The sequence below is a fragment of the Solanum stenotomum genome, chromosome 12 (genome assembly GCF_019186545.1).
Source record: "Solanum stenotomum isolate F172 chromosome 12, ASM1918654v1, whole genome shotgun sequence".
In the NCBI taxonomy this organism is placed as follows: Eukaryota; Viridiplantae; Streptophyta; class Magnoliopsida; order Solanales; family Solanaceae; genus Solanum; species Solanum stenotomum.
Window position 1 is genome coordinate 32,133,243 of NC_064293.1, and position 57,047 is coordinate 32,190,289.

The window sequence follows — 57,047 nt, forward strand, 5'->3', positions numbered from 1 at the left end:
GATGGATTTTGAAAGCAGAAAAATACTTCTGCTATTATCAAACTCAAGAGGAACATTAAGTTGACATCGCAGCGATGTATTTGGAAGGGGATGCTCTGGATCTCTTTTCTTGGATAAATCGTGAGCGAACTTTACTTTATTGGGAAGAACTTGTTAAAGCATTGCAGGAAAATTATGGTCCTGCAGAGTTTCAAAATCCCGACGAGCACCTTTGTAACATTCAACAAACAGGTTTTATACAGGAGTATCGTCAAGAATTTGCAAAATGTTCGTCTAGGGTCACAAACTGGCCAGATCACTGTCTCTTAGGGGTGTTCCTGAATGGGTTGAAAGAGGAACTTAAATCTGATGTTAGGATTTACAAACCTAGAATAGTTTACAGGGCTATGAGTTTGGCATTTGAATTTGAAAATAAATTAGGCCCAACTCGCAGTAATAGAGTGCCTAATTGGACCCCAATCAACAGACCCACTGTACAAAAACCATTGAATTCTATTAGACACACCCAAAACAATTCTTCCTCTACACATCACAATCAACGCAGCAATGTTTCTTCCAACCCAGCCATTTCCCAACCTCTTCAAACGCAAACATGGGAACTGAGAGGAGAAATCTTATGGCACAAGGACTTTTGTTATCATTGCCATGAGAAATTTGCACCGGTCATAGATGCAAATCTGCAAAACTATCTCTCATGGACATTACCAGAGAAAATCAATTGGAAGAGGTTGACAAGGTCAATCCAGTAGTTGATGATAACCCTCAAGAAACAGGCGTTGCTGAAATTTCTTTCCATGCCATTTTGGGAGAGTCAGTTGGTGCTAAGATGAAGCTTCAGGGTGAGATCAACCATAGAAAGGTTTTAATACTTGTGGATAGTGATTCCACACACAATTTTGTGGCTGAATCCATTGTGAAGGAGCATAATTTACCAGTAGAAATAGTTCCAACATTCGGTGTGCAAATAGGGAATGACACATCATATGCTGCAAAAAAGTTTGCCGGAATCTTCAAATTCAATTGTCGGGCTTTACCATCACTCAGGATTACTACCCTTTTGCAATTGGAGGGGCTGATTTGGTTTTTGGTATCAAATGGTTGGCTTCTCTCAAGACAATTCAAGCTAACTAGAAGGATATGTTCATAATTTTCAATTGGCAAGGGAAACATTACAAATTGCAAGGCTTGAGATCAACAGATTCAGCCACAGCTTCTCTCCAATCTTTTAACATGCTATCAGAAGCTCCATGTAATCCAATCCAAACACTTTTAGATGAATTTCAGTTTGTGTTTTCTGAACCAACATCTCTTCCACCATTTAGAGCACATTCTCATGATATTCCTCTGCTACCAAATTCTAAACCTCCAAACATCAGACCTTATCATTACCCACATGGTCAAAAAACTGAAATTGAGAACCACGTTGCAGCTTTATTAAAATTTGGTTTCATTCGTCCTAGTTCAAGTCCCTTTGCTAGCCCAGTTCTGCTAGTGAAAAAGAATGATAACTCTTGGCGGCTTTGCGTGGATTACTGTAGCCTAAACAAAATCACTGCCCCAGACAAATATCCCATTCCCAATATTGATGAGTTGTTAGATCAGTTACATGGAGCCACAAATTTATCTAAAATTGAACTTCTTTCAGGATACCATCAAATTCGTGTCCAATTTGATGATGTCTATAAAACTGCCTTTAGCACTCATTCATGCCATTATGAGTTTCTTGTAATGCCTTTTGGACTCACCAATGCACCATCCACATTTCAAGGCGCCATGAACGATCTTTTCAGGTCATACCTTAGAAAATTTGTCCTAGTGTCCTTTGACGATATTCTAATCTATAGTCCTGACCCTCAAACACACCAACAACACCTTCAAACAGTCCATCTTCTTTCTGCCCATTCCTTTTTTGCTAATCCAAACAAATGTTTATTTGGTCAACACCAAATTAGTTTTTTGGGTCATGTGATTTCTCAAGATGGAGTCGCCGTGGATTCGAAAAAAATATTTGCGGTGTTGGAATGGCCTGTTCCAAAGAATGTTAAGGAACTTCACGGTTTCTTAGGTCTCACGAGTTATTATAGGCGCTTTGTTAAGAACTATTGGATCATCGCTCGTCCTTTAACAGAATTGACCAAGAAAGATGCTTTTTCCTGGCATGCAAAAGTGGAAGAGGTTTGCCAAAATTTTAAGAGGATCTTGACATCAGTACCAGTGCTTCGTCTTCCCTACTTTACTCAACAGTTTACAGTTGAGTGTGATGCCTCATCTGATGGGGTTGGGGCTAATTTACTGCAACAGTGTCATCCAATAGCCTATTTCAGTAAGGGATTTTCCTTTTCTACTCGCATTAAATCTACTTATGATCATGGATTGCTGGCTTTGGTCCTTGCATTGCAAAAATGCAAGCATTATCTTTTGGGTCGGCATTTCATTGTCACTACTGGCCATTGTTGCTAAAATATCTCTTGCAGCAGTGGGTGACTACTGCTGAACAACAACATTTGTTGTTTAAATTATTGCCTTTTGATTTCACTATTGTCTATAAGACAGGAAGTGAAAACAAAGGAACTGATGCCTTAATCTCGTCGCCCTCAACATGCTCATTTTTTTACTTTGGTGATGCCTATTCCATTAGATTTCAGTGATTTGACAGAAACAATTGAAGCTGATCCATACTAAGCAGATTCGAGATCAACTTCTTCTGATCCACTAATTCATCCTGATTTCTCGTTGTCTGCTAACCATCTTTACTACAAATCTTGGCTGGTTATTCCTGATTATCCTGAGCTCAAAGCCAAGATTTTAGCAGAGTCACATGATTCTCCAACAGGAGGGCACGGAGGATACTTGAAAACTCTCAAAAGGGTGTCTGCAAATTTTTTCTGGCCTTGTTTGAAGCATGATGTTCAGTTGTTTGTCCAGAATTGTTTGATATGCCAGCAATATAAATATGAAACGTTAGCTCCAGCTGGTCTCATACGGCCTGACCCGTTCCTAACAGAGTTTGGGAGGATATCTCCCTTGATTTCATTGTTGGACTTCCTCCTTCTAATGGCTTTGATACTATTTTTGTGGTGGTTGACAGGTTTAGGCAAACACAGCCATTTTCTTGCTTTATCTCATCCCTTTACTGCTAAAACAGAGGCTGGGGTTTTCTGTAAGGAAACTGTCAAGCTGCATGGTTTACCTCGCTCCATTCTTTCAGATCGTGATGTTGTCTTCACAAGTGCATTTTTGCAGGAACTTTGTCGCCTTAGTCGCACTCGTCTTTGTATGTGTACTTCATATCACCCCCAATCTGACGGTCAAACGGAGGTGGGGTCAATCGATGCCTTGAAACTTACTTACGCTGTTTTGCTCATGACAAGCCAAAATCATGGCTTCAATATCTATCTTGGGCTGAATACTCTTTCAATAGTGGATACCACTCTTCAGCCAATATGACTCCTTTCCAGATTGTGTATGGGAGGGAACCACCACTCTTGCATCCCTTTGTTCATGNCTGGGGTTTTCTGTAAGGAAATTGTCAAGTTGCATGGTTTACCTCTTCCATTCTTTCAGATCGTGATGTTGTCTTCACAAGTGCATTTTTGCAGGAACTTTCTCGCCTTAGTCGCACTCGTCTTTGTATGCGTACTTCATATCACCCCCAATGTGACGGTCAAACGGAGGTGGGGTCAATCGATGCCTTGAAACTTACTTTCGCTGTTTTGCTCATGACAAGCCAAAATCATGGCTTCAATATCTATCTTGGGCTGAATACTCTTTCAATAGTGGATACCACTCTTCAGCCAATATGACTCCTTTCCAGATTGTGTATGGGAGGGAACCACCACTCTTGCATCCCTTTGTTCATGAAGAAACTAAAATTGCTGAACTTGAACAGCAGCTCATGGAATGAGATTAAATATTAGAGATACTACATTCCATTCCATGCAGGCTCAATCTAGAATGAAAACTCAAGCTGATTCCAAGCGGCACAACTTATCTTTTAATGTGGGTGATGCTGTTTTCCTTCATTTGCGACCCTATCGGAAGAAGAGTTCAGCCAAAAGTCTTAATGAGAAGCTTTCACCTCGATATTTTGGACCATACAAAATTGTTCACAGAGTTGGTCCTGTTTCTAATGAATTGCAGCTACCTCAAACATCTAAGGTACATCCTATTTTTCATGTCTCGCTGCTTTGTCCTGCTTGTGGTTGTTCTGATATTGCTTCCCCTCCACCCTTACCACTTTTGGGTGAATTGGAATTGATGGTGGAACCTGAAAAGGTTTTATCACATCGTCGGGTGAAAGAGGCAGGAGTGTCTATTCCTCCTAATGCCATTTGTATTTTCCTCAGCAGACCAAAAAAATAACAAAAATATACAAGAAGATAGATTGGTACAAGAGATAAGCATGAGTTAGTAGATGAAAAACTTGGTCGTCAATAACTTCTAGAGTTTTTGGCTTTGGGATCAACGACAGATAGATCATTAGACTTGGTTGATATTTCCACTTGCACAACACCTTCCAGGACATTACGTATCATAAAAGTAAACAAATCAATTCTACTTATACTCACTTTCATTGTTGTCACCGATGTTATCACGCCATCAGCATCTGGGCGACTTAAGACACTCGAATCCTGGTAGAATCGGTACACTGACTCCGGGGAGTGATGCTGAATTTGATAATACTGCTCAACAAAAGCATTTCCAACGACTTGAGCAGAAGGTGGAGCTACAGTTTGCATGGCCATTCTGTAGAAATTCAACAAGAAGGTTGTCACTAAGAAACATCCATGTTGTCATTATTTGTGCAAGAAAAAGACATCAGGTGCAAATATCAGTATAGTTCAAACAGAAAGTACAAGAATAAATGTTACTCCATGGAGCAAAGAAAAAAGAAAGATGAAAATGGTCAGAATCTGAACATATAGGCAACATTGCTATGGGTTGGGAAATCAAACATGAAACATCCCCAGGATAACTTTGTCAGTTGTATGACTGTGATGCTAGATGCTAGGATATCACAAACAGGGTATACAAAATTAATCTTTGTACAACCTACATATTGAGGGTTTTCATTTGGTAGTTTCTAGTAGTTGGTAAAAGCCACGTACTTGCAAAAGAAAAGGTTAAGTCCTAATATTGGCTTATTAAGCCTCACTAATCAAAATATAGGGTGTGTTCAATATAAAGCAAAATGTTTCCAGGAAAATAAGTGAGTTTCTTACTTGTGTTTTTGTGTTCAGTACATAAGCAAAAAATATTTGTATATAATCTAGACAAATACGATGGCGGTGGGAGTGGGGTAGGGTTGTGGGGATGCGGGCTACGGGGGTGGGAGTGAAGGTGAGGAGGACAATGAATGTGGAATGCCACTTGTGGGACATGTTTTACCTACTTCCACTAGGAAAGTTATTCTCCTTATTTTTAAGGAACTTGTGTTCCTAAAGAAAATGTTTTCCAAAACTTTTGACAAAATGAATATATGGGACAATTGGAAAACATTTTTATTTTCCTCCATAACGAACACACCCATAGTATACATGTATATTAAGCCCTAAATAACACATATTGACACAAGTGCATCGTCCATTAGTGACTAACAGGTCGACCAAAATAACAAACGAGCAGCTCTGGGAGATGAACAAGACTAATGGGTAAAGACATGGCCGGCTCCAAGATAAAGCTAGTAAGGCTTGTTCTTTAGTTGGTGGGTGGGGTGGGGGTTCAAGAATTTTAGATTTGCTTACTCTTGACCAAACCATTTTTTTATTTCAAAATAGATTTCAACAATTTGAAGCATAAGATAATATTTTAGGTTTTCTATTTAGTAGTAAAAATTGAGATCATTAGATGACGAGAATTTAAAAGAACAATGATTTAACCTTTAATGTTCCTTAAAACATAATGGTCATTTTGCTATTGATGTCTAGACTCATTTTCTGAATTAAAAGTGTTAAGAAAAATAGTACAAGTAGAAGATAATACTCAAATCGATATAATGAATCAAATAGAAAGATTTGATTCTTTTTATTTTTATGACAAGAGAAACCCACAATCGCTATCCTTTGGGTGCGAACAAGGTAAAACTCTCGCTACTATGCAATAGCTCGCAAACCACATAGGAGAGGTAACCAACACTAGGCAAGCCTTGGTAAGACGAGCTCAACCCAAAATGAAAACCCCTTGCTTTCGCTGGCAAGAGATTTCGAACTTGAGACCTCCAACATGAAAGTCCCAAGCCCAAACCACTGGGCTACCCCGAAGGGTGAAAGATTTGATCCACTGAGCCACCTCGAAGGGTGAAAGATTTGATTCTTTCTTAAATGCTTATATTTATTTATTTTGATGATCATAGTGTCTGAGCCAGCTTTTGCGCACTTCAACTAATTCCATGCCACTTCTCATCAGCAACAAGTACCAGGTAACTCTGCCCACCAAGGGTAGACAGATAGGAAGAATCAATCTTAAATAATGATATTACTTATAGAACAATGTTTTCTTTTAGAATGGCCTTGTAACGATTACCTCAGCGAAAAGAGTTATTCAAAATTAAAATTGATAAAATCTTACCAAAGGTATATTATGTCCCAAGAAAGATTGAATGACTTGGTTATACAATCAATTGATAAAGAATTATTAGAAAAAATCAATTATAAAAAATTATTAACAACTCTACATCTCAAAAAGCTAGAAAAATAGACTTCAAATAAAATATACTATATATGTAATGATTTTTTCAAAAAAATTTAGACCTCAATTAAACTTTCACTTTAGGTCACTCGTCTGCTTGAGCCGCCCCTGGTTACAGCACAAACGACAGCTACAAAACCCCTATTAAATTCACAACATTTTTTCGGAGGGAGCAGGTCTAGATTTAATTTCATGAATGCAACTCTATTGACTAGCAAAATTAAAATTTGTGAACAAGTAACAATTACAAGTAAGATAAATAACAAGCAACCATAGATCCGTCTCAATTTTCATCACACAAAGCCCTTCATCTAAAGCAGAAACCAAACACTCAGAAAAAGGAAAAAAACATTTAAAAATAGCATTCAATCAATCGACATTTCCAAAGTAGAAACTTGCGATCTTACAAAATTGTTGATCACAAGGAACATGGCGATGCAAATGCATATTAAAAAAGAAAAAAAAGTTGTTTCTAGGAATTATTGAAGTTAACGCCAATCCAAATAGAGAAAAGTAACCGAGCAACTCAAACAGTTACATTAAATAAGCAGATCATTAACTGTTGGGGACCAAAAAGTGAAGATGAAGTACCCGAAATGGATGTTGTAGAAGATGAAGTATCCAAAATGGATGTTGTAGAAGATGACGGCGGAGACAACAAAGAGATTCAGTAATCAGTACCCTAGTGAGTGAGTGAAAGACTTATTTGTTACTTGCTTTAGAGAGAACGAACGAATATTTTGGAGCTTTTGGCAAAAACACCCTCCAACCTTACTCAAAACTTTAGGTACATCCTTAAACTATCATAATTGACAAAATAAATCCTTGAAGTATTTAATACTTGGCAACTTCATCTTTTTGTTTGACACCATTAGAAAACTAACAAAACCACCCATGTGCAAATCACACGACTACATCTGTGAAAGTAGGTCATGGACCTAACTCACACCCCAAAAGCTAACTCAAAGGGAGGAGGATTGTCCAAGCCTTATAAGAAATCCACTCATCTCATTAATCAACAATGTGAGACTTTTGTCATTCTTTAACACCCCACCTCACGCCCAGTGCTTAGCATCTGTGAGTGGGCAATTTTTTATTTTGGGGGCCCCAATATCGGGTGAGATGGGTCTTACTCTGATACTATATGAAATTAGGTCTTGGGTCTAACTCACACCCCAAAAGCTAACTCAAAGAGAGGAGGATTGTCCAAACCTTATAAGGAGTCCACACATCTCATTAATCACCAATGTGGGACTTTTGTCATTCTTTAACAACATCAATAGGCCCAAACCAATATTCAAAATGGCTTTTGCGACTTCACTCCATTTTCTACAAGACCAAGAAAAATTTCTTCTTCGAGCTTTATCATTGAATATTTTCAAGTCATTAGAAATGATCATCAACTACATCACATGGTCTTCTCTCACTCTTCTTCTGCCATAGCTTCTCCCAAGTCACTTATTGTCTTCCCACTTTTAGGTATAAATCGAACCGAAAAAGATGCTAGTGGGTTATTGGGTTAACGGGTTTTTAATGGTTTTACAAACAAAAAAAAAACTATTGGGTTATAGGTTCAATTTTTATTTTTCATATTGGGATACTGGATAAATCCATAACCCATTAAGGTTGTAGTAATTTACTCCTTTACCCCTATATAAATATTCAATATTGATATCAGTACCTTACTGGTTACTACATTTGCTCTTTAGCCTTCAATTCATATTATTGTCCTAGTTCTTTAATTTGTGTTGCACTTGTATAGTACTATAGTTCTTTTCACATCACTTACTAATGTTTCTATTTTATGAGTATTATGTAAAGTTACATTATTGTCTTGTCGTGCCAAATTATTGAAAAAGTCATATATGTATATGAGCAGTTAAGCCGAAAACTGAACCGTTAAGGACCAAAAACCGATAAATAGAAAACCAATAAAAATATTTTATTGGTCTGGTTATTGGTTTAGCATATTTTATTTTTTTTTATTTTTTTTATTACAAGGGAGACCCGCAGTTGCTACCCTTTGGGTGCACACAAGGTAAAACCCCCGCTCCTATGCAATAGCTCGCAAACCACATAGGAGAAGTAACTAGCATATTTAAAAACTAAAAACATGTAAACCAAACCAATAATACATAAAATTGAACTGGTCAACGCACGCCCCTACNCTATTTTATGAGTACTATGTAAAGTTACATTATTGTTTTGTCGTGCCAAATTATTGAAAAAGTCATATATATATATGAGCAGTTAAGCCGAAAACCGAACCGTTAAGGACCAAAAATCGATAAACAGAAAACCAATAAAAATATTTTATTGGTCTAGTTATTGGTTTAGCATATTTAACTACTAAAAACATGTAAACTGAACCAATAATACATAAAACCGAACCGATCAATGCACGCCCCTACTTTTAGGGATTTAGTTAAAAGGCAATTTCTTGTTTCTCACCCACAAGAGTTTTTTGGCACTTTGAAGGTGTGTACACTTATGAACAATTACAAAGAATACGGAGACAATATTTCAATTGAGAAACAAATATGTATGTAGTTCTTAATGGAATACTATAATTATCAATCCATATTGATAGTTGTCCATAAAAACTTTAATATCGAAGACAACGAAATACATAGATAATAGATGCAAAATAAATTTATTCCATGTTTCAAAACTAATCCAACCTCCATACAACAACAACATACTCAGTGTAATCTCATAAGTGGGGTCTTGAGAGGGTGATGTGTATGTAGTCTTACCCTTAGTTTGTGAAAATAGAGAGGTTGTTTAAGATAGATCATCGGGGCTCAAGTAAAGATTAAAAAAAAAGCATGCAAAGCAAAGATAGTAACAATGAAGAAGTGCAATAATAGCAACACACACAAAAAAAAGGATAATTAAAGAAAATGCAACATCGTGTAATGGTAACATCGAAGAATATGATAACATGAAATTACTAACATCACTACTAAAAATAGAACTTGACAACCTACTAATCTACTAACCTTCTACTCGAATCTTTGACCTCCATATATTCCTATCAAGGGTCATGTCCTTAGTAAGTTGCAAGTGAGTCATGTCCTGGCTAATCATCGCTCCCCAAAACTTCTTCGATCTACATCTAAATCTCTTTACATCCATTGTATCCAACCTCTCACTACTCCTCTTCACTGGGACATTTATACATCTTTTCTTCACATGTCGACCCATCTCAGTCCCACCTCCCTCATCTTGTCTATCATGGAGGTCACTTCCACCTTGTCCCAGATAGCCTCATTCACGTTCATATCACTTTTAGTATGCCCACACGTTCATTTAAACATCCTCATTACCAATACGCTCATCTTTAGGACATGCGAGTTCTTGATCGATCCACACTTCGTCCTATACAACAATAGCTAGTCAGACCACCACTATATAAAACTCATTTTAAGACTTGGTGGCACATTTTTATCACACAAAACACTAGATGTAAGCTTTCATTTCATCCACCCTGCTCTAATACGATGTGTAACATCATCATCCATCATCCCATTTCATTGCATCATTGACCCCAAATACTTGGAGCTTTCTTTCTTGAGGATGAATTATGTTCCTAACCTTAATTACTTCATATTTACAACGTGTGTTACGTCACTCAACTTGTACTGAGAGTACTTTGTCTTATCCCTGCTCAACCTGAACTCTTTAGACTCTAGGATCTATCTTTTTAGACTCTAGGATCTATCTCCAAACCTATCATTAACCCCGTGTCATCTGCAAAGAGCATGCACCATAGAGCCTCTTCATATTCATTGAATTTCTCCCAGGCTCTAACCAATAAGTATGGGCTGAAAGAACTGCTTATGAAATGATAAAAATTATCAAAGCAACTTGGAGTTTAGCTTAAGAGCTGAGGAACTTGAGTGGTATTCTCTGAATAAAGTAATGGAGTTGGGTGAGAAAGGTCTATTTTGTTGGAGTCGTGGGGAAGTGTGAGTGTGCTCTAAAGAGTAATTTTAATTGGAGCTTTTTGGTGTCATGTGACTTGCACATGGGTAGTTTCTTAACATAGTCAAAATAAAGGATGAAGTTGCAAAGTTTAGAATATTTGAAGGATATTTTTTGTTCACTTATTTTCCTCCGTAATGAACACACCCATAATATATAGATATATGAAGCCCTAAATAACAAATATTGACACAAGTGCATCCCCTATTAGTAACTAACAAGACGACCAAAACTACAAAAGAGCAGTTCTGGGAGATGAACAAGACTAATGGGTAGAGCCAAGGCGAGCTCTAAGGAATGCTAGTAAGGCTTGTTCTTTAGACCCTATATTGGGATTTGGGGGGGGGGGGGGGGGGGGNGTAATAATAGGCTTCTAGATTTTCTTTGGAGAGTACTTTTAGTAGAAAGTAAAAGAAGTATAAAAGAAAAGAAATTATGCTATAATTTGTTTAAAATATTTAGAGTTGATTATTCTTGACCAAACCCTTTTTTTACTTCAAAATAGATTTGAACAATTTGAAGCATAAGATGATATTTTTGGTTTTCTATTTAGTAGTAAAAATTGAGATCATTAGATAACGAGAATTTGAAAGAACATAGATTTAACCCTGAATGTTCCTTGAAATATAATAGTCGTTCTAATATTGATGTCTACACACATTTCTGAATTAAAAGTGTTGAGAAAAATAGTACAAGTAGAAGATAATATTCAAATTGATATAATGAATCAAATAAAAAGAATTGATTATTTCTTAAATGCTTAAATTGATTATAGAACAATGTTAACTGTCCTTGTAAGAGTTGCCTTAGCTTTAAAAAAAATTCAAAACTAAATTTGATAAAATCTTAGCTAAGGTTAACAAGAAAGATTAAATGGGTTGACAATACAATCATTGATAAAGAATTATTAGAAGAAATCGATTATAAAAAATTACTAACAACTTCGCATCTCAACAAACTAGAGAAATAGATAGACTTCAAATACTCAAAAATATTATATATGTTATGATTATTTTTTAAAATTTAGACCTCCATTCGATTAGGCCACTCATCTGCTTGAGCTGAACCGGATTAAACCACTAGGGGGACTAAAATAACCCTACCAAATTCACAATTTTTTTTTGGAGGGAGCAGGTTTAGATTTCATTTCACAAATGCAACTCTAATAACTAACGGAACTAAACTAAAAAGTGAGACACACAAACCACACAGATCTGTTTCACGATTTTCATCACACAAAGCAGTTCATCCGGACCAGAAACCAAAGCATTTATTTAACAAAATAGAAACTTATGAACATTTATCATAATAACAAATAATTGTTGATCACAAAGAATGTGGCGGTGCAAATGCATAATAAATAACAAAAAAATAGTTGTTTCCACTAATTGTTGAAGTTAATGCCGAAAAACAAGTGAGCAACTCAACAGTTACAATATTAACCAGATCATTACCTCAAAAAAAAGAGAATGTGAAGTACCTGAAATGGAAGTTGTAGAAGATTAGTGCGGAGATATTGAGTAATCAGTACCTTCGGAGATTAGTTTGGTACTTTGGTTTGGAAGAGAAGGAAGGAAAGAATATTTTGAGCGAAAGCTACTTGTGACGACGGGAAGCTCGGGAACGGCTAAAGGGCTTGATTCCATAAGTACAGACCACCCCTATTTCAATTGCAATCAACTCCCTCATATTTCGTAAATGATACAACTTAACCCCTCAACTCTTTTTACTTTTTTATTTTACTTTTTTCACGGATGGGTGTTCGATTCTTCGATTCGTTTTAACAAATTTCAATTTGGTTCTTTGGATTTTGGTTTTAAGAAGTGTGCACCAAATACAAAGCCAAATTAGTTTGGTTTGGTAATTTTTAAACAATTTTTTAATTCAAATGAAGAAATAAAATGAGGACCACATCAAAATATAAGATACTTAAAAATCATGTTAAGTGATACTTAAAAACTTTGATTTGTCAAAGGATAGTTTTAAAAAAAATATTTAGTAAAAATTTGATTGATCTTCGGTGCACCAAATTATCAAAATTCTTACACCAAACTAAAGAGCTGAATATTTTGGAAATAAACCACTAAAAACGAATCGAAACCGAAAAACCAAATTAATTTACTTCGGTCTGATTTTTTGATTTTATGTTATTTCTGCTCACTACTACTTTCAGTTATACATGGATTTAAAAATTTAAAATCACTAAAATGACAAAGATAATCCTGATATTACAATTCAAAATTGACTGACTTAGAATAAGTTAAGCAGGGATTATAATGTAGAGATTAATAATGCAAGTATTTGTGATTCAATAATTATTAATGTTAGGAACTTATTTTTTTCTAAGTTTAGTTTATTGTATTAAATTTTGAAATATAGAATGTATAAAACTTTTTTCTAATATAAATTGTATAAAGATTTATGTAGATCGCCTTGGGTAGTTTTGTAGTATTTTGAATACTTTATCGATGTAAAATTAGCTATGGTATTGCTTAGACCACATTAATCTTGGTACAAATTAACATATAACCTATTCATATATTAATTTTATTGAAATCGATAATACTACCAAATATTGATATTCATTATTATAATCAAAATAACATTAATATCATATATTCTATGATGATTGCCATTGCTATATCCATAATCAATTTACTTTACGATGATAATATCATTTTGTACTGAATAGTATTATGCTATAATGAGCTAAATACATTAAGAACGCTAAAATTATGTTTATTTGAATATATAAAACATTTGGTGTATATATCTTAAAGGGAGAATGGTCAAGTATATCTCAAAAATAAGTTAATTTTATCCTCTATTATATTTTTTACTCAAAAATATTTTTAATTTTATGTTTTTTTAGTTCAAAAGTATCCTTCTTACTAACTGTTGTTCCAAAATAAAGAAAAATGAGCAAACTTTGCCCTTGGACTATTTAAATAGGGTAGTTTTGCTCTTGTTCTTTTGAATTTTTAATTTTTTTTTTTTTTTTTTGGGGTTGAATGAGTGAAACATGTATTTCTTTCTCTTATTAATAAGCGGCAACATTGACCTGCTTAAGTCAATATGTCTGCTTGAGCGGCTGGAACGGCTGGAAGTAGGCAACTCTTTATGTAACTTAAAATAGTTGAAATTTTTGTATTTTTTCTAAGGGAGAAGGGTCAAAAATACCCCTCAACTTTGTTTTATTGGTTGACTAAACCCTGTTTTACCCCTGTCGTCTACAAACTCATCATTTGTACCCTCCAAACTAACGGTTTTCCCAAATCAATTCCAAATTCTCAACTTCGACCCGAATTATCCCTTTAAAAATAAATTATCAATTAAATCCGACCCATAACCATTTAATCTGATCTTACATACCAAATGTATAAAAAAAAAGTAATGAATTCACCAAAACCCATTTCAATTCCTAATGAACAAATAAATTTCCGGCCATTAATGAGCTTTTAAGAAGTAATGTTAGGAGCAAAAGCAGAGGAAGAAGACATGCCAGCCTTATGTTCATACACAAACAATATTGCTATTGAAATAATCCAATAACCTTCTTCCCCAAAAGTCACTTGTACAGATATATTCACTAGTTCTTCAAATCCGCCGCACACGACGGCGAAAAGGCAGTACTAGGTGGTCGAATTCCACCAGAAAACAACAACAAGAAAGAAACTAAAAAGTTCATGCTGCTGCAATTTTGGGTGGGAATTATCTAATTACACAAATTCAGATCTGTGATTTCAGTGTGAAGAAATGGGTGTGATGTTTTCGATTTGGGTATTTTGGGGAAGAAGTTGAAATTATTTATTTTTCGAAGTTGGAACTCGCTTGTAAAATCCGAAAATCAAACTCAAGCTCCAAGCTCCATTAATGGCTATGAAGTTTCCATGGTTGGTTCTTCAAGTTTCAGGCTCCAATTCAAAAACTAGTACCCTTAGAAGCTTTTAACAATGGCTTTGAAAATATTTACAGAATGAGTAACACTATAACAAATTCAATGACAAAGGAGAAATCCATTCTTTTTAGTTTTGGTGGACTCAACAAGATTGAGAAAATTGAAAATTAAATTAAATTTTGTTTATAATGGTGGTGGGTTTTATATGGGTCGGATCAGATTAGAAAAGAATTTCATTCTAAATGAGTTTTAAATGGGTAATTCGGGTCAAAATTGAGAATTTGAGATTGATTTGGGGCAAATCGTTAATTTGGAGGGTACATATGATAAGTTTGTAGACGGCAGGGGTAAAACTAAATTCGTTTTAACGGTAAGGGTTTAGTCAACCAATAAAACAAAGTTGAGGGGTATTTTTGACCCTTTTCCCTTTTTTTAAATATGTTATATATTTAAAATATTTAAAATAGGAAAAATTGTATATAATAGCAAATTATTAATTTAAATTAAATGCTATAAATATAGTTTGATTTAATTGTACCTCATAACAAACTGTTACTATTTCACCTCTCTCCTGGTGAATCTCGCTCGCCACTCTTGTTCTCTCCCTCGCCTCTCTCGTTTTTTATACAAACGCAAGTGTATAAAGTACGTTTGTATTTGTATAAAGCCAGAGAAAATTGTATATATACATATATTTTCGTTCCCCTCTCTCCCCTCTCCCAGATCTTGCTCGCCACTCTCCCAGATCTCGCTCTCTCACTTTATACAAAAAAACGCAAATTGTATAAAATGCGCTTGTGTTTGTATAAAGCGAGAGAAAATTGTATATATACATATAAAAATACATAATTAGCGGCAATTGAGCTATTGTTGTTAATTAATTGCCGCTAAAGATCATTTTTGATGTAGTGGTTTTTTTCTTTTTTCTTATTTGATGATAGCCAAATTAAACTTTCAATTTGAGATTTGAAGCTTAACATCGATAATCCATCACTTTATTTTTTTTACTCTTCTTCCTTTTTTTTGTGTGAAATTTGTTATTTTTTGTCTTAAATACTTAATCTATTGTGTAGAAAATAAATTTTCTTGTTAGTGTATAAATTTTATAAAATAAATTTAAGGGCCTCTTAATATGATTTTGCCTTAGGCCACGAGATCTGTTGAGCCGCCCCTGCGTAGTGCTTAATTCTTTTTTTTTTTAAGCCATCACCTAGGTTGTGGACCTAAGGTGTGGGGGGTTAGGCTTGACCCCTACCATGTCTATTCATAACAAAAAGTTACAGTTAGTTAGAGGGGGACATAGACCTAACCTCTAACTTGTTGAAGGAACACGAGAAACAAGTAGCACCAAAAAATTAAAATATTAACTAACAAAAAAATTACACTTTTCATATCTCCTTCTCATTGAGGGAAATTGCCATTTATCCAAAAGTATTAAGCCTTTAACCTCCTTTGGTAATTGTTGGTATGAGAGGTAGAAGGTTCCATCTCCACTGGTAGCAGCTAATTTAGCTAAGTGATCAGCCACATTATTTGCTTCTCTCAAACAATGGGATATATGATAATTAGCATTGCTCAAAATCTTGGTAGTATCTTGAATGATAGTTTTCAACTTCAGGTTGGCAGTATCCTTGGCTATCAACATGTTGGTGATTGTCATAGAGTCAAGCTCTATGTGTATGTTGTTGAAACCATTTGCGATGCACCACTGACTTCCGAATTTTGCTGCAATAGCTTCAATATGATTATTGCTAGTAGTGCTTAATTCATTAGTACTTAATTATATATATTTGTCTTGATAATGGGTTTAATGATGCGACAAATTTAGGGGACGATGTCATAGTGTATGTTATTTGTAACTTTGGATTGACAAGACTCACGACAAAGATAATGTACACTAAATTGGATATATGGAGACAAATCGTGAAGTATAAAGGGTTTAAGTCAAACAGGGCCAACACATAATACATGGAGTGCAAGTTAAGTGACACATAAGGTTGTTGTGGTGAGGCTTGATACTTAATTATACTATCCAAAAGAAAGGAATTTGTAAGTATATTGGGTCTATATCAAAGGTAATATGGAGATTGATGAAATGAAGGCTCATATCCGAATTTTGTCCGAGAAAAAGGTGTCAAAAAAACTTAGAAGCAAATTTTACAAAGCGATGCTTAGACATACCATGTTGTATGGAATGGAGTGATGACCAGTCGAACTCTTTCCAGAACATGAAAGTTGTGAAAATGAGGAAGATCAGATAGACGTGTGAACACAATAGGAGAAATAAGACAAGAATGAAGATATCCAAGATAAAGTGGGAATGGACTTGGTGCACAAAAAAATATAGGAGATTAGACTGAGATGGCTAATTAAGACATGTGAAGAGGAGATGCATGAATTTCCTAGTGTGAGTACTGAGGAGAGGTGACGCATGTTCAGCTTACAAAGGACATGACCGTAGATAGAAGAATATAGAGAATATAAATCACGATAAAAGATTGATAGTCAATTTGTATTGTCTCGTTTATTCTTCCATACTACTAGTTGTAGTATTACTCTTGTAGTTTCTTATTTCTTCGATTACCATTAGTTTTTTTTAACATCAATTATCGTATTATCTTATTATAGTTAATGTTTTTTTCACAATATTTTGTCATGCCTTGTATGTTTAGTGTTGGTCTTTTTGAGCATTTTAATATTTATTTATTATTAAAATAGTTTCATAATTGTGTCCTAGGCTTAATTGCATTTCAGCCTTAGTGAATGTGCAGAGAACGTTGGAAATTATGGCATTTCTTTTGTTGTCCGTTAGTGGACTTTTCTTATGCTTAATTACTCACTGTGCATGTGTTTTATTGCTCATTATTTGGTGGTTACAAAACGTTCAACTTGAGGTTGCCGTCAGTGGCAGAAGGTGGTCTACTATGACCATTAATTCTTTTCATTACTCCTCTATTATTCCTTGTAACCTATGTAATCTTTAGGCCACTTATCTTCACTATTTACTACCCCATTATCTTCCTATTCATTTCTAGGAAGACTTCTTGTACTATAACTAGTGGTGGTCTTCATTTGGTTTGTTACACACAACATATAAGAAAAATATAGAGTGAAAGAGTTAGTCAAAAAGAGAGTTCTTATTAGTTGAAGGGAGGTGTTCTTTTTGTAGAGCTTTGGACTCAACTCTTGTCCAGAGTTGTTGAGTTATATTTTGTGATTAGACTGTTGTATCCTAGAGGGGACAAGTCAAGAAGGACTATTGTTGGACTGGTAAAAGCATTTGTTGCAGTGGGCTTGAATCTCCTTAAAGAGAGCGAGATATCCACGCCTCAGCCTGAAGAGATTTATTTTCTTCATATTTATTTTCAATTGTAATCTTATATTTTTGTTATCTTGTAAGTTTTCACTAACATTTAGTATATTTCCTTAATTGGTTTCTTTGCTCATGTTAAGTCAATGGTCTATAAAAACATCTCTAATTTTTACTTCCAAAGGCAGGGGTGCGAGGCTTGCATACATAAAGTTAAGGGTGTACAAAACCGAACCGAAAACCGAACCAAACCGCAAACCAAGTCAACCCGAAAAAAAAATCCGACTAGTTGTTTGGTTTGACTTGGTTTGGTTTTGAAAAAAAAACCCGACTATATTTGGGTTGGTTTGGTTTTAACTAAAAAAAACCAACCCGAATTTATATATATAATTTTAAAATTTTATTTTATACATAAAAATATTTACTTTGATATAATTTTTAAATATTTCTTATACTTTTCCATAGTTTTTATCTTTTAATATATTATTTCAAGTTTGAAACTTAGAATTTTACTTTGATATAATTTTTAAATATTTCTTATACTTTTCCATAGTTTTTATCTTTTAATATATTATTTCAAGTTTGAAACTTAGAATTATGAATGAGCCAATAAAGATTATAGTCCATAGATGTTGGTAATTATAATAAAGCTTAAATCAAATCAAATTAATACTAATGCAAAAAGAAAATTAATTCAACACTAAGAATGACAATAATATTGAATATTTGTTCTTTAGTTTTACATTGGTTTAGACAATTAAAATACATAATCTAATTTTAATTTTCTTTAATATTTAGTCATGTAACTAATACTTATTAAACTTAATTTTAGCATGATTTAGTACTTTTAAATTATGATAATTTTCATTATGACTTGTTAATTTGCAATATTTGTTTTACGCGATTTCATTATTATTATTTTTGTTGGATATTTTAGTGTCATTATCATATTATATTGTGTTATTTTTTTAAGAAATATCTTAGATAGTTGTATTTTGGTAGGACTAAAGAAATATTTGAAGTACAAGTAAATTATATGTTTGTATGAATATTTTACCGGAAAAACCCGAAAAACAGAAAAACCCAAGGTTGAAAAACCCGAGTTTTATTGGTTTGGTTTGGTTTATAAATTTAAAAATCCGACACAAATGATTTGGTTTGATATTTGAAAAACCCGAACCAACCTGGCCATGTACACCCCTACGTAAAGTCTTCTCTATACCCCATTTACATATGTTGTTATTGAATAAAAAAGTAAAAAAAATCATAATTGAGTAGGAATAATTTTTTATAAGTATGGGCAAACCCCCATTATGTTTCAATTATTTGTCTCATTTAGATTTGACACAAGTTTAAGAAAATATTTTTTTAATTTTTTTTTATGATTTTAAATTAGAGATACATAAATATGCACCAAAATATTCTTAATTCTTGTGATGGTAAACATGTCATGTAAAAAATTGTAATTAAAAACAGAGATAATTTTTTTTATTACGAACTAAAAAATAATTAAGATAAATAAATTAAAATGGAGGAAATATTAAATATATATTACTTATAAAAATAAGGATTAATTACCTACCTATACATCCTTTTTTACCCTATTTTCTATTATTCTCTACCATTTCAAAAAGTTACAAAAATCCAGTTTTTTCATAATTTCTCTCACTTTTCCGAATACATCACTGTAAACTATCACCCCACGATTTTTTTTCCTTTTTCATGTCTAAAATCACATATCATCAATTATCTCCATCACTCTATTTTTGAATTTCAAATCTTTTCTCTTTCTGATTTATCAATCGCAAGTTATTGAAGAAGTAGTTTATTCTTCATCTTCTTCTTCATCTATTTTTTTTTTCTATTTCATCAGCTACTGATTTTTTTTTAGCTTTTTCATCTACAAATTTAATCAAAGAAGGATGCATCTTCAACTTCAGAATCAATTGTGGAAAAAGCGCCCAAGAAAAGGAGGAAAATGTTGAGTTGTTGGTGACTCCGGTAAGGGCTTTGGGTCGAGAGATCCATGGGTGATGCCATTGTTGAAAGTGGAAAAAAAAAACTATGGGAGTTGATACAGAGCAAAAGAGAAAGTGTAGAAGGATTTCTTCATCATTTTTTTTTTTGCTTTCAGCTAATCGGATTGTTGACTTTCTTTTCTAATTTCTTGTTGTTCATTTTTTTCTGATACATATGTGTTTAGATCTTTTAATGTATCTAGTTGATTTGATTCTTAAATTAATGTACAATTCATTCATTTTGCCTTTATGATATATTACAATTTTATCATGTACAGTATATCGTTTTCAAATATTAGTTTTGATACATAACCCTAATTTATAGAAACACAAATTAGTATATATCATGTTCATAGTTAAGTATTGGATACACATTATAAATTTCGTTATCTTTTACTACCGATACATACACCGGCCTTATTCAACTAGTAGAAGGCTATGTATCGATAGACACTATCAAATATTACTGTTGATACATAAACACTAATGTTTTATAACAAAATCATATTGCATCATATTCATAGTTATGTATGTATATGACACATAACTTTGTTATGTATATAACATAGTTATGTATCAGATGTTGTGATGTATCACATGTTGTTAAGTATCTGCAACACTGTTTTATAAATAAATCAATGTATATCATATTCATAGTTTTTTGTTGTATATGATACATAACTATATAAAATTGTCAACTTTTAAAAAAATCTGATACGATTTGAGAGAAGAAAATTTGAAATTTGAATTGTTTGGAGTTGTTATTTGGGAGAGATTGACATCAATTTAATTTGCATGTTTTGGGGAATTTATATTTAATTTCCTTTTTAATTTCAACCAACTAGTTGTATAATGTATCAATTGTGATGTATCCGGAAGAACGAGATGTATCCGGATGACAACAATTTTAAGGAATTTTTGTAAGTTGAAAAAAAGTTGGAATATGATGTAATTTGCTCCTTACCTTATCAATTTTTAAATTTTTTACTAAAAATAAATATATTTGAATAGGTAGGTATTTCCATTTATCAGTTAGAAAATTTGAATTTTCATTCATGATAACCCCCCTAAATTTCTGTATATGTACACGTGCCCCGCCAAATTAACCGAAAACATTAATACGAATTTCCTTTAAAAAAAAATTAAAAAAAAAATATAAGGAGAATTCTAGAAAGAACTTCCATTTCTAGAACTACCTACTCTTCTCCAACACAAAATCGCAATTTCGCAGCGAATCGAAATCACACAAAAAAAACTTGCAACAATGGCATCTGCAGGAAAATCAGTTATCCAAACTCTAAAACGCTACTTGAAGAAGCCATGGGAGATCACAGGGCCTCAATCGAGTCCAGAATATGTATCTGCCGTACCAAAAGCTACAGAGTACAGAGTTACCTGCCCTGCTACAGCACAAGCTCAAGCTATAATCCCCAACTCAAATCCCGATATGATATATGATATCAAGTACTTCTCTCGTGACCAGCGGCGTAATCGTCCTCCTATAAGGCGCACTATTCTTAAAAAAGCGGATGTTGAGAAGATGATGAAGGAGAAGACATTTGATATTGATGATTTTCCGAAACCCTATTTAACTGCTAAAGTTGAGGAAGATGATAATGCTTTTGGTGGTGGCTACCAGAAATGAAGGTACCTATATCAGATATCGCTTATTTAATTTTTCCTCTCACTCCTGTCCGTCTTAATTTAAGTGTCTTATTTGGTCCATTATCATATTTAGTAGGCGTTTGATCATGTTTTATTGTAAAATTCGAATATCCATGGGTCATGATACTTTGTGTGGCATGATATTTAGTAAGTTTTTCAATTCCTGCATCCTATTTGCAAATTCAAGACACATGATTTAGGGGACTTTATACACATTTTTAATTTAAGACCATAAAATTCAAAAGTTTCGTTTATTTCTTGAACTTCGTATCAGGGTAAATTAAGACATTTAAATTGGAGCGGAGGTAGCAGTAGTTTTAGTGCATTTGTCTATTTATTCTGTTAGGTGTGCTTTCTTTGGGAAAAATATTCTTCATGGAAGTATTTTTGGCGGGAGATCAGTGTTTGGTTGGATATATATAAAAGTGGGTGATATATCATATATGGTAATCCTACAAATTGTGGAATAAGGTATATATGAGGATGATGTTTTGGTGATAATTTTGATATTGAGGGTGGATAGCAAATGTAAAACTGGTTTGATTGAAGCAAGTAATGTGAAATATATTGGAATTGGGATATAGATATATAGGAAAATGACATGACATCTCTCGCCCATATGTGGTAGAAGCTTAGGGGAGTAACTAAATACTGGAAAAGTTCCGGGAAAAAATAAATAATTCTTGCCATGCCAAATGCACAATGGAATGATTAGGTGCTGGTTTTAAATCCGTGTATTCATTTCAGGAAGTTAGAACTTCTTGTTAGAGAGATTATTCAAATACTAGTCTTTGACAGGTAATGCATGGTTAGCTTTGAATAAGGAGCGGAGACAGATACATGATGTTGATTGATATTCTGATAGGAGAAAAAAAACCTAGTAAGGAATCTGTTTCGTATTTGATCTTTGAACTGCAAATGAAATATCAAAGAAAGAATTTGGTGACTGTTATAGAGAAAGTCTGCCATATAAGATTGTACAAACATTACACTGAAGAGTAAAAAGCTAAAAAACATAGAGGAAACGAATGCAATTCTAGTGAAAAAGGGATGCTTTTAGAACAACAGAGATAGCAGAATATATCCCAAATTATCTATGTATTACATTGCCTTCAAGAGTTACCTTTTTTTTTTATATGAAGTAATATCATTAAAAGGCATCAAGAAAATGCAAATAGAACATAGTATAAAAGACTATGATATAATTAGGAAGCTAACAAAATCCAAAAACTTCTCTGGGGAATTTAATTACAGGGGTTAGAAAGTTCCAACTGAAAAGACTTATAAGACAACTAGCTTACAAAATATGTGTTGGAGTTGAGATTCCATCAAAACATCTACGGTATCTTTCATTCCAAAGATGCCAGAAGATAGTAGCGGCACCCTAGATAGATTGTACTTCGTGGTTTACTCTTTCACATTATGATTTTGGTTCTACAGTAGATGATGTGTACTTGCAAAATCTGTAACTAGTTGCCATTATTTACCAGTAACGATAATGAGTCATATCACAATCTTTTGCTGTTTGTTCGCTTACATATGTTCAATCTGGGATCGAGAGGACTGCGGTTCGAACTTCTAACTGTGAGAGTACTTTGGGGAATTCCCCATGGTTCACAGAGGAAGTTTTTGTATGACCAAATTCTAGGAAGAAAGAAAACTAACACTAGAATCTAGAATTTCCTATATGTAAAACAGTATTCGGTATACAAGACAATGTCATTGTAGATCTTTCATTCACGGTGAGAATTAACTTCACATTAGAGGAGTTGAGACTTTGTTGTAACATTTAGAATTGATGGCTCCCTATTCTCTACTAAATGAGATGATGTTTTTAGAAGTATCAAGCAATTCAGTTACATATAATTTTTTAACTTAACCAGAAACATCTTGCTTAAAATTTTCACAGATGACAAACCTACAGTGATCTCATTTGGACAGTAGGAAAACGGTAATTACTTTAGATTCAAAGACATATAGTTAGAGGTAGATGGTTTCACAAAAATTAAAAGGAAGAATCCTTGCTTTTGAGTTAGAAGGCTAACCAAGCTTCTTATTGGCTCAAAAGTTGGAACTTGAGTATTTTTCGCAGATTGGAACGAAGGAAGTACCAGATTATGGAGAAAATTAGTAGTATAAACCAGATCTTAAACAGGATGAAGAGTTTGCACAGAAAAATTACTGATCAAAGGATTTCTAGGAAGTTACTAGCGCTGAGGAAAGATCATGAAGGTGAAAATTTATTTGTTTATGGTTGCCCAAAAAAAGGGGCTGCAGGGACCATTCCTGAAGGATGAGGTAGCTAATATTTCTAAGCCCTATGAAGGAATTAAGTTTACTTAATGTTTCACTGTGGCCTTTTTTTCAGGAATGTTGGTGAATTATCATAGGATATATACGTAATGCTCTAAAGTAATTTTATTTTTTTATATGTTCAAGACTTCCAAAAGGGCTTCAATGCATCTTCCTTTATTGCTTTGACACAAAAAAATATGTGGTATAGAAGAAATGAGGGATTTCAAGCTATTATCCTCGATCGAGACAAGCATAAACTTTATTGGTAAGTTGAGACCAACATATGGGAAATCATTAGAAAACTGCTAACTACAGATCACTAATGTTGTTTCAATTGTCAACAAATGCCTGGAAAGACTCGTAAACCGGTGGTTGGAAAAGCTTTTACCATGTAAGCATTTCCTATATCTTTTGGAAGTTAGACATGGGATGTGGCATCACCACATACAAATTCTCAATTCTAATTAATGGTGCTTCTTACCTTCTCCGAGGGGATTGAGGTAAGCAGATCCCTTGTCACCCTTACTGTGATGGAGGGACCACAGCAAGATGCTGGAATCTACTTTGAGGAGGAGATGGGATGACGATATAAGAGTTTGGACATAGACGGTGATCAAGAGAACATGTCACACATTTTTTATGCTGATGACACATTTATTTTTTGAGATGTGACTGAAGTATCTCAGACTCAATTCTGTTGTTCTTTTTCTGGCTGCTTTTGTATTGCATATAATTAACCAAAAAGTTCCGAAACACAGTCAATGAAGTTCTAAGCATACAATGACCGGCAAAGATTCTTGCTTGCAGAGATGAAAATAGGAGGGACTTTCTATGAGAAGGCCAGGGAGAACAAAAAAACTTTCATTTGATAAAGTTCAAAAAAGTTACTCCTATTAAAGAACAAATGGAGGGGGATTATAGGCATAAACTTGAATCACATTACAAATGCAGCTGTTTTGGGTAAAATTGGGTAGAGCGTGTGGTGCCTGTAGTATCTAGGGGAAGTGAGGAGTCGTCGACCAGGATAAGCTGCCAGAGGAAAGGAACTCACCGAAAACACGCAAAGGATGTACAACCGAAGAGAACGGACCAGTGACTCTAAAATTCCATATCAGTAAATATATTTAATGAAAGAGTCATTTAAATTTATTGGGTAGCTTTGTAGGTGAAATACCGATGACTTTTGAATTATAATACAAAGAAAAGTGCCTTTTGTAAGAGAAATATCATCAGATATTATTATCTCTTAACTACTTGTGACCCTTCTTTGATGCGCATTCCTTTAGGTTGTAGAAATGTAATTATGAATAACCCTTGTGAATTCGTGGAGTTTTCCGTGTTTATTCATTGAAGGAGATTATTTCGTATTAATTCTTAACTAATGGAATTCAATCCCTTTTCACCAGGCTCTCTAGTCGTGGCAAAATCGTCCTGCTCTATATATTATGTGATGCCTCTTGAAATAAATTGATACACAAACACGAATTAGTGGATATATATCCGTGTGTATTCTCTTGTGTAAATTGGTCAGAGTCGGTTGCTGCTAGCTTTCTGTTGTTTTGATTGTAGTACTGTTAATGGTTCTAGCACTAAATGATGTACCATTTGGAATTTATTTTTCTTTTTAATCTGTCTATGGCTAGAAGAGAATATATTGTTTTATACTATTTAGTAAGTTTTTCAATTTCAACATTCTATTGGATAAGATTCGAAAGTCAACTTTACTTTCAACTGGGTACGAAATCCATCAAATTCTTCTCAAGTTGTAGTGTCTTGTCACCGTCCAATTCTTTTTCTCCAATAAATGTGTGCCGTCTGTATATTCGTTTGGCGGTCGCGCATGCTCCATGTAACGCAATTTGAAAATGATCCAACTCATAAATCATATATATTTCACAAGTCTTTATTTTTATTTATTTATCATGAATTGTTACCTGTATATATTTAAAATAGTGGAGTAATATATTACACATCAAAGTGACTCGTAAAACAACAACTCCAAAGAAATTTAGAATCGAGATTTTAGTTTTCATTAATTCAATTTAAATTACGTATTTGCTTCAAGGAATTTATTAATTCGCTGTAGATACAGTATAGTATGGATTTATTCGTTATTTAACTTTTAGTTAATAAAATACAAATGTCCTTGAGATTTTAATTTTTTTTTTATTTCCTTGATTATATATATTTTGTTGTTGTAACAGTTATTCCTACTAGCAATTAAAAAATATTTGAATAAATGATTTTATTATAAAAAAAAAAAATTAATCTATATTTCACATCTGTAGTGCAAAAAACTTAATTCAAAAAAAGCATAGTCATGGTCCTTATCATATATACCGTACATCTTCACATTCACAAAGTCCCATCACTTTAATTAGGCACAATCTCCCGATATATGCTTTCACGTTTGGGGCCAAGAGTTATTCTTCTCTTTTCCCCCCCACTTATATGAAAAGGTTGAAGTAGATGTTTGAACTACATGTAATTATCTCGAATATTTTATAAATTTATAAAATATTTATAAAAAGATTGAATTCAATTTATTTTAGTTCAAGAAAATATTATTAACGGTCTTCGAATTATGGTACTATCTTATCATGAGAGAAGAATCAACAGATTTATACTCACAATCTTAATAAATAAAATAATTTTATTTATTTAAAAAAAAACTACAATTAACTAACTTCAGAAGAAAAGGAGGAAAATGAAAAGGAAAGTTTGTACACGGAATTCAGTAATAAATATCATGATCATGGGTCGGTGGGAATTGCGGCTGTGGACAGTGGGACTGCAGAAAGATTTTGTAATGGGAATCTCACTTATTACCTACACTGATTTTGTGCACATTTTTTACCTTATCGATCAATATATTCCAATCTATTCGATTATGAGGTTATCTGTTTCATTATTTACATTATTATAATAGAATAAATTATCCTAATTTATAAAATGACTGTTTATTCTGTTATTTAGAATTTAAGAAGTTTGAGTCGAGTTATTAGTTTACAATCAAACTCTGATTTCAAATAAAATGATAAACTATTTGGAAAGAAAGTGAAAACTAAAAAGTCTAAAAATATCCTTCGCATTATATCTCTTTATATTTATGTTGTGATCCGTGACAGAGGCGGAGCCAAAATTAGGAGTTTGGGAATTCTAAATCAATTTGTTTGGGGGTTCACAAGTTATTATGCATAAATTTTTTAATTTTTCTAATACAAATATAAAGTCTACGAAAAAACTACTGAATTCGTCCGAACCCATGAACCCACCTAGTTCCGTCTCTGATTCTATGCAAAATCTCTCTGCGAAAGAGTGGTCCTCTCTGTAGTGAAGGGTTATATAAACTCTCTTTTGAGTAAAGGAAAAACCAAAACTTGGTTACGTTTGTGGACTTTATCTTTGTGAACTTTTGGTTTCTTTTTGTTGAATCGATACACTTTTTTGTTTTTGATTTATCTCAAAAGAAATAGTAGTATCTTTCAATATTTGAAAATACATTTAATTTTTTTTAATGATATAATCTTTTTTTTTATTATTTTTTTTATTTTAATGATATAATCTATAACTACGTGTATAAATATTTATGATTTGTTTCAATTAATTTTTTTTTCCTGAGGATGATAATAATAAAATTTGATAAAGTTTATATTATTTAAATTTCCAAAAATATAAAATTGTCACATAAATTAAATCAAATAAAGTATTGCGTAAGACGAACATTTTTACTTAACAACTTCATCATCAACATTATTTTCTCTTATAGTATCCACAATTTCTTCTAAGCTTTGAACTTATAATATGTATTATTTTCACTAGCATAATCTAACATACTATTGATATTCATTTTATTGTGGTAACTGAGATTATTAATCATGACTTCAAATTAATAAATATCGTTTTCACAAGAGGGTTCATTTAAATTTCTTGAGGTTTCATTTTCCAAATGATCTAATTAAATTAACCTTCATTAGATCTCAAAAATACTCTTTAAATTAATAAATATTAAGTCATCGATTAAATAGAGAATATTAATTTAGAGAGTTTGACCATTAAATGACTGTACAAAAAATCAGCTCCATAATAAGCTAATGAGATGTGAAAGACACGTGCCACTTTATAAACCATTGCTTGTTATATATAACAAGTTGTTGGGTTGGAGTGAAGCATCTTCTTGTCTCAAGTTGAACATTCTTTCAATTACTTATATTCTCTAAAAAGTGAATTTCCTCTTTTGAAACCTTCACACAACCCTTTGTTCATACCAAAAAGGGAGGATTATTGAACTTAACTATGTAAGTCTCTCTCATATACTGTTATATTATATATATATGCTAGCTAGCTAGGGCATTAGTTTATGATTAGTTGCCTTCAAATATGTGGTTCTTCTTGGAGTATGTATATATAAGCAGATTTTAATTACTCCTTTATTTCATTGAATAAAAAGAATTATATGTAGGTTTTTCTTCCATTCAACTAATTGTATCATTTCTTCAAGTTTAATATCTCTCTTTTAAGTATTATACTTGCTATGTTCATTACCTAATTAGTTTTAATTCCACTTTTTGATTTCAACCTAATAATTTTTTTGCTTTTTAATTATGAGCAGCAGGGAATTAATTTAGACATACTGTGATATATACACACACACTTCTTCTTCTTTGGACCATCAAACAGAAAATTTCAAGAAAATCACTGAAAAAAACAATGAATGATTACTAGAGAAGTAGATACAAGTGATAATACTGTTACTAAGATTCCAAAAAAATCATCATCATCATCATGGACAAGATTTAAAGATCCAAGGATCGTTCGTGTGTCACGAGCATTTGGGGGAAAAGATCGTCACAGCAAAGTTCTTACGGTGAAAGGGCTGAGGGATCGGAGAGTTAGGCTCTCCGTTCCCACAGCCCTTCAATTATATGATCTTCAAGACAAATTAGGGCTAGATCAACCAAGCAAAGTTGTTGATTGGTTGCTTAATGAAGCTAAGCATGAAATCGACGAATTACCTCCACTTCAAATGCCTCCAATAAGGGATCAGACCGGGTTGCCTCTGACCGGTCTGAGGAAGGACGAGGAGGAGACGTTGGTGGCGTCTGATGAGGATAAAGTGAAACTAGATGCGCGAAATCTTGACCTAAAGGACAATAGCAATAGCAATAGCAATAGCAACAGCTTCAGTTTTGGTCTTTATCAGAATAATCACTCCTTTCAATCAGGTATTTTCAAATATTAATGTTGTATTATAAATGTTCAGACCTCTTTATAACAATATTTATCATAACAGTAGTACTATAAACATGGCTGTCTCAACAAGTTTGGGGGCTAAAGCCAAATTTTATGAAGGGATGGACTTATTTTTATTTTTTTTAGAGTTATGGTATATAAATTGAATAGCTATAGCATACTTAATGTAACCTACAACTGAAGTCTTGGGAAGGTAGAATGTATGCGGATCTTATGAAGTAAGAATGCACACAATGAAATTTTCAATTATTTGACTCAAAACATTAAAAGTTTATATAATGATATTGAAATAGTTGTCTGGATTTGAGAAGTTGATATAATAATATTAAAATAGTATTGATTTGTTGTAGTGCTTGAAATTTAATGAAAACACCCCAAAAAAATGATCTTTTTATAAACACATAACAATATATTTTAGATAATGCAAAATGTTTTACGGTTTGATAGACTTAAGAATATTCAATAATGAGAGAATAAAATTAGAAAATTAAGGAATTAAAAAGGTAAATGCTAGAATAATAATGTAGGTTTATGATAATCATCAAGATTTAAATAAGTCAACAAAATAAGTGTCGTGTAAGAAAAGATGTTACTCCCTCTATTTAAAAAAGAATGACCTAGTTTCTTTTTTAGTCTATTTCAGAAAGAATGACCTCTTTCCTTTTTTGATGATACTTTGACTTCAACTTTTCACGTGGCATGTTTAAAGCCACAAGATTAAAGAACATTTTGGTACATTTGACATAACTTTAATTTAGAACCACAAGATTGAAGAGTCTTTTCTTTTTCTTAAACTCTGTTTCAAGTCAAACTAGGTCATTCTTTTTGAAACAGAGAGAGTATTAATTATCTAAACACTATTTCATTTCTCAATTATTACAATAACCTCCACATTAAATAATCTGGGAGCCCAAACGGTTGCTTTAGTGGTCTTATGATTGAGACGGTCTTGACTATAACCATGTTATTTATATTATATGTTCAGACAAATGATATCGTTATTATTTTCTCGAAATGGGATTCTTCATATGAATTTATGAACGATAGGAATTAGGGAACAAAAAATAAATCTTGTTCTTGTAATTAAGTGTGTTCTTAGGGTCGATATCCAGGGTTTTAACTCGTCACTAAATGTTGATCACTAATAAAGCCTTTTTTTTCTTGTAATGTCTCTAGTTCATTCCGGAAGTCATCATGGAGTAGCAGTACCACATGAATACGAAGAAATTCAAAACTTCAATGTTATGGCGGCCTTGCCTTCAACAATTTATAATATGCCATTAAGTTCACAAGTTCTTGTGTATCCACCTGCAGGATTATCACAATATTTTTCCAATCCACATAATTAGACCTGAAATATTTGATCCAAAAGAATATATGCTACATTTGTTTCCTATATTATGAAATTTACAGGCTAAATAATTGTTGGAAATTAAACTTCCAAAGTTGTGATCATTTGTCAAGGTTGATAAATTAATGTTAATTGTTGGGTGGTAATTAATATACTATATATAGTGGCAAGATCTTTTGGCCAATTGGCATCCTTTTCTTATTTGCACATTTCATTTTTTTATTTTTCTTGTTTGGTTCTTATAAAGATACAGTCTACATATAATCAAAGCATGTCATTATTCCAACAAGGGTAATGGTGAAGTGGTTGATTAAGAGTTCGTGTCCTCATGGTACGTACTCGTCTTTATTAATTTCTCTGCATGAATTTAAATTAGTCAGATTTCAATGTAAATACCAATTATATAGGATGGGAGAGAAAAAAAGTAGGTCATCATTTGACAAAAAACATTCCATGTCAGCAGGTTTTGCAGAAAGACCGTACACGAAGGAGTGTGTCGTAGACAATCTACTCTAATGCGAGTATTAATGATTATTTCTATATACCTATAGGTCTATATTTAAGTTACACCGAGACAACTTCATTAGCAGTATCAATATATTTTCAATTTAGTGAAAAGTATTTACACAATTAGATAATTTATTATGTTGTATTAGGTAAATTTCTTGATAACCATTAATAGATAATCCGATAAAAATGATAAATAGTCTACTATATATCGCAAAAGTTAAAATTCAATGATAGTGTTGATAAAAACACTTTACACTATCAAAATCCTTAATTTTTTTTGTATAAGCTCAACAAAAGGTTCATTCTAATTAGTTGGAGAAAATGGAAATTACAGAAACCAGAAAACAAGCATTTGACTAGTGATACCACATTGCTGGCGTATTAGTAAAGCATACCTTTCGTTCTTTGGGCAGACATATGGCCCATGAAAGACATCGATTTTTGTGTAAAAATACAAAAAATTCAATAATTTAGGTGTTAATTATGTTCTATTTCAAAAAAAAATTCAAATTATAATTATCTTAGATTTTATAGAACTTGTGGATACATTGTTCCTTGCTCAATACTTAGCGCAAATGATACATAAGTTATATATTAGATACATAATAACTATAAATCAAATTCTTATAGTAATTTATGTTTGAAATAATTAGGGTTATGTATTAACAATAACATTTGTACTAGATACATTGTATACAAACAAGTTGTAATGTAATGTATCGGATAGATAACTATAAAATAGATTTTGTTGGTGTAATATACCACAAATACAATAAATTACAGTTGAAAATAAAATGACAAAATGAATAAACAAATCTTTAGGTTGGGGCGTGAATATATCTCACTCTCTTTGAGGAGATTCAAGCCTACTGCAACATAATCTACACTGATCCAACAGTATGACTCTTGACTTGTCCCCTCCAGGATACAACAACCCAACAACCTCGTACAATTCAAGCAACTCAGAATTTAGTTGATGAGTCCAAAACTCCACATAAAAACACATTCCTTCAACATATATATATATTCCTTTTTGTATAGTGAATATAGTTGAAGACTTTGAATATTTTCTTTGTCTCAACTCTATCTTTCACTACACTTACCTCACTACATACTACAATATTTTCCACACTTCTCATCTTTTTTAACATATTTTTCCATCTCTTGTTATTTCCAATCCAAAGGAAGACATCACTATTTATAGGTGAGAAATTCTTCCTTACAATGAATAAGAAGATAATGGGTGGTAAATTGGGTAAATTAATAGCCTAAAGGTTTTATGAGTTACAAGGTATAATGAGGTAGAATAATGAGTGAAATTAGTGGTAGATCATGACAATAGTTGTATACAAAAGTTACACCACTATATATAATGACTACATTCTTGTCAACTTATACCCACTAACATATGCACTTAATATTTTAATTTCAATATTAAAATGCATAAACACCAACAGACTCATATTGATTTAGGTTTGAAATAACTGGAGTTATGTATCGACAATAACATTTGTGCCAGATACATCAATTGTATACAAATAAAGTTGTAATGTATCTGATAGGTGAGAGTGATGTATCTGAATGTTAAGAGAGAAGAAAAAATAAGATTTTTGTACTTCATTCAAAATATGGTAGGTGGAGTAATCTATCCATATGTAAGAGACAGAAGGAAAAATAAGATTTTTGTACTTAATTCAAAATATGGTAGGTGGAGTGATCTATCCATATGTAAGAGAGAGAAGGAAAACAAAAACTTTTGTAATTAATTCAAAGGTCTAACCCATCGGTAGCCCCCTAAATTTGGCACGAAGTTTTACTTAGGCACCTCAAGTGGACGATGTTCATTTTAGACACCTCATGTAGGGTCTCGCTGTGTCATTTTGACACTTTTTGCTGACTAAGCACAGTACGATGCTACACGAATTTTGAGCGCGTCAGAGACTTTTTTTGTAAATATTCTGAATTTTTTTGTAAATATTTTCTTCTCCTTCTTCTTCCTTGCTTTCTCCCTTCCATCTTCCCCACCTTCTACCATCCTCCATCACCACACAACTTTTTTTAAAAATTCTACAATATTTTACTAGGTTACACTCTTTGATTCTTCCATCTTCTTTGAAAATCGAATTTGCATCTTGATTCATATTCAAAAACAAAATCGATTTCAAGGGAACAAAAAAAGAAATCAACTTCTTTCAAATGGAAAAACGGATTTACGTTCTTACCTTCTCCATTGAAAATTTTGAAAATCGAATTTGCATCTTGATTCATATTCAAAAACAAAATCGATTTCAAGGGAACAAAAAAAGAAATCAACTTCTTTCAAATGGAAAAACGGATTTACATTCTTACCTTCTCCATTGAAAATTCAATTGATTTCAAGGAATAAAAAAGAAATAAAGAACAATCTCCAATGAAAAAAAAAAGAAATTTATTTTACATATCCTTCATTGTAAATCCCAATCGCAGTAGCACAAGAAATCATCTTCTTTTAAATGTCATATAAAAACTTTTCGATTTGGTATGATTTCCCTTATTCTCCAAAACGTATTTTACTTTGTAAACTAACCTATGTTCTTTCCTTTTTGATGGAGAAGAACAGAGGAAGGGGAAGGAGGCGCAAGAAGAAGAAGAAGAAAAGAGGTGGGGGCATGGGGTTTGGGATCTGGAAGAAAGAAAAAAAGAAAGTAAAATTGAGATTTTTAAAAATAAAATAAAATTTCCACGTCTCACATACCAATTCGTTTATTTTTTCACATAAGAGGCATCTGGATGTACACACTTAAAATGCGGTTTTGAAAATATAAAAAGTGTCAAAATGACACAGCGAGACCCTACATGAGGTGTCTAAAATGAACATCGCCCACTTGAGGTGCCTAAGTGAAACTTCGTGCCAAGTTTAGGGGGGCACCGATGGGTTAGCCCTAATTCAAATGGTGGATGGAGTGATGTATTCAGATGTAAGAGCGAGAATGAAAAAATCTCAATGAAAAAAGAGATTTTTGTAATTAATTAGAAGGAAAAAGATTTTTTTTAATTAATTCAAATTGTAGGAATTTTTAGAAATTATATTTCGTAGTGTAATTACGTACTCCTTCTGTCCCTATTTACTTGTCCATTAATTTTTACTTGACATACATATTAAAAAAAAAATTAACATANCTTAATATTTCAATTTCAATATTAAAATGCATAAACACCAACAGACTCATACTGATTTAGGTTTGAAATAATTGGAGTTATGTATCGACAATAACATTTGTACCAGATACATCAATTGTATACAAACAAAGTTGTAATGTATCTGGTAGATGAGAGTGATGTATCTGAATATTAAGAGAGAGAAGGAAAAAAAAAAGATTTTTGTAATTAATTCAAAATATGGTAGGTGGGGTGATCTATCCATATGTAAGAGAGAGAAGGAAAAAAAACTTTTGTAATTAATTCAAATGGTAGATGGAGTGTATTCCGACGTAAGAGCGAGAATGAAAAAAGAGATTTTTGTAATTAATTAGAAGGAAAAAGATTTTTTTTAATTAATTCAAATTGTAGGAATTTTTAGAAATTATATTTCGTAGTGTAATTACGTATTCCTTCTGTCCCTATTTACTTGACATACATATTAAGAAAATAATAATTAACATAGTGAATTTACTATTTTACCTCTATTAATTGATAAAATTCCAAAATTAATTTACTTAGTTTCTACCTTTTTCAAAAACATTAATCCCTTTGTCCAACAATATTTGTCCACTATTGGTTTTGCACACTTCTTAAGAAACTATAAATAGAAGGGTAATTTTAATATATTACTTTTTGAATATAATAAATACAATGTCTTGAAAAATGTAATAAAGAAATGATTATAAATTATAATTAATGATAGGGGTAAATTGAGAAGTAAGTGTAAAATTATCCATTGATTTCATAAACAGACAAGTATTATTGGACATTCTAAAATAGTATAGTGGACAACTATTGTTAGACGGAGGGAATAACTCTCTAAATAAATTGAATGCTTTATTAGTACATGGCTAGAGCTGTTTTATCTACTAATCCTTCTGTTACATCAAATTATATACTCGCCATTTATAATAATACAATTAGTATGTAGCTTTTTGGCGACCTGGAGACCTCAATTGGACTTATGTTAACTTCAATTAATTTTATTTTTCTACTTTTGGTGGCGAAATTTGAGCTTTTGAAGTTCCGAGGACTAGCATTGATGAACGAGCTATAAAACTTGTTACCATTGAAAATAGAAAATTTCAATGGAACTATCTAGTCTAGTTATTTAGATCATTATTAATTATTTTCCGATTTCAAGAAAATGGAATTATTAAGTTTGAAGGTGTTTGAAATAAACCTAAACAAGAAGGAGTTAATTCAGATTAGATTACACAATTTTTGTGGGGCTTAATGGAGCAATTTGTATTAATTCATCTAAGTTTATTGGAGTCAAGTGTAATCATATATACTTCACTAATAATAGCGAAGATACATGGGCGCGTCACTAAGTCCTATTTGTCCCCTAACTTGGTATATACCATCATTTTGATTGAATTGAATAACTTTGTTTTGTTTTCTCTTTTTATTTTTACAAAAAAATTAAATTAAATTGGATCTTTATGTGTCCCTATGTATGAATATTATGGTATTTAATTAATTTTAATTGTGTACTTTGTTGCATAGTATGCAAGAAAATGAAATTAAAGTTTGTTTTGTTACACATGAAAGTTGGTGAGACTTGTTGACATAGTGAATGGAGCATAGTGTTACTACATTTATTTTAGAGGGATCTTTTTAGTTTTGTTGGAGATTCATATATTTGAAAAAAGAATAACTCTTACTGAAATTATTTAATTGAGATGAATTTAAATGAAACGACGTGAACATTGAAGATTGATATAGTAGTGTTAGGACTTTAATCTCAAAGTGGCAACAAATGAAAATATAGTTTTGTGGTCCATGAAAATGATGAGATGACAAATTAGAAGAAGAAAATGTCGATTAAAATTACTTGTAGCTTAGTTCTTGAGTTTGAGATATGAGATGACTTTGAACCCGTTTTGTTGTAGTCTTGTAGAGATCATTAGAAATATCATTGGGCACAAAGCATTCTGTGTTAGCGAGTTTTGAGAAAGGATCCGCATATTCCAAGAGATGTGACGTAGACAGTCTACCATAATATAAGCATTAGTGGCTATTTCCACACACCCTATAGGTCTAGTCACACTGAGACACCTTCATTCGTAATATCATTAGTTTTTGAATTTAGTAAAAAGTATTTATACAATCAGGTCATATATTATGTAATTTCAGGTAAATTTCTTGATAATCACTAATTGATAATATGATAAAAATGATAAAAAGCCTATTATCACAAGCAAAAATTCAAGGAAAGTGTAAAAATAAAACAAAAAACCTATATACTATCAAAATCCTCAATTTTTTTGTATAAGCTTTAACCAAAAAAAGTTCATTCTAATTAGTTGGAGAAAATGGAAATTTGAAAGTATCCCATTTCTTTAACGAGTGATACCATATAGCTGGTGCATTAGGAAGAAGAAAAATGAGCTGCAAATAAAGACCGAGGCTGAGCACAAAGTAAAGCATACCTTTCTCGGCCTTTAGGCTAAGATCAAGTGTAGTATCTATTCTTATCAGTTTAATATCTGATATGTGGGTCATCGATCCACATGATATTAACTCAATTTTTTGAGGGGGAGAGTTCACTATGGTAGCTTGCTATCGAGACTCTCAAGTGTCGTCTTGGCATTACACTACAACCTAGACCTGGCACACCCCACCAATTCAATTCTAAGGTTTTCTTGCAACTAGGTGTGTTTGTTCTATGCTTATATTGCCCTTATGGAGGGTTAGGAAATTTAGGGATTTACAATTGTTTGTGTATGGACTAATATTGTTGTGAGATTTTCCACTACCATAATAGCAGTTGTGTAATGCTAGTGAAAAGTGATAACCTCTAAGCGGAATATGAATATATGTGATTATAAATTTATAATTGGGGTGGGGTCCTCATCCCCTCCCCTCCGCTAACGCGGAGGGTGCACTAGAACACAGTAGAAGAAAAATCAGCCAACTATCAAACTCCGAAAGGATCCTCGAGATTCGTTCAGAACCCCATACACAAACCACATAAGCAAATCAATTACACTCAATATTCCGGACTCAATGGACCCCCAAAAGCCTCTCTCCTTCTGTTTATAGCTTATGACTAGTGTTTTTTATTTGAGATAAATCTGTATAATTTAGTCCACTTTTGGGACTAAAACTCAATTTTGCAGCTCTGTACAGGGGGTCTTTAAGACTTCTCTTTTGTATCACTTTCGTGCAGCATGTGTTTTTGGTTTCTTGAAATCTCACTTATTCCACTCTTTTCATAAGATGGCTCATACGCGCCGCGAGGTGACTCGGGATAGAGGTCGACCTCCCTTGCCTGATAGGGGTGCTACACCACCCCAGTTAGAGAGGAGGGTCCGGAGCCAAGAAATGTATAAATGCATTCATTCTCCCATCTACAACAACAACAACAACATACCCAGTGAAATCCCACTAAGTGGGGTCTGGGGAGGGTAGAGTGTACGCAGACCTTACCACTACCTCGTGGAGGTAGAGAGGCTGTTTCCGGAGGACCCTCAGCTCAAGTACAACAACCCAAGAAAAATAAGAGGAAACATTATATATGACATAGTATCCAATAAGAGAAAAGTGCATAGTCAACAACGGAGACAAAATAGACAGTATTGTCATGAAAAAAAGCATATAATATTACAAAATCAACAGAAGGAGGAACAACAGTATAGGCTACAAAAACAATTTCCCCCAAAAAAAAACTAAGAGGGAGAGGAAATAAGTTAACTGGATAATGTTACAAGATAACATGTCAAAACAATTAACGAAGACCCTTCTAAGGATAACATCGCGTATGAGCTCAAAAAGGATTCTAGCTGCAGCAGTCCACATTTGTCGTGATTGTTACACATATCAGACCAGTCGTCTGCTTTAAATTCCCAAAAGTGTGAAACCAAGTCTCAGCTCCACAAACGAGATCATCCCAAGACGTTAGCAGCAAGTCTCTATCACATATAATTTATATTAGTGCAGACCAAGAATTTAAGCTTTTAATAACTCTTCTGAGCTTGTCTGATCAATTGTTCGCGGACCAAGCAGACTACAAAGAACATCAGAGTAGAAATTCCAGTCTGAGTTTGTCTGATCAATTGCCTGCTGACCAAATGGATGTTGCTCTACATATTTCTGTACATGTTCCGCTTTTAATAACTCTTCCAAATAAGTTCGCAGATCACCTCCAGGGCCTACAATATGGTGCAACTTTTCAATCATCATAATATACATCATTTTATAGCACAACATAAATTAGAGATTTCCAAGAAAAGCTCGACTCAATAATCATCAGTAGCAAAAAGTGTCCATGAGGCTTGAAGTATTGGAACAAATTCCATTAAGCCACCCCTGCTTAATAAATATTGATGTTTGCATAATCCATGTATGTTAATCTAACTTTGCATGTTGCATCACATCTAACATCTTTAAGGAAGGCAATCAAGCAGCAAGAGTGTCTAAGCCCACTGCCGTTCACACTAGTCAGATGGTAGGAATCAGTTCTAATAACCACTAAAAGGGTCACATTAAACATGAAAAGGAAAACAACATTGCTGCAGATTACCCCAATTATAGTTTGTTGGGAGATATGGAGGAGTTGGTGTGCTATCAAATTTGGAGACAAGAAGTTTAATCACACCAATATGAGATACAGATCGACAGGATCATTCAAGCAGGCAGCCATGAACAAGGCCTATCCCAAATACAAGTTAACTTGGACTTGACCTAGAAGCTGTGAGGAAGTGGAAAAGTCGAGGCCAACTGTGAATTGGAAGGTTTTTATGTCAACCAGGTCCTGGCTGTGTTAAAATTAATACAGATGGTAGCTTCTTTCAAGCCACAGGCAAAGCAGGTATTGTAGTAGTTAGGAACTATAAAAAAAATTGATGACCGTGGTGTACGGGACAGCTTTCGCGCACCTCGATTAATTCCACGGGATACCTGCCACCTCCCACCAGCAACAGGTACCAAGTAACTCTGTCCACCAAGGCTAGGACGTATGGTTATCTAATTATGGCTTTCTCTTTCTTGGCAGTGTAGCAGCAACCTATGTTTGCTCGGACTCTTCATAAATGTCATCGGGTGCTTGTTGGACCCTTCAAAAATAGTGCATTTTTTAGGATCCGACATGGATGCGGCAACATATTTTGGAGAGTCCGAGCAACTTAGGCAGCAACAACTTTGCAGAAGCTTTTGCAGCAAAGGAGGGAATCAACTGGTGTGTACAGCAGGGATATAACAATATTTGGTTGAACTGGACTCAGAATTAGTGACCAAGATGCTGAGAACAGGCAATACAAACAACCTCAAGTTGAAGCAGGTTATAAACTCCACAAGATTGTGGACCAAGCTGAAGTGCAACTAACTTGCTGCTTTAGAGATGCCAATCTTGTGGCAGACTTATTGACTAAACGAGCTGCAATCACGGGAAACAGATCATACTACTATACCTTCCAATGTCTACCTAACACATAAGGGCCTTTTCAGTTAGACAAGGGTCAAACGCCCAACATTAGACTGAGGTATGACAAAGCTAAAAAAGTTGTAAGCTAACTGAATTCAGGGTACGATAGATTAGCAAGGACTTGATATATAAAATTGCTCCTTACTACATCTTTTTAGCAAAGACTGTATAGAGTCTCATGTGCATAGAAAAGTTCTTGCCCCCCACCCCACCCCTACCCTCTCCCGCTCTTTTTGTTCTTTCTGTTTATACTCTTTTGCTGATTAATTTACGTGGTAGGTATCAAGTCAAACCCCCAACACCTTAAGGATCACAACTTGGGTGATGGCTTAAATTTTCTTTTATTTTTTATTTTTTAAAAAAGAAGGGAAAACAACAGTATACAAATATTAAGCAGTACCAGACAAAGGGGTCTCACCTAGTGAATTATCATTCTTGGCCTTGAAGTTGTAGGAATGAGGAAATATTGCAGTGTGCACCTGAGGAAAAAGGTCGTGCATAATGTAGTTACAATCACGAAAAGAAATACCAAATCAGAAGGGGTCATTTAGGGGTGGTCTTGGAACCAAAAAGAAGGTGGTGTAAAGCTTACCGGATTTAGCAAGGCCTTGTAGGGAGAATCATCCACTAGTAAAGTATTTGATTCATCATAATCCCCTCTTTCCCATGGTAGATTTGGATCATATCTGTCCCACACCTTGCTCAGCTCCTTGCAAACCAAGGGCTTATGCTTGTTCTCAAGTGTCTTAAACATTGTCTGAGTGCTATGCGACATATCCTGCAATATTTAGTAAATAGAAACTGCTTATTCCTCTAAGAGAGAAGTGCCCAACAATATATGAAAAAAACAAACTATCTATAAACACACACACATCCACAAATCAATGGTCACACAGAAGTATCATGCTATGACTGCAGGCTCATTCTTCTTCTTCTTTTCCTTTCCATTTTACTAATGGTTGGGCTGAGAGTGAAAAAAAGAATGAACCAACCTTCGGTTAAGAAGGTTCCGGTGGGGAAACACAAGGGAGGTAAATATTCACCAGTAACCTCCTCTCACACCTTACAACAAAGGTGGTCCATATCACAATTCGCAGTCCTTGTCAAGGGCATGGTCAAGCAACATAAATGATAAAATGCATAGAAAAACAATATAAATGAACTAGGTCTGGTATAGTTACAAGAAGGAAGTCAAATATAACTTTTTTTTAGGCTAAGGAAGTCAAATATAACTTTCCATTCCCTTTCTTTCATTCCAACAGAGGAAAACAACCAATGTGTTCATGCAGTTGATAATATATTCTAAACCCTATATACAAAAGGGGAAAAAACAGCCCATGTGTTCATGCATTTGGTAATATTAGTCAATTGCTAGCAAAGGAATTGCAAAAATCACAATGTTCCATCAGAGACCTGACAATCTTGCAGAGCACAACAGTACATTAAGCATCAGCGTAGATCATGGCCAAAATACCACAAAGGAAATTGAATCTTTCCCTAAGCAAAGAAAAATAACAATAGGTAATCATACTCCTTTTTCTTTGCTTTTCTGTTTGTCACTTTCCTACTGTTTGGAAGAGGAATTTAAGAGTGCAACTAGGAGGAGCAATATGGAACTATTTGTGAAAGGAAGAATGCTTACCCAACAAAATAACAATTTTTGCTTCATGTTTCCCAATAAATAATCAACAACTTTAACTATGATCTTCCTGCACAAACATATATTCCAGTAAATGTTTATGAGTAAACCATAAAATGCATTAGAAAAACTTAAATCATTAACTGGGGCAAACTAAAAAATCAAGTCAGGAAAACGACATAAACTCAAGAAGCATTTCAACATCAAGGATTACTTGGATCTAGAAGACCAGATGCCCACGTCAAATCTTTCAAAGCAAAATTTCAGAAAATCATTACAGTAGGGTCTCTTAAATACTGCAAACAAAAGTGATAAGTATTTTTGTGTAAGAACCATGTGTTTCTTCATCTTGTGAATGAAGCTCAAAAGGTCATTTAAGCAATTAAATGAAAAGTAAATCATCAAATCTCACTTGCCCGTCTTGCGAAACATGCATCAGCCTTGCAATCTTTTGGCGGTGGATGGACTACATCTGCAAGTAGCCCATTAACATCAAGGATGAGAAGTTTTCTCTTCAAATGAGAACCCCTCATCATGCAGAAATCATCTGGACTTATGGGAGCTGACTGAACTTGCATGGTTAACTCTGAATTGTTCAACGCCTTTATCGTACTTCTTTTCTTCCTTCTCTTTTTCTTAAAAGGACTCTTTTCCAAAAGAGTTGTGGTCGCTTCTGTTTGCAATTCTAGATGTCCTAGAGGAAGCAATTGAGCATCAGAATTCTCTAAACCAGCCACGACTTCAATGGAAATATTTGGATTGCCGTTTTCTACGTCTCCATGCTTATTATCCAGCAGGCTTGGATTTGAGGGAACATTGTTTTGATCCATGCTACAAGGGTCAACTTTTTTGTCCAACGCCTTCATCCCACTTCTTTTCTTTCTTCTTTTTTTCTTAACAGGACTCTTTTCCAAAAGAGTTGTGGTCGATTCTGTTTGTTTTTGCAGATGTCCTAGAGGAGGCAATTGTGCTTCAGAATTCTCTAAATTAGCAACATCTTCAACGGAACTTTCTTCACTTTTAGGAGCCTCCAGATTTTTCAGCATTTGACCCAACCTTTGCTGTCTTACCTTTCTGTTAGCCTTCTGCCTCGCCCTTTTTCTTTTTTTCTTGGATATCAATTCTGCACTCTTCATAATAGAATCTTCAGTTGAAAGTGCGTCCATTTAGATATGCAGAACTTTAAGGAGCGCACCTGATGAATCACTTACAACAAGAAGCAAGAGTTTGTCAGTTATGCAAGGACCTCCAACTTTAACTCAAGCACAGTTCTATCCATAAGGTGGATTAACAATGACAGCAATTGATTGATTAGATTTCAAAAATTATCCAGATTCAAAAACCACAAGTTATGAAGAAAAAAGTTATGAAAAGAAAAGGAGAGATTTAAATTTTGGATCGGAAAATTAACAAACAGTAAACCCTGCACGGCTGCACATATTTGACCTTGAGCTTGAGAAAAAGGGAAATGTGACTCTTCGTCTCTTCGTGCACTAATTTCATGAACTATTATCTTAAGCGTCCATTTTGATCGGCCAGATTTAAGTGGTATCTTAGAACAGTTGATCTATTTTTTTAAAAACCGTGGTGTCCATACTAGCTTGCGCGCGCACCTTGTCTAGTTCCACTGGGTACCGGGTAACTCCACCAAGGCTTAGACAGATGGAAGAATCACCTAGTGTTTTTGCCTCCGTTGGGATCATCTTAGATCAACTGATCTTGATCACTCAAACACAAATTGATCTTTATCACTTAAATACGAAAAGACTTGTTTGTGTATAATATTAGTGATAGTGGAAAAATAGAGTATTGGTTGAAAAAATAGATCGATAGAGTAAACATCACATCATAATTCTGAATTTCAGAACTTGAACGTTGTGACAGTGGTATGCTAATGGAATGGCATATATTCGGGGACCTCCCAAAATGGAAAGAGAATCATTAAATTTGGACATAGGGAATTATTATCAACCATTTATAATTTTAGTTATGGGATAAGCAACTTTTCTTATTGTAAAGTCTGAGGTCTATTTCCGTCTTACTGATCCAGAAGAGAAAAGAGTAACTAGTGTTCTATAATTTTTTTAAAAAAATTCCTTATCATTATTTAAATATAATAGACATTAACATTTACTAACTTCTAATTTTTTTATAACCGGGGGTCAATGGCATAAGGTTTGAAACTAAGCCAATAATGGGTCTGACCCTCTACCCTTCTCCAACATATGCAAATTTCTAATTATTTGACAGATTTCTTTTGTTTAGCCATTTAATGTAGGCAATTAACATAATCAAAACTACTCTTGTTTACCCTATCACAGAGCTCTGTCTGGTTAAATTGATTTTTTTACAGCATTTGTCTAAACTTATAATTCCCATAATTTATGACATACATGGAACTGAGACATGATTATTCGATGACTAATTTTGTTGTGTCTTGAAGTTGAGTCTTTGCAGGAACATTTACCTCTCTTTCCAATTTACCAACATTTTAAACACCAGTCAAAAATGGACACACAAAATGGGATAAAGTTAGAAGTACAAAATTCACAATATTCATCAAATTGATTAATAATACTTCAGAGTGGATCAATAAAAGGCCACAACTTTGTACCAATTGTCACATGAAAGTAAATAAAATGCAGATTAACACGCAAGCAAAACAAAGAACTAAAAAGATCAAATTTTGAGCCTTTCTTAATACAGCAGAAGCAGACACGAAGCATTTTGAAACCATAAAATGCCTATTCTACCATTACAAGTCATGTGAAAATAAGGTAGGGTTTGTTGGTCATATAAGAAACATATATTTGGAAGACAAGAGAAGATGGCGATAGATATAGAGCATAGAAAAGAGAGGAACGTACAAACACTATTCGCCGGAGAAAGAGATCCAAGAATTTCGTCGGAGAAGGAGATCGCGGAAGTTCGCCGCCGACGGGAAGCGGTGATCGTTCGATAGACTCTGGTGTCGTTTTAAATTGGCGGGCTGGATTCGGAATTTTGGGTCCAAGTAGACTGCTAGAAAATATCTGGGCCGGGATTCTGGGCTCTTTGTCAGCGGTATCTTTTCAGGCCCATATTTGAAATCTACTAAGAAGGTGATTTTAATTGAGAAAATTTTAGAAATAGCAAACATAATAATAGACATATATTATGACTCTATAGTTATAGTTCTGATAAATTTGCTCCATAGCTATAGTTTTATCTGCTATAGAGGTTGCGGTTTGTATATTTCGCTTGCGAATATACAAGAACTCCGTTTGTATGTTTCATTTGCCAATGTACGAACATGGTAATTTATTATGGATTTTTCATAAATCGTATACAAATAGCTCTGGTAAGCATATACAAAATTCTGGATTTATACTATCATAAATTGAATTACACAAATTCTTGATTCATACAAATCAGATAAATTATACAAATTAGACGAATAAGAATAATTGGAAAAAATATAGCCACGAATTACAATTTTCTTAAACTGTAGCTGTAGTACTTAATTTGGGCTAAATGTTTGCTATTCTGATTAATAACCCCTTTTTAATTTGAGACAAGTTTGATATGTATTTACAATATAGCAATACACCACAATAGTTTGAAAGAATTACAATTTATAATTATAATTAGGGCTTTGTAGTTGATTTCTCTCTCATCTCTCATTTGCCTCCCTCCTCTTTCCTCTCTATGCGCACTCTAACTCTCTTCTCTCTGTCACCTCTCACTCGGCTATTTCCTATCCTTGTCATCTCTCTCTCCGGCACACCTATCTTTGTCTTTTTTCTTAATACAAAGGATACAATTGATTATATAAATCAAATATTAACAGTCGATTATACAAATACAAATAATAAGTGTCAATTATACATATCATTTTTTTGATACATAATACAAATACACATATATTCTCTAACACAACATTGATGCAAATTATAACAATCAATTATCTAATTACAAATATTGAATTTGATACGACTGTGATACAATTGTATTTACTGATACAATTTATTCATTGATATAAATTGTATTGGGATACAAATTGTGTTCGTCAATACAACTGATACGCATTAATATAAATGATAATAATTAATTATACAAACACAAATGTTGAACTTGATACAAAATTGATTCACTTGTATCCACTGATACAATTTATTTTAGAGCAACCCTTGGGTAATACATAAATCAAACGAGGGAAATTCCCCAAAAATTTGAATATTATTTGGTATACCTCTTGTAATTCTCATTGATTCAGACATTTTAGACAGACAAATGTTTTTCACAAATCTAAAACCCTAAAAGCAAATTTTGAATTTATCAAATATAAATGTATTAAAAATCAAACAAAATAAATTTGTAGATTCTACTAAATTTGAAATATCAAAACATCTGAAATACATAAATATTTGATGAATATCTAAACACACTCACATAAAATCAAAAAAATTGATAAAAATCCGTAATATATACAATCTGAAATACAACATAATCGGTGATTTTGAAAATAAAATCAAAAGAGATCTCACTAAATAATCGAAATTACCTTTATCAATAAAGATATTTCCTGAATTAATTTAGAGATTTGTTGAACAAATTAGGAGAACCTTGAATAATTTGTTTTTCTTGATCTGTAGGGAAACTTGAAGAAAGAGAAAATAGAAAGTGTGAAAGATGGGAAAAGTAAACGTGAAAGATGGGGAAAGAAAGGTAATGGGTAGTGGTGTATTTTTTCTTTCTTTTTTAACGATTAGTGATTTAGAATTTGGTCCAATGTTGGACTGTTTTAAGAACTAAAAGGAAAGATAAATAATAATATTTGGATACAAATAATTTTCTAAAATATTGACATTTTGACATTTTAAATAAATATTTTAAATTATATTTGTTTTGACTAATTATGTTAGGTATTATGACTAGTTTGCTACAAAATTTCAAAACAACAACATTTTAGCTTCTAATGGGACTCCTTATCCATAGTTTCACTATTTATTTAAAATGTCAATATTTAAGTTTGTTAAGGGCTGAGTTATGTATTTTTTTATTTTGATTAATTTGAAAGAATACAACTATTAAACAACAAAATAGAGAAAATCACGGGACAAAATATTTCAAAAAAAATTAAATTTAACATAAGTTACGTATTGAAAGAGCGTATGTTACCATTATTCTTTCGAGCGTTTTTTTCCTATGTTCTTAAAAATTTCAATAACTTTTTTTGAAAACAATAATTTGTCTTCCGAATCATTCCACGGATAATATCCAATCTTTTTCCGAGTTGAATTCGACATATTTTTGAAACAAAGATTTTCAAAATTCACGACTAGAAAGTAGTCAGTTCAATTGAATTCAAGGAAGTTTGACATTTTCGTTGAAAATTTAAAAAATAATCAGGTATTGCAACATGTTTTCCCATGATCATTGCAACGTGTTTTTCCCACATCTTCATCTTTGTTACCATTGTCAACACTCATCACACAACAAATAGTTAAGAAATATCAAACAAAACAACTCTGGAACTAATTAACTCCTAAATATAGAGATCGGGCTAATTGATAACTTAAACAAGTTCAAGTACGGTAGATTTTCTTAACAAGTTAAATCTGACCAGCCAATTGGGTTACAACAATGAACAACTTTTAGGAGGACTGGCACCTCATACCCAGCCAAAGAAAATTAGAAGGCTGAGGTCCACCAACAACAAATATTTAGTAACCTCTAGATCAACAGATTGATAGTGATAAGAAATATAATGTAAAATCAACTAAAGTTAGGTATCTATGCAACATTGAGAACATGAATACAATTGTGTGTTAGATAGATAAACAGAAAAAAATATCAAAAATACAAATCTAGTTTATGTACATTTAACTTATACAATAAAAAATAAACATGCAAACACAAAATTAATCACATGGACATAACATTCAAAAAATATTTTTCAATAATTTTGTGAAAACATAATTTAATACCTCTTCATCGCCATAAAGTATTACTTCATCACTTTAAACTTGAACTTGTTCATCAGGATTTTCAGAACTCGTAACTCTCTTTTTTTTTACTGCTCTCTTGCGCCATTTTAGCCACATAGTCTACATTTTCGAGCAACCCTTGGGTAATACATAAATCAAACAAGGGACATTCCACAGAAATTTGAATATTATTTGGTATACCTCTTGTAATTCTCATTGATTCACATATTGTAGATAGACAGATGCTTTCCACATATCTAAAATCCTAAAAGCAAATTTTGAATTTATCAAATATAAAAGTATTAAAAATCAAACAAAATAAATATATAAATGAATTTGTAGATTCTACTAAATCTGAAATATTAAAACAAAATCACAAAAACTCGAATAATATTGTTTAATAGACTAAAAATCTGAAATACATAAATATTTGATTAATATCTAAACAAACTCAAATAAAAATTGAAAAAATTGACGGAAAATCTGTAATATATAGAATCCGAAATACAACATATTCGATGATTTTGAAAACAAAATCAAAAGAAATCTCACTAAATAATCGAAATAACCTTTATCAATTGAGATAATTCTTGAATTAATTTAGAGATTTGTTGAACAAATTAGGAGAACCTTGAATAATTTATTTTTCTTGATCTGTAGAGAAACTTGAAGAAAGAGAAAATATAAAACGTGAAAGATGGGAAAAGAAAATGTGACAGATGGGGAAACAAGGGTAATGGGTAGTGGTGTATTTTTTTTTCTTTTTTATCGGTTAGTAGTTTAGAATTTGGTCCAATGTTGGACTGTTTCGAAAAATAAAAGGAAAGATAAATAATAATATTTGGATACAAATTATTTTTTAAAATATTGACATTTTGACATTTTAAATAAATATTTTAAAGTGTAATTGTTTTGACTAATTGTGTTAGGTATTGTGACTAGGTTGCTAAAAAAATTTCAAAACAATAATATATTAGCTCCTAATGGGACCCCTTAGCCATAGTTTCACTATTATTTAAAATGTCAATATTTAAGTTTGTTAAGGGCTGATTTATGTATTTTTTTTTTATTTTGATTAATTTGAAAGAATACATATATTAAACAATAGAAAAGAGAAAATCATGGGATAGAATATTTCAAAAAGTTTTTTTTTTTTTTTAATTCAACATAAGTTACGTATTGAAAGAGCATATGTCGCCATTATTCTTTCGAGCGCTTTTTTCCTCTGTTCTTAAAAAAATCAATTTTTTTTTAAACAATTGTTTGTCTGTCGAATCATTCCACGGATAATATTCAATCTTCTTCGAGTTGAATTCGACATATTTTTGAAACAAAGGTTTTCAAAATTCACAACTAGAAAGTAGTCAGTTCAACTGAATTGAAGGAAGTTCGACATTTTCGTTGAAAACTTAAAAAATAATCAAGTATTGCAACATATTTTTCCCATGATCATTGCAACATGTTTTTCCCAAATCTTCATCTTTGTTACCATTATGAACCCTCATCACTCAACAAATAGTCAAGAAATATCAAACAAAATAACTCTGGAACTAGTTAACTCCTAAATATATTGACCGGACAGATTGATAACTTAAACAAGTTCAAGTGCGGTAGATTTTCTTAACAAGTCAAATCTGACCATCCAATTAGTTTACAACAATGAACAACTTTTAGGAAGACTGACACCTCAGCCCCAGCCAAAGAAAATTAGAAGTTGAGGTCCACCACCAACAAATATTTAGTAACCTCTAGATCAACATGCTGATAGTGATAGAGAAATAGAATGTAAAATCAACCAAAGTTAGATCTCCATGCAACATTGATAACATGTGTTTTGCCGTAATTTAACTATTTCTAGAAAAATTACTTTTTGAAATGTTCTAAGTATAAAACAATTTGAGAAATACTTAGAAAGAGTCGTCACTTAATTTTTTAAAGAAATTAAGAAAACTTATAATTTTCAAAGATTTAAATAGAAAAAATCATTTGAAAATACCAAAGAAGGTTCGGGGTTCAATTTACACTTCGAGAAGGGTTTAAGCATTCGAAGTGCCCGCTAACATGCAGTTGACCTGCGATTTGACTAAAATATATTTTTGACTATTTTTAGGAAAATGGTTTAACATAAAAAAAAAATATGATAATTTACAATATTTAGTTAGCTTTGAGAAAATAATTAAATAAGTGACACATTTTATTTTTAATTTTTTAGAGAAAAGGATTCAAAATGGAACAACTGACTCGAAATACAAGTGATTAGAATATTAATAAAACAAGATTAATTAAAATTTATTTTATTCATTTTGAAATAATAATTTAAACCAATTTAATAAATTAAGGCATAAAAATCATTTTTTAATTAATTGACTAGCCTTTTTTTGAGAAAAATGACTAAGTAAGTAGTTATAATAATAATTTATACTATTAGATTAACTTTGAGAAAGTAGTTAAACAAAGAGCGATTTTTATTTTTTAAGAAAAATGAGACCTTAATTGAAATATTTGAATTAGAGACAAGTAACAAGAATTATAACGAAACTTAAATTAGTTGGTTTTTTATTTGAGTCATTTTTTGGTTTATGAAAAAAACTATTTTAAACTAATAATTTTTTTTTTTTTGACTAAAGATTATAAATGAAAATACAAGAATTGATAAAATAAGTTTTGTTAGAAACAAAACAACTTAGATGAATAGTTCGTCTTTTGGGGAATTCAACTAAGTTAATTAAAAATTCTAAAGTTAGAGTTAAACAACAAATAATAAGTAATTGCAATTAAATAATTAAAGCGTAAGGGAGAAATTGAATTTGGGCCTTTCTTGGGCCAAATTCGCTACTTTTTTGGGGTTTAAACAAAACCCGCTTTTGGTATACAGCTCATGTATATCAGTGTATATGAGCATGTATATCAGCTCTTTTCGTGTTTTTCTTGCTTCCGAACAACTGTATTTCGCCTTAGCCCTGTATTTTTCATTTCTTGACCTGTATATCGATGTATATCTGTTGTATATCATTGTATATTTGCCTTTTTCCACCTGCGTTTTTGGCTTCCAAGAGCCCTATTTCAACTTTCCAAGACTTGTTTCAGTTTTCCAACCTTGTACAGCCCTATACGGATCACCCGGCTGACTCAAAATAACTCAACGATATGCAAAGGAGATGGATTTGAGTCCAAATTGGACTCCACGACAAGTTCACATGAGACATAAACAAAAAATAAAATTAATACTCATAGTAGTGAGTCAAAATAAAACAAGCTATAGAAACCACAACAAACAATAATCCGACATATTCAACAAAGGAGAAGGAAAACAAAGTTCTCTAAATTTTGGACAAAACTAAAACAAATATTTTCTCCACAGTGAAAGAAAATAAGAACAGATGGCGCTTGAATTTCCGTTTTTCATTCAACTTAAGATACACAGAGAGTACTTAGAAGTTCTAAACATATGATCTACATGCATCTTGTAAACTATTCAAAGATTACTTGTCATCAAGTATTATTTAAACAATCATAAAAGAAAATAAAGCAATCTACTGGAAACTAGCAAACATCCAAACAAGAAAACATAAAAGATAATGCTGCCATTGACACTAACCCAAAACTATATTCCATTAAGTCTAAAATTAGCCCTAAGACAGCTAGCTTAAATGATCAATTTATCTACTCTATCTTAACTTGATGTAAACTATGTCAAACTCGAGATAAATCAACTCAACGTGCAAGGAAACAAAGACTACGACTAACACTATTACGAATAAGATTTTAGAGCTGCAAACAACTAACATATGAACCATGTTACTTAGTTGAATATAGATGGAGCAAACACCATGAAAAGGGATGAAGTAGCTCATACAATTTTACTAGCTTGAGTAATGAGAAGAAGAAATAGCCTATACATTAGATTATGAAAACCAAAATCACCTATAGAGAAATGGTCTCTGAACAACCATTTTTAACAGCCAACCAAATAAGCTTAACAGTGAACTAAGAGGACTTGGACCAAGGAGAAACAAACTCTAGACCGAACGGAATCATTAAGACTTCAAGGAAACAAAGATCAAGCAAACAACATGAATATCAAACAAGTCCTACCACCGACTTGTCGTCAACACTTTCAGAATCCTAACATCTGAATGATTTCCAATGATCAAGAAATGAACAGTCGTCACATCAGTTGAGCAACAAGATCACAATATCAAGCCATGAACTAAGCGATTCTTGGCCCACGACAAAGAAATCTAAAATCGGAAAAGGGATGTTACCTTCTTCGGAGCAGCGAGACTAGGACGACGAGCTTAACCACCAAGAACTTCCACCACTGTAAGCAGATTTAGATGAGCTCCGAAAAAACAAACAACTTTGAATTCAAATAGAAGAGACTCAAACTCTTTGTTTTTTTTTTTTTTTTTTTTTACTTTCTTTCAGGCAGTTCTCTTTGTATTTTTGTGTCTCTGTAAACTATATCCTCTTAATTTTTCTTCTCCCCCTTCAAATGAAAACTCCGGAGAGCCTTTATAGAGGGGTGAAAGGGCATATTTAAAGGGGGAAAACGGATTGAAAATTTGAATTCCAAATTCAAAATCTTGGAGAGATAAGAAATAAAGTTGTCCATTGTAACAATTTTCAACGGACAAGAAGGGAGAGGGGAAGAGGAGGACGCGATTTGCTGCGGGATTTCCGGTCTGAGCGACTGTTCTCGTCTGGATTTCCTGGATTTCAGCGATTTGGTCGCGAAGAAGACAAGTTACAGAGGTCTGGGTCGCTGTGTTGCTGTTGTATCGTTGGGAATTGTTGTGGAGAATTGGGTTTCAGAATTTGTATGCTGCTGCTGAGGTATGGGTATGTTTTGGGCTGGGAATTTGAGAATGGAATGAGCCTTTGAGAATTGTAAGAAGGAGGCTCAAAAAATTGGTTTAAAGTTTGGCTGAAATAAAGGGGTTTAGGAAAAGCTAAATGGCTAAATTTGGAATTGAGGAAAGAGCCAAAAGATTTCGATCATAGCCATTCAAAATTAAAGATCTAACCAAAGTTGAATTAATTTAGTTAATTTGACTAGAATATAAATAGAACAAATTAATATTAATCAAATAACGAGCTTCTTATTCTTAACGAAATAAAATAATTAACTTATATACAACTAATTAATTAAAATATATAAACTATTATATAACTAAACTAATTAACCAAATATTTAATTAAAACAAAATCTTTTTGAGATGATTTTTGAATAATCATAAACTATAATAATTATATACATAATTATGTAAAACATATATATTATCTAAAAACTATAAAAAAGTGACGAAATTATTTAAAATAACTTGCAAACTATATATTTTTTCTTAAAACTTTGTAAAACTAATTATTTTAACTCGATTGAAATTGAAGAAGCTCAAAATGATTAATTTATACCATGGAGAGTCAAAATTGGGTGTCAACAATATGATACACATTATGAATACAATTTTGTGTTAGATATATAAACAGAAAGAAATACCAAAAATACAAATCTAGTTTATGTACATTTAACTTATACAATAAAAAATAAACACACAAACACAAAATTAACCACATGGACATAACATTCAAAATATTTTCAAATAATTTTGTGAAAACATAATTTAATACCTCTTCGTCGCTATAGAGTATTACTTCATCACCTTGAACTTGTTCATCAGGATTTTCAGAACTCATAACTCTTTTTTTTTTACCGCTCTCTTGCGCCATTTTAGTCGCAAAGCCTACATTTTCGAGCAACCCTTGGGTAATGCATAAATCAAACAAGGGAAATTTCACAGAAATTTAAATATTATTTGGTATACCTCTTGTAATTCTCATTGATGCAGACATTGTAGACAGACAAATGGTTTCCACAAATCTAAAACCCTAAAAGCAAATTTTGAATATCCTTCTCTATTTCATTTTCACTACTGTCTACTTCATCAAGGTTGGTTTTCTTCTCCATCCTCTCCGTTACTCCGTTCACTTTCTCTGAGAGTTTCGAATTTGCAATCGATGGTAACCTCAGAGGAAAAATGACCACCGTCATTCCTACTTCGGAGGAAGACCCGTCACTTACCGTCGTTTGGTTCACCGCTCAGATGGCATGGGCTGACGCTGGCCAAGAGGTAGTCTATATCTTGCTCGATAATCTTCTATCACTCGATCTGCGTCTATTTTTATTGCTTGTTTGAAAATTTATTTAACATAGACAGGATTCTCTCAAACAATTTACGCTTTGTAATCTAGTTTTAATTTCCTATTTTAAAAAAATGGTGTTTTAAACAATCTGGATTTGAAATGCGGGTGGTTTAGTAAATTGTTGTATGGAATTTTGTGAGGACAGATTCTGAGGCTGGAATTCTATGGTTGTGGTATTTGTATATGTTCTGACTGGATTTATATGACATACATAGGTTGCAGAGCGTCAGGTGAATGGGTTGTGTGCTGAGACACATAACTGCATAATTGAAGGAAGATGGCTAGATTTGGTTTCATTGATGGTCACTTCTACGGATTTGATATTTCTAAAGCTTCTGAGAAAGGTAAAATTCACATTTCAGTTGATTGAAATGATCCAGAATAGTCTACATGGGAATGACTGAGTGGTTAAGACTTAGGAGTAACAGCATGGTGATCCGTGGTTAAAATCTCTGTTACTACACTCAGTGTGAGCCTTTCTATCCAATCTTGGTGGCTATATTTACCTAATACGTGTGCTTGTGTGCTATAACAAGCTGCAGTTGGATTAGTCAATGTGTATACAAGCTCACCCAACACCTTTTCACTAAGAACAACAAAATATATACTCCAGAAATTTTCCATGATATTTTAATAAATTCTTGAGTCAAATTATGTTATTATCTAGCACATATGGGACTTCTATCTTTGAGCAAATTATTTAGAGGCATCTCTTCTTTCTTCATCAATGTGAAACAACATCTGATTGTCTGGCACATTGAAACCATCCTTTCACATGTTATGTTTTCTGAATTTTGTTTGTTTTCTGAGTTATGTAATCTGCTTTAATTGGTTTCTACGTCAGATCTCAAGTGCATTTTCACTATAATTTGCAACCTTGTCAAGAAACCTGAGAGTTTGGACCAAGTACACAAGATGGCAGAGCTCATATCCATTACACTTTCTCAACAACCAAGTGATAAACCTGCATTTCGCTTAGAAAATGTATCATGTCTTGAAATTAATAACTTTAATTCCAAGAGTTTTTGTTTCTGGTGTCACAGTGCGCTTTGTTCCTCCTCTCATTTCTACTTGTTCAATCTCTACAACCTGTTGGAGAATCCTTATAGCCGTTTATTTGTGTACATGAAGGCCCTTAATTTGTCCATAAATGGAAAAGTCGCTGAACATATCTTGCCATCTTTCAAAAGGATAGATAGCTTCTTGAAAGAGTGGAATCTTGGAGTTAAAGATCAGAAGGGGCTCTTCCTTAGGATCTCAAACATTCTCAAGGAAATCAAGGGGTAAGAGTGAATGACTTGTATTTTCTGGAGAAACATGTGCTTAAAATTTTCGCATTCTTCTCTGACTCCCATCCATATTTGCAGCTCTGCAGAAGCGTCTTTCAAGTTTCTTATAAAGTATTTGGGAACTTTCTCGGATGAAGATGCTTCTGCCATGAATGAGGCAAATGAAGAAGCTCTACATGCAATTATTGCCTTTGTCAAGGCACCTGACATGTTTCAGGTATATATGTGTTCAACAGAACTCTGAAGTTGAATTGCTTTGGTAGAAAGGCAACTCTTTTCTAATTTGAACAATCTGTTGTTTTTGTTTTAGATTTCGAATTGCCAAATACTTTCTTTTTCCATGCTCTGTTGGTATCTTGTAGAGTGTTTTTTTTGGTGCATTGGATATGATCTATTGCTAGCATTTAATTGTATAGGTGTATCAAATTAAACTCTTGTATTAGAGTTACCTGATACCTGAAGTTGGTGGGAGATGACATGTATACTATGGAATTAGTTTGAGAGCATGAAAACTGGCCCGGACACCAGGGTTATCCAAAAAAAAGACTCTAATATTGTACGACATGATTGCCTCCCTCATCACTGTTGATATGAGTGATTTGCTTGGTAGCTGGATTCAAGCAACCAACATCATACACAATGTGGTCAGATTTTTACTGTTCTAGGTAAACTACTTGTCATATTTACTCTTGGCTTTTAATATGGCAGTGTGGCTTGCTAGATATGTTTGCTATAGTCCAATTGGAGAAAAATGCTAAACATGCTCTAGCATATCAGCTTCTGAAGATCTTTCTCACCGGGAGGTTTGATGATTATATGAATTTCCAGGAGGCAAATTCAGAATTATTAAAAACCTATGGTCAGCACTTGCATTTTTGGTAAATGGAACTTTGGTGTATTTTATGAGTGAACCCTTGAATTTATAATGTTGCATTTGGCCTGATTCTTCTGGTTAATGATGCAGGACTTCTCCATGAAGATTGTGTAGAAAAAATGAGATTATTGCCCTTGGTAGATTTTGGCATGACGAAAACTGGTCAAATTCCTTATTCCATGATCAAAGACACATTGAAGGTACATTTATTGTCCATGTCTTGTAGTTTGTATTCGTACTCCACAGTTTGGTCGTCCCGTTGGTCCTTTGCTCTTTGCAGATTGATGATAATGAGGTGGAATCGTGGGTTGTTAAGGCAATTTCAGCTAAGTTACTCATCTGCAAGATAGATAAAATGAACCAACTAATAACTGTAAAGTGTGCTTTCTGTGGTGGTCGTACTTTATTATCATTTCCTATGCTTTGGTTGTATAAGTTAGCTCTAGTTAGTTAAGCTTTTATTGTTCATTATTCGTAGTTTTTTTCTTTTCCTTTGAATGGATGTTGTGCAGTGTTAAGAAGTCTCATATCGGTAAAGGGATGAGAATTTGGTCTCCTTATATGGACTTGGACAAACCTCCCTCATGAGCTAGTTTTTGAGGTTGAGTTAGGCCCAGGTGTCATATTTTTACATGGTATCAAAGCCACGCTCATCCCAATTGTTGTTCACCAATGTTGGGCCCCCATTTAGAAGTGTTCATGCTCCAGTTGAGGTCTGGGCGTGCGGGGGAGTGTTAAGATGTCCCACATTGGTAGAGGGATGGGAATTTGGTCTCCTTATATGTAGGGGTGTGCATCGGTCGGTTCGGTGTTTTAGGTGTTATTGGTTCGGTTTATCGGTTTTCGGTTTGTAAATACTTCAAACCGATAACCAAACCAATAACATATTTCTTATCGGTTTTTGGTTAATCGGTTTATGGTACTTAACGGTTCGGTTTTCGGTTTAACCAATAAGAAAATACTCATATATATTATATACACGATAAGAAAATTTTCAAATAAACCATATGACTTTTTCCAGCATTTGGCATGAAAGTAATAATCATAAAAGTAACAATCATTTTTCTTGCAAGTTTAGGCACTAGACACATTCAAAGGAAAAAGTGTGAAAGTAACAATTGTTTAACCATTAATAAAAAGTGTGAAAGTAACAATCGTTTAACCATTAACAATAAAACTAGTAAATTTAGTATAGTCTTATTGGGTTATCGGTTTAACCATTAACAAAAATTATAAAACCGAAAACCGAACCAATAACCCAATAAAAAATTTTGCAAAACCGTTTAAAAACCGTTAGCCCAATAACCTAATATCAATAAACCAATAATATTTTTTTTGATTCGGTTTATTGGTTAAATCGATTTTTGCACACCCCTACTTATATGGACTTGAACAAACCTCCCCTCATGAGCTAGCTTTTGAGGTTGAGTTAGCATGAGGGGAGGTTTGTCCAAGTCCATATAAGGAGACCAAATTCTCATCCCTCTATC

At 33.0% G+C, this 57,047-nt stretch overlaps 4 protein-coding genes, 1 non-coding gene and 1 pseudogene across 7 annotated transcripts in view; 4 read left to right on the top strand and 2 right to left on the bottom strand.

The window, feature by feature from the left end:
• LOC125848056 (nuclear transport factor 2-like) overlaps positions 1 to 12,285 on the bottom strand; it is a 17,147-nt gene extending 4,862 nt beyond the window's left edge. Inside the window, exons 1-2 of the mRNA XM_049527848.1 lie at positions 12,155 to 12,285; positions 4,569 to 4,746 (exon numbers count right to left, since the gene is read on the bottom strand). Of these exons, the coding sequence (XP_049383805.1) occupies positions 4,569 to 4,745 (177 nt within the window). The 5' untranslated portion in view covers position 4,746; positions 12,155 to 12,285. The remainder of the gene's footprint in view (positions 1 to 4,568; positions 4,747 to 12,154) is intronic.
• An 8,778-nt stretch (positions 12,286 to 21,063) lies between these two features.
• LOC125848356 (uncharacterized) lies at positions 21,064 to 25,468 on the top strand. Of its 2 annotated transcripts, none has more exons than XM_049528208.1 (2): positions 21,064 to 21,547; positions 25,267 to 25,468. In XM_049528208.1, the coding sequence occupies exon 1, from the start codon at positions 21,165 to 21,167 to the stop codon at positions 21,543 to 21,545; it is 381 nt and encodes a 126-aa protein (XP_049384165.1). In that variant the 5' UTR covers positions 21,064 to 21,164; the 3' UTR covers positions 21,546 to 21,547; positions 25,267 to 25,468. The 2 variants fall into 2 exon arrangements, with proteins under 2 accessions (XP_049384165.1, XP_049384166.1); XM_049528209.1 differs by lacking the exon at positions 25,267 to 25,468 and adding an exon at positions 23,475 to 23,492.
• Positions 25,469 to 28,574: 3,106 nt separating this feature from the next.
• Positions 28,575 to 30,638, top strand: LOC125848354 (transcription factor TCP13-like). The gene is made up of 2 exons (XM_049528205.1): positions 28,575 to 29,085; positions 30,290 to 30,638. The coding sequence occupies exons 1-2, from the start codon at positions 28,575 to 28,577 to the stop codon at positions 30,460 to 30,462; spliced, it is 684 nt and encodes a 227-aa protein (XP_049384162.1). The 3' UTR covers positions 30,463 to 30,638.
• A 5,947-nt stretch (positions 30,639 to 36,585) lies between these two features.
• LOC125849589 (U2 spliceosomal RNA) lies at positions 36,586 to 36,781 on the top strand. The gene has a single exon (XR_007444668.1). It is a non-coding gene; the product is annotated as a U2 spliceosomal RNA (small nuclear RNA).
• A 957-nt stretch (positions 36,782 to 37,738) lies between these two features.
• Positions 37,739 to 44,232, bottom strand: LOC125848346 (uncharacterized). 2 transcript variants are annotated; one of them, XM_049528199.1, is made up of 7 exons: positions 44,089 to 44,232; positions 41,634 to 42,416; positions 41,436 to 41,517; positions 41,225 to 41,291; positions 40,175 to 40,360; positions 40,001 to 40,061; positions 37,739 to 38,311 (listed from the first exon to the last, which is right to left on the bottom strand). In XM_049528199.1, the coding sequence occupies exons 2-7, from the start codon at positions 42,385 to 42,387 to the stop codon at positions 38,109 to 38,111; spliced, it is 1,353 nt and encodes a 450-aa protein (XP_049384156.1). In that variant the 5' UTR covers positions 42,388 to 42,416; positions 44,089 to 44,232; the 3' UTR covers positions 37,739 to 38,108. The 2 variants fall into 2 exon arrangements, with proteins under 2 accessions (XP_049384156.1, XP_049384155.1); XM_049528198.1 differs by having other exon boundaries at positions 41,634 to 42,427.
• An 8,996-nt stretch (positions 44,233 to 53,228) lies between these two features.
• Positions 53,229 to 56,011, top strand: LOC125847329 (uncharacterized; annotated as a pseudogene).
• The last annotated feature ends 1,036 nt before the right edge of the window (positions 56,012 to 57,047 follow it).

What these genes read in the sequence shown, in the direction of transcription:
- LOC125848356 (XM_049528208.1), top strand. Translation starts at nt 21,165, where the DNA reads ATGGCATCTGCAGGAAAATCAGTTATCCAAACTCTAAAACGCTACTTG.
- LOC125848354 (XM_049528205.1), top strand. Translation starts at nt 28,575, where the DNA reads ATGATTACTAGAGAAGTAGATACAAGTGATAATACTGTTACTAAGATT. An exon ending in TAATCACTCCTTTCAATCAG is followed by an intron (nt 29,086 to 30,289) that starts GTATTTTCAAAT and finishes TAATGTCTCTAG; the next exon opens with TTCATTCCGGAAGTCATCAT.
- LOC125848346 (XM_049528199.1), bottom strand. Translation starts at nt 42,387, where the DNA reads ATGGACGCACTTTCAACTGAAGATTCTATTATGAAGAGTGCAGAATTG. An exon ending in ATCTGGTCTTCTAGATCCAA is followed by an intron (nt 41,292 to 41,435) that starts GTAATCCTTGAT and finishes ATGTTTGTGCAG; the next exon opens with GAAGATCATAGTTAAAGTTG. An exon ending in CAAGAATGATAATTCACTAG is followed by an intron (nt 38,312 to 40,000) that starts GTGAGACCCCTT and finishes ACCATATTGTAG; the next exon opens with GCCCTGGAGGTGATCTGCGA.